This window comes from Rhizophagus irregularis, chromosome 17 (genome assembly GCF_026210795.1).
Source record: "Rhizophagus irregularis chromosome 17, complete sequence".
Lineage (NCBI taxonomy): Eukaryota > Fungi > Glomeromycota > Glomeromycetes > Glomerales > Glomeraceae > Rhizophagus > Rhizophagus irregularis.
This window is the reverse complement of record NC_089445.1, coordinates 2,847,684-2,919,772: the sequence shown is the minus strand read 5'-3', so window position 1 is coordinate 2,919,772 and position 72,089 is coordinate 2,847,684. Positions and strand designations below refer to the sequence as shown.

Sequence of the window (72,089 nt, the reverse complement as noted above, 5' to 3'; positions counted from 1 at the left end):
CGTTTTAACATCGGATTATTATAACTAATTAATTTTTTTACACCATGCAATATAAAATCATGCGTCTCAATATAATTTTATATAAATTCAATCCGGAGCGTAGAGAAAGATTATATATATGCAATGTCGCTGTGAGTCAGTGCATGTGATATGTTCTCATTGTAATCATTTTAGCTTGATTTCTCAATAAAGAAAAATGTAGTGTGTTTATCATATGGATTAGTTAAAAAACCTGTTCTTGCTTGCAGAATTAATGCAAGTTATGATTTTTGATAAAATAATAAAATAATAAAATAAAAAATAATAAATAATAAAAGAAAATGCTTCTTCCATTCTTTTGAAATTTTCTTTGGTGACAACAGGTATTTTTTTTTTATTTTTAACAGTTTGTCTCTAATTTTCTTTTTACTTCTTTCTTATGTTCTTTTGTTATACAGCAAAAGGTGTTCTTTCAGTTTGTAAAAGGTACCTTGTTCTTTATTTATTTATTTATTTATTTTTGTTTTGTTTCTTATATTTCGTCTCTTATTTATTCTTATTAACTCTATTTCATTCTTTATGGAATTTGCCATTGATCTTTCCTTAATCTTGTAAATTTTGTCCTTGATCCATTTTTCATATTTTTATTTTTACATCCCCTTTTTTACTTTATAGGTTTTTAGTATAGAAACAGTAAATTTCAAGACTATTGTATATTTTTTTATTAGAAACATTAAAAAACGTTGTGCTTCATCACCTCCTTTTTCCTTTTCTTGTCTTTCCTTTCATTTCCTTCTTGATTCCTGTTCATCTTTCTTTAGGCATTTCATAGAAAGTAGGCGAAATATAATATCCCTTTTTTTGTTTCTTTTATTTCACTTTATCCCTTCCCTTTGTAGTATTTATTGTTGGACTTTTTGAAAGCTTTATTCCCTTAAAAGGATCCTCAGAGGATGTGTTAATATATTCATAATATCATTGTAAATAAATTTTAATACATAAAATTATTTATTTATTGGTTAATAAAAAATGTAAATTTTGCTCCAGAATCATAATGGTTTCCATTTCCTAGTATAATAAGCAATGTATTGGTACGGGTACAAATCAATTTACCAAATTTTAAAACATTGATTCGCACCCAGGTATATACAGTGGTATATACTTACACCCTGTCAGTACTAGAAGAATTATAATTATATGAAAATTTTTAAATGTGATTTATAATATTTGTTAAATATGATGATTTTGAGGAAATTAAATAGATCCACATATTACATATTTGATGTATTGAGACGGTATTTTATATGGAGGGTATATCGAAAGAGGGTTTTCTATATGTATTATGATGGTTTTATAGAGCCATATATTAATTCATTTTAATTTAATTACAGTTACACTAAATTTATCGTTCATCGAAAATTTCAGTTTATAGTAAATCCATTATTTTTGATTTGATCATAAACCAAACAATAACAATAAGTCAATAATAATACTTAGATAAAGAAAATTTTTCTCATATTTACTATTATATCGACGAAAATTTCTTTAATATACACGGGCGTTTCAAATAAGTATCACGTGATCTTATAACAAAAATTAATGTAAAAAAAAAAATTGTAAGTAAGTTTATTTTTACTTGATCTATAAGTTTCAAAGATTTGTTTTAAATGTCATTTTTCTTGTTTTTTCCCGTTAAGTTGAATTTCGGCTAACATTTATATGGTGACCGGCTTAACCCGTGTTGGGCGTGTCGCCGTGTCATGCACAAATAGAAATTGCCATTATCAATATATCAAAATTATAATTATCCTACAAAATTTTATAAAAATATCACATGGAAAAACAATATTTAAAGGCTAATTTCTTTAATGTCTTAAGGAATAATTTTGAAATAATTTTATTATGGAACAATAAATCAACAGTAAGTCATAATTATGTTTTGAAGCAAATTTGGTTCATTAAGTAGAAATAAAATTATTCATGATTTTATAAGGTATATACAAATAAATAAATTAATTATTTTTATGATGATAAAATAGTATTTGTTCCATATGATAAATTCAAAGATGTAGAATTTTTTGTTGAAGAGGATTTAGTAAAATTCAAAAGTGTAAACGTACTAGTAATAAAATAGTTGCTCTCGAGGAACTCAACAATTCCAAAAACATCAGTTCCAAAGAGTTAAATGAGGTATTTTTATTCTTATCTATTATTGATTATTAGTCTATATATAAACAATTAATATTTTTTTTAATTATTATTTAGCTCAGAATATTATTCACACATCAACGTTGATTTACATGTAATTAATAAACATTATGGAATAACTCAATATCCTGTTATTGAAAGATAAGCTAGGTAAATTAGTTAATATTGCATTTGAACTTAAAAGTACATATTATTCACAAAGATTTGATTCGCCGAAACTATATACTTCTCATGACAAATAGCACATGCACCGTTATATCGATTAATGAAAAATTGTTGGCATTCGATCCAAATAAAAGAATGATAAAATCTGCAAAATTTACAAGAAGTTTAAAAAGTAAAGTATTTATAGCTTGAAATTTAGTAAATAATTTATTTTTAAATTCTTCGATTGTTTCTGTGCAATTATTAAACTTTTTGTTTACTAAGACAAAAGAAAATTCAATGCTGGTCTGTTTGAAGACATATTAAACTTTTTCCTATACGATTGAATAATTTAAATCTTTTGGCTCTTGGCTGTCCTATTTTAATTTCAAAATATTTTGTATAAGATTAACAAAAAAAAATCAAAATTTTCGAAATCAGTCGTTGATTTCGCAAGACGACGAAATGATGCAAATGAATTAATAAGTGTACTAAACAGGCTCTAGCAGCCAAAATTTATAGAATAATTCAGAAAAATTAGTTTTGTTTGAAATTTCAAACTGGTTACTATTGTTTCTTTTATTAATCTATAAACTGACAAATATTATTATGTTGACAATTTTCGTTATATAAAAAAGAAAATTCGATAACGTACAGTACTTAATATTATACATTAAAATATCAGGAATATTTGACATAAACTGTTAAATAGGAATTTATATAGATGTTACCTAATGTAGTTTGCTATAAATTTGACCGCAAAAGAAATAAATTTGTGGCAAAACTAATAACGCATTTTTAGATTATTAATACTGTATTTTAGATTTCAATTATCTGATCATTAATTGATTTATTTCTTTATATGGACTTTAAGTTGTATGTTGTTTACTATTACATAGTACATCAAATAGCTAAATAAATATAATTATTAATTTTATTCTTTCGGTTCAAAATTTAATAGCATCACTTGTTAATGTGTTAGTGGGTGTGAACAGTTGATTAGCTGGTTCACATCAGCTGCTATTTGTCGAGTTATTCCTTAAATAGCTTTTTTCAGTTGTCTTTTTATAAACCCTTTCCTACGACTTTATCTTCTAATGTATTGTATATTTATTTCTTTTCATTGCTCGCTTTATTAATTGGTTGAATATTTCTTATATTTTTTCATGATTATATATTTTTAAATTAAATTAACTTTTAAAAAATAAATAAAAATTAATTTTTAATCGTTAAATGTGCTGTAATAATAGAACAACATAGTGCCAATTAACTTGTGGCTGATCGGCATAAAACTTTCTAAATATTTTATCAATTTATTTTGTTAGGATAATACCCGTGATGAAATAGTTCGAGATCATCTCTGCGGCTGAATTTTAGTCGCAGATTTACTGCGCATTTTGCGATAAACAATAGAAATTGAAACAATGGTGATCGGCAGGTAACATACAATATAAAGGGATTTAATTTCTTTTTCATAATAATAATGTCTCTTATTTTAGTACATATAAAAATTTCATTTTTTTTGAACCGAAAAATAATTATTTAAATTTAAATAACGTACCTTATATTGTAAAATCGAAAAAAATGTCTTGCCAAACTTTATCTGACACACTTTTAAGGGACATTAGCAATCTTTATGATAAGGCTGATGATTATAATGTAAAAATACAAGTTGGGGAAGAGTCCAAAATGGAAGTATTTAAAGCACATTCAGTTATTTTGCGTGCTAGGTCAAATTACTTTCGCACCGCATTTTCTTCAGATTGGGCTAAAAAAGAAGGTGACTTTTACATCTTTAAGAAACCAAATGTATCCGGAATTATATTCCGAATAATATTGAAGTAAGTATATTAATAATAGATTAATTAATTTTGAACCTATAACATATTTTAAAAGTAATTTTTATTTTTTTTATTTAGATATATTTATACTGGAACAATCGCGTTAGATGCAACTAATGTAGAAAATAATTTTATTGAATTACTAATTGCGGCAGATGAGATGAACCTTTATGAGCTTGTTGAACACCTTCAGCAACATATCATTGACTTGAATCATTCGAATAATGATTGGATTAAACAAAATGGTATTAAACTCTTCATTACTATTTTTCGTCATAAAGGAGTTTTTTCAAAGCTTGAAGAATTGTGTAATAAAATTATGAGTCAAGAACCAAAATTGTTGATTGGTTCTAATGAGTTTTGGGGACTAGATGATGATGCTTTACTTTCAATTATTCAACGTGATAATCTAAATATGAAAGAAATTGTAATTTGGGAGAACTTAATAAAATGGGGCATTGCAAAGAATTCTACTCTTAATTCTGATATGACAACTTGGAGTATTAATGAATATAAGACTTTAAAGGAAACTCTATCAACATTTATTCAGCATATTCGATTTTTTCAAATGACACCACAAGAATATTATTATAAAGTCCGTCCTTTAGGTAAATTGCTTCCTAAAGAACTTGAAGAAGATTTAAATTTATATTATATTGTTCCAGATTGCAAATTGGCCACAAAAGTTCTTCCACCTAGAAAATCTCAGTATATATTTGGTTCATCCATTTTTAAGGGAACTCATTTTAACCTTATTTCATACTGGATTGATGGTGGACAAGAACAATTGCCAAATGTACTTGAAAATGGCCAATATAAATATAATTTACTTTTATGTGGAAGTAAAGATGGATTTGGTGTAGATGATTTTAAATTAAAGTGTAATAATAAAGGAGCTACAATTGTTATAATTAAATTAAAAAATTCGGACAAGATTATTGGAGGATATAATCCAATAGGATGGTGCGCAACTAGCAAATATTTTAATACTGATAGGAGTTTTATTTTTTCATTTTATTTAAATAATTTAAAACCAACTACAATTATATTAAGCAGAGTTAAAAACTATGACTATGCAATTTCAGATAGTGATCATACTAAAAATCAAGGATTTGGCCGTGGAGATTTACATATATTTCAAAAAAGTTGTAAATTAGTAAATTATTTTGTTAAAATTCATGATTCAGAAAATTTTGAAATTGATGATTATGAAGTTTTTCAAGTTATGAAAAATTAATATTTTTATTATATGTGAATTGTTTATATTATATTGTTGAAAGTTAATAATTTTGTCATCAATTTTTTATTTGAATTTTTTTTATTTTTTGAACTTGGAAAATATTTACATTTTATTGCTTCTTTTGACTTTTTTTGGCATGGAAAAAGTATCTATATTAGTTACAGGACCTTCATAGTCATTCAGTTCTGTGGCTGATATAGCTCACCATCCAATAAAAGTGCGTAACTTTTAATCACGCTGTATACGCTGTATTTTCATTGATTACGCATCATAAATAAACTTTTCTATTTACATTACCCTTTAAATAGGTAATTTAATATAATTATATCAATTATATGATATCAAACTGAAATTGTTAAATATCCTGTACTATATAATGTTAATTATTACGTATGATAAAATACAAGCTTATTATATATATCAAACATTACTAATGATTTTTTTGCAAAATAACAAAGAAAGGGCTCAGAGAATTCCGTATCAAATAAACTTTGCATATATAATACAATACTGTATATAGTTTGTAATCAAACCGATTATTAAATTTACTTATACAAAATGATTATTACAAGTATTTCTAAGGAAAAAATAATTTATTCTTTATATTTGCGACATATCTGATATGGATTTTTTGAAACAGTAAAGAATATTAGAAGAATAACTAAATAAAATATATTATTCTAGTGTGGAAGAATAGTGTAAATTTCAATCAATTTGTATGTTTATTCATTTGGGTTAAATCAGTCAAGAATATCTTAAGAAACCAAGAAGATAAAATAGATTACAAATTTATAATAATAATAGTAGTACTGTAGTAGTAATAAATACTTTCTGTATAATTAGTATGATTTTCATATTATTTAATGTTATAATTCATAAAAATACTTGAAATAAAAAATTGAATTTTATTCGTTAAATAGGTTTATATATTGAAATGTTTCATCGGTACACGAAATTTTTGTATTTTACATAAATGTTTTATAATCTTTGTTTATAGTTTGTTAAACTGCTAAAAATTTACAATATATTATTAATCATTCTACCATGAAAATATTTCTTTAGTATTCTATAAAAGGTTAATACATCAGGTTGATCATTTTAAAAATTACCCAATGGAAATTCCTACGATATATGATAATCTTAAAAAGTTTCAAACATAAAATGTCAACAACTTTCCAAACTTGATGTTAGTGGCTATGAAAATTAATACAATTATCGTCCTCTTCAAAGTACATATTACGCGTTGATACTACAGTATGTTGATGTGGCTGTAAAGTGAATAATTAGATAAAAGAAATGAGTTACTTAGTTACTAACTTACTATTTTGAACAATATAAAGTATATATATTTTTATTTATTTATTCTTTTTTTAAAACAGAAAACATCTATTTTCACATTATTAATTTAAAGTGGCACTGTTCATTTAGATTGTGGCGCAATATAAAATACGTGGCAAAATACTCTCATACGATAATAAAAAAATGATTTTAACAAATAATTGCGGCTAAAAATAATTATTAACATCAAAATCTCGTATTTTCTCATTATTAATTTAAAGTGGCTTCTCTTCAATTGTAAATTTTAACATGTCATAATGTAGAAACTTGTTAAAAATACTCTTGTACGTCTTTACTTCGCCCTCATTAATAACTCAATTTTACAAATAATCGCGGCTAAAAGCTCTTCAATAGTAAATTTTAACATAGCTATGGCGCAATATAGAAAAACGTGGCAAAAATATTCTTGTATATACACCTCCTTTATTTCTCCTTTATTGATTCATGAAATAATTTTAAATAATGTTTTTATAAAAATTTTCTTATATAAAGTATAAACACTTTGAGAAAAAGGTGAAAAAATTTCTTTAAACAAATTAATAAACAACGAATTAAAAATTATATATATTAAAAATACAAATCAATAATGAAATTCAAATACTTATTGCTAATTTTCGCCTTTACTATTGTTTTAGCGGGTAAATAAATCATCACTTTAAAAATAAATTTTCTTTTTTTATTCATATTAATATTAAGGGTTCTTTTAATGATAATTTAAATTCGCAGATGCAGCACCGGGGATATTGAAACGTCATTGGTCCCCTATTTGGAAACGTGACGCGGACGCAGAAGCCATACCCGCAATAATAGAGAAACATGGGCCGAACGGAGAAGTCCTATGGGCTGACGACCCATCTGTATTATGGTAACGCGGACGCAGAAGCATTGGCGGCATCGTCATTGAAACGTGATGCGTTATAAACGGATTATTAATCGTGATGCAGACGCAGTACAATTATTGATCTTTGCTAGATATGTAACGATTCCATACTAAAATAAAATATATATTTTTTTGATTATCGATAAATAAAATCTCATGTTTGCTTACTAATTAAGTCGGTAGTGTGCTTTTTTAATGATATTATCATGTCTGATGATATTTTTACGTAATCACAGTATGTCATGACTTACCTTATGATTATTGAGTGAAATTTTTTAGTTGAATTATTTTTTAATAACATTTTATGACAATTTTTTCTACTTTTAGAATTGCGAAAAAAATTGTAGAAAATTATTTAATGACTGAAATTACTTTATTAACTTCATTCCTAAAAACATTCTTCATGAATTTTTACAATATTTATGTTCATATCAAAAACGTTTTGTTGGTTATAATGATCATTGATTCACCACATGCTTTTTCACGAAATGTTTCGATATTTTAAGAAAATCAAAATCGAACGCACAAATAGTAGCTGTGCCACAGTTTTTTAACGTTTTATGGTAAATCATTTTATGAACACTACAATATAAATTTGCAAATCACACAAGAATCACACTCTAACTAGCTTTGCTTCAAGAAATAGGACTTATTATAAGTAAGTATTTAAGGTGGATATTTTTCGATAATATTTATTATTAATTTTAATAAAGTATATTTATGGTATTGTATTTATTTTGTGACGACAATAATTACAAGAAATTTTAACAACTACCAAGAATCAGTATTCCAACAGTACACAGAATTCTTAAAAATGAATTCGTTACGCATTTCCGTTTTTGATAACATTTACGACAAATAAGAAGAAGAAAATTTTTAGTGGTTCTGATATGAAAGTTGGTTAATTATATCATCATAATTTTATGATTAGTATTGACATGCATTAATCTATTTTATTTTAGATTTTACAAGAAATTATTATTTAAAAAGAATATCTTAATTATTACTTGAATGAAATTGTTAGAGATGATTAATACCAGGAAAGAGGAAATGTTGTGGAATAACAAAAAAGAAGGTTAAATATGTGTATTTTATTGTAAAATTGTTAAAAAAATTGTAAATTGTAATCAATCTTATTATTCTTTATAAATCTATTTGGAAAAAGCTGCATAAGAAAGGAATAAATTGCTAAAAGCTGATTATATTTATCACGTACTTTATGGATATTATGAACCATTAACAGTTAAAAGCAACTTATTTCTAGTGTTACGTTTACACGTGATTTTAATTTTTTTTTTAGACGATTATCAATTATGATTGATAAAAATATCAAAGCGAATATAATATATAAACATTATCTAATTTAATAAAAATTTAAATTTCTCACGTTAGGTTTGGTTGCTTGGATTTAGAGCTTGCACTCGCACTCATGTAACTCGAGTTGACTCGAGTTGAACTCGCACTCGAGTCAGAAATTTCTTGACTCGAGTCAACCGGGATCACGTGGTTGATAGCAGTGATGGCAAATGACTAGGTCATTTGCCCATTTTGAGATGACCCCCAAATGACCTTCGAATGACCTAGTCATTTGGGTCATTTGTCATTTGAGTCATTTAAAATTAATGCTTTATAATTCAGGCCAAGACAATGATGCCGGCCAGAATTATGAACTTGTGAAAATTTTATCCATGAAATAGTGAAATTGTATAAATAATTCTGGCCAGAATTATGATGTAATTTTTAAATGACTAGGTCATTTGTCATTTAATGTTGAAATGACCCAAATGACACGTGACCAGTCATCTGAGTCATTTGAGGTCATTTGGGTCACTGGCCAACACTGGTTGATAGTGCCGGCTGAACCCTATTTGTAATTCCTGCCGGCACTATGACTATAACGTCCTGGGTAAAATTATGGATAAGTTTTTTGGCCCGCACTTTAACTTTGACTCGAGTCCTGGACTCGAGTACTCTTTGAGTCAAAAAAATTCTTGACTCGTTTTACTCGAGTTAACTTATTCTGACTCGAGTCCAAGCTCTGGATTGATGATTCTTTTAAAAATAATCTCTATTATATAATAAAGAATGATTTAGAACTAAGTGATTAAGGACAAAATGATTTATAACTTTATAGAGGGAAGTAGATCTTGTCTGCTTCTTTCTAGGTGTTTTTTAAATTTATGTAACTATTTCGTTTGATTTGTTCGATTTGTTTATAAATAATAATCGCGTTACTGTTTAAAAAAAAAATGATTTATAACTCGCAAAAGATATACACGAAGCGAACTTAATTGTACAGGAGCAATCAAGCGTTCGGTAAATTTCTGGAAGTTTTAATTACCTTTTTTTATTTTTATTATTAGTATTTATTGAAATTTATTATATGATTTATTACCAGATTTTTTGGTTATTAATAAACGTTGATATTTTTTATAAAAGGAAAATTTTAATATTAGGTTTGATGCACAGGCAGTTATATACAAAATACCCACAGAATTATAAACTTTAAATATTTGAGGTTATGAAATTTATTAAAAGTTAAAAAATCTTTACTATACGCACTTTATGCTGCAAACCATCTGATTCACTAATTCGAAACGGGGAATAAAATGTACCAGTATATTTCTAAGTGAAAATATTAATCAATTTGTACGTTTTATTCATATGAAAGCAAAAAAAAAAATAAATGGATTAAATATATTAAAGTATGAAACCAATACACAATGCATGATAACAAGAAATCGTGAAGTCATATGTAAAATTCAAAAATTTCTGAACTTAGCATATATATTTTTTAAAATATAAATTTATATCTTCGTGATAAATAAATTTAAAATGTATATGACGTAAATTGCACGCACGTATGTCATTATCCTTCTTTTTATTTTATCTTACTTCATTTTAATGATCGAAACTAAATTAGCAACATAAAAATAGTATATATAACTTGAAACAACAAATAATCAAATTTGTCAAATAGTTTTATATATTGAAATATTTCGTCAGTGCACGGAATTTTTGTCATATACGGTATTCTAATCAAAATGGTGGAAAGAATAAACATCCAACTTTACAGCAATAAAAGCTACAGGAATTGCTTGTGATAATTAACAACCTACTGATACATCACTATTGTTATCGCAAAGTACGTGTTGTTACACAACAAAAGATAATATATTGCGATGAACACTAAGGATTATGAACATATTATGAGGATTTGCATTTGAAAATTAATGGAATCTTTCAATAAAATGATTAGAATCATATTAAAATTCAATTGCACGATCATATTCTTATCTTGATTTCATGAAGAAATTCTTTGTCGGAAAGACATGGCTGATATCTTGTGCTAATCTTGGTCATTTTTAACCCAATCATAGCCGCCCACTTAATGTATATAAATAATAATGGTCGCATTATTTTCAAATTTAGCTTCCTTTCTCAAGTTTCGAATATAATGAAGGAAATCCATCTCGTGGTCCTCACTTTTGTTCCATCTATGGAGGAGTCCAAAAACAAAGTGCGTAAAAGAGTAGAAGAGTGCAGTTTTATATTTAGATATACCACTGAAGTGCTATTTACCGTTGTAACACCAACAATCTACAATTCTATAATTAAAATTCTATCCACGTGACCAGTGACATTTAAGGGAAGTGAAAAAAATTTTTGGGAGGCAAAAACGTCCATAAGCACAGTACTATTATACAGTATATCTGCTAAACTAAACCAAATATAAACTAATAATATATCCAAAATTCTAAAATTCTACTTAAAAAAATAAATAAATAATTTAATATTATACTATAATATGATAATAACTGAATGATGTTTTTATTTAAAAAAAAATACGTGCTTATTAGAAATATTGTAAAAAATAAGAGAAACAGGGAAGAAAATATATAACACGAAATTTGACTAGTCCAGAATAAGCATTTGGACTGTAGCCCAGGTTAAAGAAGCCCTTGCGAAGTGCGATCACTATCGATATACTTACTGTATGACAAGACAATCTTAAAAAGTTGCTGAAACATAAAGTCTCAATACTTTCTAAACATGGAAAGTTAATCTATTATCGTCCTCGTACTTTTGACAATTACGTGTTGATATGATTAAATTGTGGCCTTTTTATTTTTAATGATTACTATGGGGCCATTTTCCGTTGACGTGGCTGTGAAGTGAATAATCAGATAAAAGAAATGAGTTATACTTCCTGCTTAGTTATCATTAGAACAATACATATATATATATTTATTTTTTTTAAAAAAAAAAATAGAAACCATTTATTTCAAGATTATTAATTCAAAGTGTCACTGTTCGCTCTGATTGTGGCGCAATGTAAAAAAACGTGGCAAAAAACTCTCATAACAATTTTACAAATAATTATGGCTAAAAATAATTATTAACATCAAAATACTTCATTATTAACTTAAAGTGGCTCTGCTCTTCAATTCACGTAACAATATAGAAAATTTGGCAAAACCACTCTCGTACGCCCTTGTTAATAAAGCAATAATTTAACAAATAATTGCGGCTAAAAATAATTATTAACATCAAAATCTCACATTTCCTAATTATTAAATTAAAGTGGCTCTGCTCTTAATTTGTAAATTTTAACATGAAAAACGTGGCAAAAATACTCTTGTACGTCTTCTTTGCATACTTCTCCTCCATTTGATTTATGAAATAATTTGAAATATGTGTTAATATAAAAATTTTCTTATATAAACACTTTGAGAAAGAGGTGAGAAAATTTCTTTAAACAAATTAATAAACAACGAATTAAAAATTATATATATTACAATCACAACATCAATAATGAAATTCAAATACTTATTGCTAATTTTCACCTTTACTATTGTTTTAGCGGGTAAATAAATCATTACTTTAAAAGAAAATTTTCTTTTTTATTCATATTAATATTAAGGGTGATAATTTAAATTCTTAGATGCAGCACTGGGACATTGAAACGTCCTGATTGGAAGCATGACGCGGATGCAGAAGCCTTTTTCTCCCCGATTGGAAACATGACACGGACGTAGAAGCCGAGCCCTCCGATTGGAAACGTGAAGCGGACGCAGAAGGGACTTGAAACGTGACAAAGACGCAGCAACCTTAGCAATCATTTAATCTTTTACTAAATAGATATCGATTCCATAATAAAGTGTAATATATATATATATATTTTGATTATCGATAAATTAAATCTTATATTTACTTACTAATTAGTCGCCAGTGTGTTTTTTAATGATATTATTATAACTTTACGTAATCACAGTTTTTCCAATTATTTTCATCAGTTCACTTTTGGATTCAGGGAAAAGTGACACTTACGATATATTAGTTATTCAAATATATATAAGAATTTTCATATTTGAAGTTTTTAGGTGAAGTAATTATAAGGGAATTTTTTTTTTAATAATATTATACATAAAGTAAAGAATTACGAAAATTTTTTTTTAAAAAAATTGTAGAAAATTATTTAATGGAATTACCTTAAAGTTTATTCTCAACAATAATATTTATGTTAATATCAAAAACATTTTGTATGTACTTAATGCTGGCCAAGATCGACATAATTCTGGCCAGGGATGCTTATTTTTGGGACGCTTATAACTTTTAGAGGGTATCTACAGTATTTATGAGTCCATTTTATGTTTGAAGATTATTAAAATATTACATCATTGTTTAAATAAAAAACTGCTCTAAATCTGATTTTAACATTTTTACTAGCTTTTTTTTATGGAGACAAACTCAATAATAAATATTATTTTGCTCTAAACTATAAAATAAGCTAAACCAAAATTCGGTATATATTCTGTCCAGAATATGAGTTTGATGGAGTTACATTGACGGACATAAAGAAACTACTACTAAAGGCGCAAAAGTCGATGACCATTTCGAACGTGAATATTGCGTGTAATGGTCCGAATTTTTCTGATGGGTACTTAGCTTCAGTTGTTAATAGAATGAGAATTTAGGAGTATATATATCACATACTAAATATGGGAACACGCTATAATAACATACTTTTCATATTTATGAGGATAATATCTGCTGTACAGTATGTATCATTACAAAATATTCAGCTATGTAATAATTTGCCTTAAGAGGATGTTAATATTTGTTCCTTCCAAACACTCAAATGTGGTCGAAACTCGAATCCATTGTTTCTTTTGTCAATATGTTAAACATGAAATCAATTATCTTTTCGTTTTTTATTTGAAAATTATTTTGATATTCTCTTCATTTTATTGATTATAATCAGACGTCACCTTCCTTCCCGGCACCGAATTATGATCCTCTTGAAACCATGGACTACTAAACAACCGCAATTCAAAACTTTGCACAACGGATCACGATTTGGATTATTATTTTGTTATTCTAAGCTGCTTTCTGGAATTAGGATGTGCGGGATAATTATTTCGTTCGATAAGTTTGTGCTGCTGTAACGATCAAACTAAGAATTAAAAATAGCCCTGTTTTTAGTGAGTTTGCAAATAAAAAATTCTATCAATTCAACAAAAACTTTATAAGTCGGTTCTGCATGTGTTACAACTGATAGAATTGAACAAATTGAGCAAAGGCAACCCAAGTTTTGTACTACTCAAAATTTACGAATTTTGCAATTAAGTTCGACATATACATGATAACAAATAATAATTTTTAGTAATTAGGAATCTGACTTTGATTGATTGTAGCGGTGCTTTATTTTTATTTTATCTTATTTTTTTTGTTCGGGCCCCTGTAAAAAAAGTCGATCCGTTTTTTATTTTCCATCTTTTTTCCGTAAAAAGGCTCATATTTCCGGAATTAATAACCTTATATCATGAAATTTATCGAATTATTTACCTTTTCCGTGAATAGATCCGTGAAAGGCTCATTTTTACGGAGTTTTTACAGAAATAACGGATAAAATTTTTTATGGAGGGGACACAAAAAAGGCCATTTAAATTCGAGATTTCGAAATATTACAGGTATGTGAGATCGGCATAGGTACCTGTATCAATTATTTTGTATACCCTTTGATGCTTACCTGTCTAAAACATATCGGCGGATTTACGTAATTAATTAAAGAACTGGGTTTTCTCATTTCTACAATAAATTTCCATTTCTACAATGAATTCTCATTTCTACAATAAGTTTATTATAATCAAATGACATGTGATTACGCAAATCCGCCAGTGAATTCGGTTTAGATTTTGGCGATCATGTAGAGTTTTAGAATCTCCTTTGAAAAATTAATAGACACGTTATTAAATAATACCAATAATGGGTGCTTAATATGATAATCTTTTTCTTATGTAATCAAAATAAGAAAATATTCTCATTGGAACCAATTAATCAGTTTAAGAAAAAGTAATTAAGACTTAAGCCTCAAATAAAAATATTTTAAATTACGAAATATTAAATTGATGAAATCTTATTTGAAGCTTAACAAAATATTTAATAGGCCAATGATAATGAATTTTAAATAGTAACACATAATAGTATTATAAAATTAATAACCATCATTTCTAAAGAAAGTTTATAAATAGTAAATAGTATAATTCAATATAATTCAATATCAATATGAATATACATTGTTTAATAATTTCAAAATCTATTTTTTTTTTTTGTATTTTGAAGCTGTGAAATATGCCAATCCATTCAATCCATTTTATTTGAGAGTCTAAAATATGTGATCAATTTTGAGAATAACTGCTTTTATATTACTATATCTAATTTATTTATTTAATATAGACAATATTAATTTTATACTAAAGCTAAGATAGTATTTTTTTTTGTCCAAAAGACAAAGTTAGAAAAAAAAAGAAAAACTGATAATTTCTTAAGATAATATATAAAATAAAATTATTTTATTACTTTTTACAATGGTACATTTAGAGGATAACTTTATTCGTATTTTATTAAATTAATTATATAAACAAATAAACAAATATTTTTTAAAGAAAATAAAAATTAATATCTAATTTAATCCCAATCCAGCTGAATAATTTTACTTAATCTTTAAAGGCTTGTTTCATCCAGCAAAAGTATTTTTAGTATGAATAAAAGGAGAGAAGGGTGAAAAAGTTAAGAGAAAGTATTACTGATCGCGCCACACGAATCAAGTCGAATCATGTGGGGTGAAATTTGTATGAGTACATCACAATATATTTGAAATTATTCATTATAAATATCAATATGAGAAAAAATGATTATTACAAATTGTGTAACAATAAGAATTATAAATATATACAACATACTGCCTTAACTTTTATTATTTTTATTGTTTAATTTGTACCGGTACAAACTACGAACTTACAATGATAAAAATAATAACGATATTAGTGATATTAGTCTTGATGGTAAGAAAAGGATTTATTTTTACGCAATACCGATTTCCGCACCATTTGCTAATCAACGTATTAATAAATTTGTATCTAAGATATAATGAATATCATTAAGAAGTACATCATAGGATATTATAAAATCGCTCTTGGACTACTCTTTATTATGTCATCATCATTATACTATATAGTTCATTTAGGCCAAGTATGTATGAAAATGTAAATGATCTCCATCTCACGCAGTCGTCTTCACATGACAATAACATAATTCGTTTTTTATTTTTTAGAATATTAGAACTATGAACGAAGTTCTAGAAACGAAAATTGACGAAGCAATCTCCATATCCAACGAAAATTTAACATCGTTGAAAAAAGGTTCCAATTACTTACAAAAAAATCGATTTTCTTGACAAACAAATTGATAATAAATTCAATGCACTTACTAAGAAGTTGGGAGGAAAGCTCAATATAAAAGGAGATCCAAATCCTTGATGATAAACAATTTTTAAGACCTTCAATTTTATTTTTTTTTAAAAAAAAAATTATTTCATTTTTATTATTATTTTTTTTAAAAAAAAATTCACGCTCTTTGCAAGCATGTAATGAAAAATTTCTATTCACATAATAGTTCGTCCACTATGGTTTATTAAAATAAATACAAAGCGAATAAGCTTCTTGCTATATAATTTAGAACATTTTTTTATTGCAAATAGCTTCAATTTTCGCAATCACGTGATCAATTTCGTCTTTGTAGAACGCACTTTACTTATGTAACAAGAGTTCATGTTTAAAGGGGAGTTGGGACTATAAAATGTAAAATATATGAAATATGATTTATTTTGAACTTGTTCATTTCTAATGAAACATGACATTCGAATTTATGATAAATATTTTTTAACCATAATTGAGTTAGTTATGCAAATTTTTCAATATCTTTAATTAGTGGAAATGTCATTTGATCTGAACCTTTATTTCCACCTTCACTGTGGTCTATTTTGATAAAATTGAACATGCTTTTCATCGAACTCAAAATAATGTTGAGGCCTGGCATAGAAGATGAGTAGGTCATGCACATGTAGACGTATTTAAATAATACTGTAAAGGAAATTCAGAAAGAGCAAAATAGGGTTCAATTAGAATAGAATCAAATTTTATGAGGATCACCACGAAATTTACCTAAAAAAAAAAAAAAAGATCGTTGAGCGTGAATCCTGAATTCAAAGGTTATATGATGATAGGCCAGTCTTAGATTTTTTTTGCGAGGAATTGCTCATAATCTTTCATCATTGTAGTTTTAACTCAAACTATTTTTTGTATTATGATTTACAAATTTATATTGAATAAAAAAATAAACTTCGATTTATATAATTATAAAGCATTAACAGTTAATTTATAATTATTAAACAGAATAAATTAATAAATGTGTAAAGGTACGAAGTGAGTGTGTTTAATATAATTTTGCTGCGTCAATGACCCATCTGTGTCAATCATTTGATTGTCGGTAATGTGATCGGGTTTCCATTTTTTAGTGATTATAAAACCATTTTCTGTTGATGTGGCTGTGAAGTGAATAATCAGATAAAAGAAATGAGTTATACTTTCCTGATCTTAGTTATCACTTTGAACAATATATACTATATATTTTTATTTATTTCTTCTTTTTTTTTTAAAGATAAATCTCATCTATTGCACTGTTCGTTCCGATTGTGGCTCAATGTAAAAAAACGCGGCAAAATACTCTCATAAGTTAATAAAAAAAAAAATTTTTTTTTACAGATAATTGCGGCTGAAATAATTATTAACATCAAAATCTCGAATTTTCTCATTTTTAACTTAAAGTGGCTGCTCTCCAATTGTAAATTTTAACATAGCACAATGCAGAAAACGTGTCAAAAATACTCTTGTACGTCTTTACTTCGCCCTCATTAATAACAAATGATCGCGGCTAAAAGTAATTATTAACATCAAAATTTCACATTTCCTCGTGTTGCTCTGCTCTTCAATTGTAAATTTTAACATAGCTATGGCGCAATATAGGAAAACGTGGAAAAATACTCTAGTACACCTCCTTTACTTCGCCTTCATTGATTCATGAAATAATTTGAAATAGTGTTATTATAAAAAAGTTTTCTTATATAAACACTTTGAGAAAGAGGTGAGAAATTTCTTTAAATAAATTAATAAACAACGAATTAAAAATTATATATATCACAATCACAAAATCAATAATGAAATTCAAATGCTTATTGCTAATTTTCGTTTTTACTATTATTTTAACGGGTAAATAAATCATCACTTTAAAAGAAAATTTTCTTTTTTATTCATATTAATATTAAGGATTCTTTTATTGATAATTTAAATTTACAGATGCAGCACCGACATTGAAACGTGACGCGGACGCAGAAGTGAAACAATTACACGATCGGCACTTGGGACGGAAACGTGACGCGAACGCAGAAGCCAACTCATTCGAAGGAGACGAAGATGAGCCGATAAACGAAGAGCCGGTGTATTGGAACGAAGAGCCGGCGGATTGGCAAGATCCATTCACATAGTTTTTCTTATTATTTATTTATCAGGGAAAAGAAGCAATGTAACTTACCTTATGATATGATTCAAATATATATAAAAATTTTTTTATTTGAAGTTAATTAAGCAAAGTTTTCTGAATAATTATAGGGGAAGTTTTTTTTTAATAATATTATATACGTAATGTAATAATAATTTTTCTTTAAATTAGAATTACATTAAATTGTATAATATTATTTAATGAAATTACTTTATAGTTTATTCAACTTCATCTCCAAAAACATACATGAATTTTTACAATAATATTTAGTATGTTTATAACAAAATCATTTTGTTGGCCATAATGGTCATTGATTCACACGCTTTTTTCGTGAAATATTTTGATACTTTGAGAAAAAAGAAATTGAACGCACAAAATAGCTGTGCCACAATTCTTTATTCGTCATCTAACGTAAGTTTTTTTTTTGTGAAATTAAAAAAACTCGTTATCATTTTACGAACACTACAATATAAATTTGCAAATCACACAAGAATCACACTTTAACTAGTTTTTTTTCAGAAATAGGACGTATTTAAGTGAGGATTTAAGGTGGAGAGTACGATACTGTATTTATCTTGTGACGACAATAATTACAAGAAATTTCACAACCACTAAGAATCAGCAGCATATATCCCAACAGTACACAGAATTCTTAGATGTTATCAAAGAATGGAGATTTGTAAACAAATCCACTTTCGCGACAAAAGTAAGGAGAAAATTTTTTATAGGTTCTGACATCATAATTTTATAACTAGTATTGACGTTAATCTATTTTATTTAGATTTTACAGGAAATTAATATTATCTGGATGAAATTGTTGGAGAGATCAGAGATGATTGAGAAAACTGGAAGAGGTTTCTATACCTACAATACTTTATGAGATCTTTAAAATTTTGTGGATTAACAAGAAAGAATATATATATCGTATTTTATTGTATAATTAATTGTTAAAAATTGGTAAAAATTATTAATCAATTATTCTTTTTTATCACGTGCTTATTGGTATTAAACATTATTGAAATTTTTCCATTACCTTACAAATATTTTTGTTTATTTATTAATTATAATTGAGAAAATAAAATAATAATATCAAAGCAAAATATAATATATTTTAATGAGATATTCGTATTTGGTTTTTGTTGTTTGGATTTTCTTAAAAATAATCTCTATTATTATAATAAAGAACAATTTTAATTAGATTGAGAACTAAAGTAATTAAAGACAAAATGATGTATTTCTTTCACAAAAGATATTATACCGAAGCATACTTAATTGTACAGAATCAGATAACGCGTTCGGTAAATTTCTGGAAATTTCTAATTACCTTCTATTTTATTAGTATTTTATATTGAAATTTCCACCAATTTTTAGTTATTAAGAACTTTTGATATTTTTTTATAAAAGGAAAAATCAAATATTTAAAATAAAAAACAAATTAAAGATTTGATGACACAGTCCCCAATAGATTATAAAATACATAAACTTTAAATACTTGAGGTTATGAAGTTCCGAGATATTTTTATATATTATCCGAGTTTAGCTCAAAATATATCAATACTGATGCATATAACGTTAATAAATATTATGTTACTCGAAATTTTATAATAATCACAGATTATTACGAGTCGGGAGATCTCACACATTACATAACTAATGATTTAGATATATATAATTTTGGTATAAATATTCTAACAAATATAAAATTCTAACATTTGATTTGACTTAAGATGAATCTAATAAACCAAAGATCAATGTGAATTAATGACAGGGTTTGGAATCGAAATCATAATACAGAACTTATTATTGAAATATGTGATGGACTTCGTCCACCAATTGTTACAAATGCACCGAAGGTTATGTTGAACTAGTAATATCTTCATAAATCTCTATCTATAAAAAAAAGCATTGTGCGACCGTGACGTTAAGACTACCCTGCATAAAAAGGTGGATTTAAATTGGATCGTCCGTCATCATGTGTCTGCGCCCTGTGCTACAGATTTTTATATAGTGGCGCATCATTTGACATTGATTAGCAGCTCTAATCCCAATACAATTTTGAATTAGGCTGCATAAATGATTGGCGTAAAAACAAATAATCCAATTAGTACTAATTGTAATATAAAATATAAAAAATTTATTGAGCAATCGTCATTGTTTTTTTAAAAAAAAAGTTTTTTGGATTTTCCCATACGACACATTTCTTTTTTTTTTTTAAAAAAAAATATTTTTCAGTTTCTGAATTTTCCCATATGACGAAAAAAAAATCCCTTTCTTTTAAAAAAAAATACACCTTTTCTTTTACATTTAATTTTTAATTTCTAATACCTGCACAGCTCTCAAAGTAGGATTTTACCAGGGGGATTGAACATTTTTAATAACAGCAATTAAATAATTATGCAAAAAACCAAAAAAAAACCAAAAAAATAAAGCTTTCTTTTTTTAGGTATCAGTGGTTTTCTTGGTTTGTCTTCAGACGCGTGGAAATTTGGTAAGGAAGGATTTAATACATTTCTTTTAATCAAACATTTCTAACAGTTTGATTTTTCATTTTTTTAGATAACTGAATAAGGAATAATTTATACACGAACAGAATTGTGGTGAGTATTTTTTCAAAATTTTTTAACAAAACATTTACTAACATCATGTTTCTTCCTTTTTTATATGGTTTGTTCATGATTCTGGACATGTGAAATTTTAGTAGGTTCTTTTAAAATGCTTCTTTTAACATAATGTTAGTTAACAAAATGTTTACTAATGTTTATTTTTGCATTCTGTAGGGTGGTTCTTTGGCTCTTTCCAGACATGGAATTTGTAAGTGTTTTTCATTAATTTTTTTTATTTCTTAATGAAATGAAACATTAAAACTAACATTTTGTGTTCTATATTTTGTAGTTTAGACAGTACTGCAACACCTTGGACAGATGTAAATTTTGGTAAATAATATTTTCCTAACATTATTTCTTTAACGAAACATTATTGATGATTCATTCTTTTCTTTTTTTTAGTAGATGATCAATTTTTGAGAACTTTGGGTAAGTTCTGAAAATGAATTTTAAACTTTAAAAAATGTCACTAATTTAACTTTTTTTTTGTAGGGAACACCCTTTTCTCTTTTTTAGGTTTTGGTGGTACCTTTCAGAGTGAAGGTTAGTTTGAATTATATTTTTAATTTTTTTTAAAAAATTCTTTTTCATAATTACTAATCATTTTTTCTTTTCTTTTTTTAAATTTTGGTACCTTTTTTTAGGTCTAATGATTCTTTGGATGTTTTTTAGGTTTGCCCGGCTTCCTAATGAACCACTATGACTATTATAATAACTATTATAATAAAAAATGTATTGCATATTATTTATACTGACACTCATTATCTGTTATACTTTGTAATGATTAATATTCCTATTAATATGTAATAATTTTTAAAATATTTCGCAAGGATTGTGAGTGCTGTAAAATCACTATGGCATATGAAGTTTATACCGTAATATATTAAATCGTCGTAATGCCGTAATTATTTAATGCTAAATATACAAAAATTACACAAAGAAAGTAAATATTTTTTTTTATTATGCCGAAGATAATTTGTAATCCGTAAATCTATAATGCTGATCTTGATGATTTGTTAGATATTTAAATGGTAAAATCCATATTTCGTAATGCCGTAAATTCAATTCGGCAATTCCGACGGCACCTATAAAAATCCCTTGCCATACACAGCCTATGATTCCCTATTTACCACAAAATTCTAAATTAATGCTAATAACATTCTAGACTTTATATAACAGCTTAGCAGAAAGGTATCTGATTTTCATAATTTTAATTAGCCAGGCCCGCGTAAAACGCGGGCATCCAGCTAGTTGTATTATAAATATAAACCAACTAAAATTATAGAGTCACCAGATATTGGATCTATAACAAGTAATCTAGACGTTATATATAAAAGCAGACCTTTAAGTGCAATGACAAAATCTGCAAAATCTACGAGAAATTTAAAAAGTCAAAGTATTAGTTTAAAATTTGATAAATAATGTGTCAGTTAAATTTATTTGATTATTTCTGTACAATTATTAAACTTTTGTATATACTATCAAAAAGAAAAAGAAAGTTTGATGATAATCTGTTTAAGCTTTTTTTTTCCATGAATTAATTTAGCAAATTTATTTTTATCTCAAAAAATTTTAGATGAAATCAACAAAAAAAATCCAATTATTTGAAGATGAAAATAATGGTAAAAATCATATCTTATATGACTCACTATCTTTTTACAGAACTTGACTTGGATATTGATAATAATATACAATTTATCAATAATGGTAAGTAAAATTATTGCTTATATTTTTGTAAATTTACGAATTAATTAGTTTTTTTTTGTAATATAAATAGATTATATTTATTCGGCAATGATGCTTTTTTTTTCCCGTGAAGGTCATGGTTACACAGACTTTGAAGTATATTAAGTTCGTTCTATATATCAAGTTATAAATTTAAGACTATCGTGACTTCATTCAACGGACAGATGAACTAGCAGATAAATATTGAATTTATTGAAATACAAAATAAACATATTAATATAACAACATTTCAATTATAACGGGCAACCATAAATTATAATTTTGTACCTCCTTCTTAATTCAAAATAAATCATGTGGAATAATGCAAATGGTTGTACAGAATAAGTTCTAGCAACCAAAAATTTTTATGGTTCCAAAAAATTAATTTTTCTTGGAATTCCCAAACTGGTTTTTATTATTTTTTTTTTTATTAATATAATAAAAGTAATTAATTAAACAGGTGATACCTCAGATACAATATAAATAATTTTGATCTTTTAATAGTTTCTATATTTATATTAACACAAATGACAAATTAACAAAGTACAAGAATATTCGAATATTCTTTACTGCGGAAATAGTAATTTATGCAAAATGTTATCCCATGACACATTGACACAGCACAAAAACAAATATCGATCGTTATCTTAAAGAGATGTTAATCGATACTTGATAGAGTTCGATACAGCTACTCAAAATGAAGAATCACATGAATATACTGTAAGTCTAGATCACGCCACATAAGTTATTTTTGTCTATCAAAATTTGATTTCGGAGTTTGATGATTAAAAAAAATCCGTGATAAGGTGATAAGCTATTTGGTATTAGAAGTTACGTTTTGCATAGACTATCATCTTATAATCATATTAATATCGTTTAAAACCCTTTTTTTCTTCTTTTACCATACATACATACTTATCACTATACATTTGTTTATTTAGAAGTTATCGGTTGCCGATTTTCTTGTGGGATTTTGTTTTTAATATTAGGTAGACAATAACAGTTATGTCACGTGACCACAATTTTACCGAGAAGCATACCAAATATTATTTAAAATCTCAAGGGTTGCTTTCTTTTTCAATAATAAAAAGGTTTGGAATTTTTTCATTATTGCCACTTTTCATTATTTTTCATTTCTTTTTTTTTTACACATTCATATATTATATTGGCGCATCATCGAAAAAAACAAAAGAATGCCTAATTTGGATGTTTGAAAATTCATTGTTTCCTTTCACATGTAAAGCCTTATCAGTGTCCGGTTCACAAACTGCCATTCTTTGATGTTTATGGGTTTAAATAAAGTAATCATGATCATTTGGCGCTTTTGTTGATGATGAATATGGTTAAAATGAACTTTTATAAACAATAATAACTTCTTTGGTATGAGTAACGTCATCAAACTTAAAATGATCGACTCAAAAGCAGGTAAAGCAGGTACTGTACATCGTTTCACGAATAATCAAAAAAAAAAAATTTTTTTTAATGTCATTGAAAGGAATATTCTGAAACGGAATTTTTTTTCCTTTTGCATTTTTCTGATTACGTAACGTAAAGTATAATCATATATAAAATCCCATTGTTTTACGTATTCCAGCAAAACTTAAACGATTTCTTTACGGTATCGATTTTTTTTTTTTAAAAAAAAAGATTTTTTAATATTCTGCGGATTAAACAATTTTTTTAAAAAATATTTATATATCAAAATACTGTACGTATATAAATTATCAAATTATATTCAAATTATGGAACAAACAAATTATAAATTAAAAATTAATTTTTTAATAACTGATGATAATACATCTTTAATTAATAATAATCAACCTCAAAAGACGTCAACAAAATCAAGGTTGAAGAAATGTAGAGAATGTAATCGAAAAAGAAAGAATTTTAATGAAATTCATCAAATCTGTCATTTATGTTTTAAAGCAAAATCTGTTACACTAAGTGGAAATAAAGTTATTGATGATTTTATAAGATATACATTGACTAATCGTTATAAAAAAGCTGGAAAAATGGAATTTGTTCAATTTGATAGATTCATAAATATTAAACTTATTTCTGAAGGAGGTTTTAGTAAAATTTATAAAGCCACTTGGATGGATGGTCCAATATCAAGATGGAATGATAAACAACAAAATTATAGGCGTGATGGTGAAATGATTGTTGTTCTTAAAGAACTTAATGATTCTAAAAATATTGATTCTAAACAATTAAGTGAGGTATGATCAATACCATTTTTTGATATTTGTACGTACATATAAAATTATTTATATATTTTTAACTTTTTCATTTTTTTTTTAGCTCAAAGTATTTTATAATCTTATTTTACAACATAGAAATCATGGTGATTATAATGATTTTGATAATCATAATTATACTACCAAATATTTTGGTATGACTCAAAATCCCATCACCCAAAATTATATGATAATTACAAAATATTATAAATCAGGAAATCTTTCAAATTATATAACTAATGATTTTTTTAATATTAGTTGGCATGATAAATTAATTAAATTACTTCAAATTATAAGTGGCTTAAAAAATATACATTATGCGAATATTATTCATAAAGATTATCATAGTGGAAATATTTTTATAGATTATCTTGCTATAATAAGTGATTTAGGAATAAACCAATCTGCGATTGATAATAGTGAGATTTATGGTGTCATTCCTTATGTTGCTCCAGAGGTTTTTCAAGGTCAAAAATATATTAAAGCATCTGATATATATAGTCTCGGTATGATTATGTGGGAATTAATGAATGGTAGAAAACCTTTTTGGGATCAAAATCATGATATAAATCTTATTATTGAAATATGTAATGGTTTTCGTCCTCCAATTGTCACAAATGCACCTGAAGGTTATATTGAATTAATGCAAAATTGTTGGCATTCTGATCCAAATAAAAGACCAACAGCTAGTGATATATTTAAAATTGTTGAAAATATTATATTCAATGAATCTAAAATAAGTTGTTTTAATCCAACTAAAATTATTTATTCACCAAATATTGGACCTGTAACAACATATAATCCAGGTGCTATCTATAAAAGTAGATTACTAAGTGAATTGATAGGATTAGTAAAATCTACATTAAGTAATCAAAGAATGATTTTAGAATTTAGTAAGTTAAAATTATTTTTATTAAAAAAATAAAGTTAAATTAAACAAATATTAACTTTTTTTATTTATTATATGTAAATTAGGACATTACCCTTCTATTAATGGTAATTTATTTTAATAATATTTATTTATTATAATAATTTAATATGTTAAAATAATTCTAACTCACACATGTTTTTTTTTAATAAAAAAGATAAAAGAATATATAGTAACTGTGATTTGATTGAAAATAATCATGAAAATGGTATGATGATAAAGATTTTATTTTTTCATAATTGATTAAATAACTTTTTCTAAATCATACTTTCATATTTACTTTAGATAAAAGTATTAAAAGGATCAAATTATTTGAAGACGGAAATAATGGTAAGTGCTATTTCTTTTTATACAGTATAACTATATCCCTGTCATTTTCATGAAAAATTTTTATTTTTAGATTATTTGACTGGATTTGATATTGAGAATAATAATACAAATTACAATGTACTTAACAATAACGGTAAGAAATGTTTTTTAACATATACACTTTAATTTAATAATTTATTAATATCTAAATTACAGATTATTAGATCATGAAATATATATATAGTGTATTAGCTTGATATTTTTGATATTGCAATAGCATGATTATTAGTTTTATTACAATTATATGTTAATACTTCAGAAATTGTATGGATACATAGTAACACATAAGAACATTTTATCAATTATATAATATTATAGTTTTATATTATAAAATATGTATTTATAAAGTATTTTCATATGATGATACTCATGAAAGTTGTTGATGATTATTGTAAGTAAATAAAGAACATTTCATAATTATTACTTAATAGGTGCTATAATATTTAAATATGGTGACAAAAAGGCAGCATCACTTTTGCAATGAAAGTGGTCAATTGTTGTTTTTGTTTGTCATTAATTTCTCTTATAGTTGTTGACTTATCTTTCAGTAATAGGTATAAATTAATTTAATTTTACAATTAGCTATTTGTTCTTAAGTCCATATAGAAATTCTCAAAACAATATTATCCTGAAAATAATTTCTATAAAATAGCAAACTTTTTTTAAATCAAGTTTCAAAAAAAAAAAGATTGAAGTAAAATATCTAATGGATATTTATTAAAATTTTACTAGAAATATGATGTCATAGATTTTACATAAAATGAAATTTATATTTTAACATTTTATTATTAACTTCATTTATATCATCTGATTAATCTTAATAAATTCATATTGTAAAATTTTCACTGTATTTAAATAACAAATGAGAAATCTTTAATATATTTAATATATTTGAAATAAAAAGTTAGATCCTAAAAAAAAAATTTTTAAGATTATAAATCTTTCCATAAAATATAAATTAAATCTGATACAAATAAAGGAATTTTTTGATAAATTTACATAATATTTGATAAATAAAATTTACATAGTAAAATCCTAAAATCTTATCCATATAACTTAAATTGAAATTAGAATAAATTCTTTTGATTTTAACCAGCAAATGCACGATATAAATATTCAATTTTCTATTTTTAGTTTATTTTTTTTTACAAGATACTCAAGTATTAAGGATGATATATTATTATGGAAATAAAAATAAACCTATTTGATTATTTTAACAGATAAATAAAATTTTTCAATAAAATCAATCTGCCTGTTATTTATGACTAATCCTTCTAAAAAAAAATAAGGTCTTTAATAATAACAGCAATAATTGAAAAATTAAACTAGAAAATAAAGAATCAACTATTCAATAATTGAAAGTTAGTAAAAGAAAAATGTTCATAACTTCATATATTTAATATATACTTCTTTAATTATAGATTTCAGAAAATAAACAAATAACATATTTACTAATTAAGAAAAATCTTTTTAATATTTAGCTAAATTTTCATATCTAGAACTCCTGAAATTTTTTAAGACTTCTAAAATATCTGAACACTCTAAGAGAACTTAGCTAAAAACGTTATTTTTTTTTGAATTAGTTTTAATGTTTTATAATAATTTTGAAATATAATTAAGATACTTTTAATATATCAAAATGCTTTAATTATACTTTTATTATTATTTTGTAATTGTACTGTATCTAGCTTTATAATAATAATTCAAAATAATATCACAATAATTTTTTAATATTTTTATAATTATTTATATAATTAACTTCAATATTATTTTAATATTAATTTCAAAAAAAATACTTCATTAATAAGATGATCTTTTTGTTCTTTATATTAACTAGGCAAGGCAATATAATTTCCAAATAAATTATATTTTACTTTACTCATACTGCTAATCAATAAAATATATCAGAAATAAAAGATGCAAAGCTTTTCAGAAAATTGTTTTTTTTTGCATTATAAAATAAATACAACTATAGTTTAAAAAAAATGACTAAATCTATTTATGGCAAAAGTTACCATAAATTTCAAATTTCTATGAATTGTTGTATAAAGCTAGAGTTAGCCAAAAGTTTAAAGCCAGATTTAATTCCAAAGTATACTTTTAGAAATTGGGTTTAGTAAAAAGTAAGAAGTAGTTTTATTTCCATCCATCATAAAAATTTTTTTGGTATAATTTACATAAATTTACAGCATAAGTTTATATAATAATTTACATTAGTTTATTATAAAATGTAAAATTATGAAATTTACATTTACATAAATAATAAAATATGGGTTACATAAACTTATATGATGTAATAAATCTCAAGTTATACTTAAAAAATTTCCTGAAGGTTAATAAGCTTCCAGAAAGCATATTGAGGGTAGAATATAATTTAGCTTTTTCTGCACCAACTATAGTTACATTTTAACTTAATTATTATAACAAGGCTATGAAAGATTATTTTACCATAAAAGCAACAAAAACTCCTCATATCACAAAAAAATAAATCAAATTCAAGCAGAATAGTATACTTATTAGAGTAGGATTAAATTTCTATTTTAATATTTTTTTAAAAAAGAATTAAACTGAAATTATCTTTTTTAATATTTTTTTTAGAAAATCAAATTAAATTATTAATTTTGTGAATTCCCAATACTGCTTCTATTTATAAAAGGAATAATTTTACTAATTGTATTTTATAATGCATCTCCAATACTTCATGTATCAATAATTATTGAAGTGAACAATTCCATATAATTCCCCCAAACATACGTTAACTGAAACAATCTTTGTATTTTAAGCCCAGGCTGATATGAAATTTATTTTATCGAGCCCAGAAGAAATATATATAATAGGTTCAGGTGACAATACTATGAGCTGTATGCAGACTTTTCATTAGCATAATTGACACCTGGGATTTGAAAATCCTACTTTATACGCAAATGTTTCAAGATATAGTATATATAACTCTGAATATATCTGATATTTGTGAAAATAGAGGTGGATTAGAAAGACCTCACCATTTCTGGAAAAAATTCAATGAGCAAAAGAGCTGTTCAAAAAGAAATACTAAAGAAATTTTCATTATAGTTAACATTAATAATTCACTTTAACTCATCATAAAATCACTGTTTATACTGATATATAATTAAACTGTGCATAATATTATTACTGAATTTAAATTAAAATATGCTTTAAATCCCACCCCTATAAAAAATGTTTGTCTGATAAATATTCAGAATGGGGTCGATTTTCTGAACGCTCGCACGTTATTATACAATATTTGTTACCATTTAGTACAAGATGCAGAGATTGAGAATTTTTGACCACATAAAAAACGTACAATATCATGATAATTGTCCAATATATGTCAAGTAAATGTTCAGAACGGGATCAATTTTCTGAACAAAAAACTGAACAGTGTTTAGACAACTTTTTTTATAGGACACATTTTGCTTTTGGTCATTAACAACCTTTTTATTTTTGTTATTTGATAAGTTAGCATGTATATTTTAATTAATCAATTATAATTGACGTTAAAAATATAACTTTTTAGAATTTTTTTCATGTTCAAATTTCCTTTGTCTCTTTTTTGTATCATTTGATTATATAATTCTCAAAAGTTACATGTAGAGTATGAGGAAGGTTTAAGATGATATTAGGAATTAGCTTCTAAAAGAAGTTTCAAAAATACACTCTGAAAGAAAGCTGAAAAAGCGAGAAAAGTTTATGACCTTTTTTTTGTCTTAGTGATGATAACATTAAATGGATGATATATATAATGAATTAATCATTTACAGCTAATGCTATTTCAAATTTAAGTAAGGATGATATTAAATATGATGTTACTTCATAGGTTAGAAGTAATACTAGATAAACTTAAAATATAGGTATGCTCTATGTGATCATGACGGTGATAACACCCATCATGATCAGCACTTTTTTATATAGTATTGCAAAGCATGATTATTGTTATGCATATTAAATTAGTTTTATCCACATCAAATCTAGTAATTGTCAATTTATTATATACAGGATTCATGTATGAACCATAAGATTATATTTAGTGCAGTATCAGGATCATATGTATTGTAACAAATCAAAAGTCTTCATGTTGGTGCAATTATAATTACTACCTAGTAAGGATTGTAAGAGTTGCAAACATATTTACCTATTACTACTTTTGAAGTCAAAGTGTTGTAATATTACAGATAATGATTTTCAAAAATTTCCTTTTTTGTAAAATAAAAGTAGTAATTATAATACTATATAGTAATAACATAATTACAACAAAAGTGTTGTATGTTGTAATGGTTTAACAGTGCAATATTATTTATATATATGATATATATACTGTAACAGAAAAAAATTTTTGCTTGTCTAAATTTCTTTTTATATATATATATATATATAGGTATATCATTATCTGAAGCAGTTAATTTATCTTTTGATCTAGTTTTCACTTTTCACCTTCTATTCTTTTTATATAATATATTATTGCACTTTCAAAATGTCTCTACGTTGAGATCCCCCAATTCCCTCTGTCATCAATTTACAGAGTTGCCACATCGAACGGGCATTCCCATGGTCGAACGAACGAATAAACGAACGAACGAACAATTAAACGAGCGAACAATTAATCAACAACATAATTAACAAACAACAAAATCAACGAACAATATACAACAACATTCTTGGTTCACAACATGAATAGCGTTAGTAATATAAAACGTTGAACGATATAAAATAAAATTTACTTCTCTAAATTTTCCCAAATTATATCCACTTTTACCTTTAATTTCAAACTTCGATAGCTCTCGCTACGAATTATTACCTTCCAAAAGTATATATTTAATTCATCTTAAAATTTTCATTTATTTAATTAAAATTAATTAAGCGAACATTAATTAAAGTTTAGGGTGAACCCATTACCTTTAATTAACATTAAACTTTACTAACAAATAATTAAAAAATAAAACTTATATTTTTATTGAGTTCTGTGGATGAGAACTATTGAATTACTTTGAATTCCGTTCTCTATATATACAATTTTTATGCTACTTTCTATTCTATCTATATACTATCTTTTACATTCTTTACATATTATCTTTGAACTATCTTTCTAATATACTATCTATATTTTAAATACGCTATCTTTTAATATGCTATCTTATATATTATTTTATATGTTATCTTTTCTATTATTCAAATATTACATCGTAAAGAAATAATTTATAACCCATCTTTTATGGCTGTGCTATCTTTTCTTTAAAATAATCTTTCAAATATTATGTCGTAAAGATATAATTCATCTTTTGTGGCTGTGTTATCTTTTTATATATGTTCTTTTAATATGTTATCTTTTATATTCCATCTTTTTACTATCTTTTCATATTATCTTTTATATTATTTTGTGTTCTTTAATCTTTCCGACATCATTTTATATGTTCTTTTAATCCACTTTATGTGTTTTGCTTATAATCTATCTTTTGTGGCTTATAATTATTCTTTCTTATCATTCTTGTTGTTAAAGATCGCCAAGCCGCAATTGATCGACTCTATTTATCCTATTGGTTCTTTGTCAATCATTTGATAAATATTACATCATGTAGATCATTACTCTTCTTAAATGTTTATCCTCTTCGGCTAATTATTTATCCATCCACGCCAATTCATGATTAATTTGTTCGTTCTTAATATTTGATAATTACATTTGGCGGTTGAATTTTATCATCTTTTCATGCTTGATATTCGGCCGTTTACAACGTTTTTTCATTTCCAAAAGTAATTTTGATCAATTTGAGTTAACTGCACATATAAACCCTCATTTCTTTCAAATGAATTTTATTGATGGTCAGCTTGACATAATGCCAATAGAAAATAGTACTGGTATATCACTTGATAAATAATTACTTAACAGTTTTTTGTTTAAGCTTTAATCGTACATAAAAAAATAGCTCAAAGAGAAAGGAGAATAATAACACAAGCTGGAAACTGGTGCAATGTTAATTCTAACTTAATTGGAAGCTCTATTTCTTCACAGGTACATTACACAAACATCATATTGAAAATTTTTCTGTTTTCTAAAATTATATCTTTTTATTATAGGGTTATTTTACATTACTGAATGGTGATATTTTAGGCCCTACTTTTGCTGTTGTTCTTACTGCCAGGTTTCTGAATGTCTCCAAATATAGAGATAACTTGCATCATTTTTTTTAATTTTGCTTTATTATTGCAGATGGAATACTTTAACAAATGCTCAGCAGAATGAAGAATACCTGCCAGTTGCACCAAATTTTGTTATAAAGTTATGTTCACAGAGTGATTCACCTCAGTATGTACATAATAAAATGTTGCGGTGGATTAATAGTGGTGTTGAAGTATGTAGACAAACTAGGAAATCTATTTCCTTATAGATTTCTATTAATTAATATTTTATTAGGAGGGATGGTTGATTGATTGATTTGCAAATCCACCTGAAGTAAGAATATATACTTTTAATGTGAATACAAATCAAGTCACTTGGCAAACACTTTTAAATCCTACCCAAATTACATCACAAGTTCTTAGTGAATTTGTAATAAATACACAAAATATTTTTTAATAAAAGATATAATATGATAGGATTAGGTAATTATTAATATTTAATGTTTAAATACTTAGAGTTAACCAACGATTAAATGAGGTTTCTGTTCTTTAGGGTTTCATCCAATAGGCAGAAATGAATAAAGCTTTTCTTTTACTGTATTTTTTTTTGAAGTCATTAATAAATAGCTTTTTTCTTTGCATTAATTGTAAAATGTGTAATTCAAAATGAAAATATGTAGTGTGATTAAAATCTTCTAAGGCATATTTTTGAATTGTTAACATTTATTATTTTGTACCTATTGGAAATCAAAATAATATTAATGAAAAATTACAAATAAAATTTTGCCTAATCAGGCTTTATATATACAGCGAGGATGTGATTAATTTTTTTTGATTGACACTAATTAATTCATATAATCAGTCTCCAGCTTAAAAATAAACTTACAGTATAAACCATAATGGAAATGTTGCAAATTTTATACATTGCTTAAAAACAAGAATATTACACAGATTAAATGTAGTAAATTTGTTATTAAATGGCAGATATTGAAGAGATCATTGACTTATATGCAGAAATCTCTTTTTTTACGAGAAGTATTTGAGTCTACTTAAACAACTTCTCCCATCAATAACAAATGAAATGTGAAAACGTTTATCAACCCAAAAGTGCAATTCGCTTTCTGCTATTGATCAACTCTGAAGATCCTATTATTGAGGCACTTTTAAGACATGAAAATCGTCATCCAATTTCAAATCATCATAACATGGTAAGAACCATATTTTTATTGAGGCTTTTTAGCATTTTCAAAAAGAACATACATAGTATGATTAAAAAAAGAAATGGCAATTAATTAATAGTTTATATATATACAGTATGGATACTAGCCGAGGATGCAAACAGGAACTACAGATTTCTCAGACAAAGTGGATAAAATAATGCAAACAAAAGAGGTGCAGTTTCAAAAAAATCACCTGGATATTGATTTTTCAGTGTAAACGGTCGAATATCAAGCATGAAAAGATGATAAAATTCAACCACCAAATGTAATTGCCAAATATTAAGAACGAACAAATTAATTATGAATTGACGTAGATGGATAAATAATTAGCCGAAAAGGATAAACATTTAGGAAGAGTAATGATCTACATGATGTAATATTTATCGAATGATTGATAAAGAACCAATAGAATAATTAGAGTCGATCAATTGCAGCTTAGCAATCTTTAACAATAAGAACAATTAGAAAGAATAATTATAAGGCACAAAAGATAGATTATAAGCAAAACACATAAAGCGAATTAAAAGAACATATAAAATAATGTCAGAAAGATTAAAGAATATAAAATAATATAAAAGATAATATAAAAAGATAGTATAAAGATGGAATATTAAAAAGAACATATATAAAAAGATAGCATATTAAAAGATAGCGTATTTAAAATATAGATAGCATATTAGAAAGATAGTTCAAAGATAATATGTAAAAAGAACATAAAAGATAGTATATAAATAGAATAGAAAGTAGCATAAAATTTGTATAAATAGAGAGTGGAATTCAAAGTAATTCCATAGTTCTCATCCACAGAACTCAATAAAAATATAAGTTTCATTTAATTATTTGTTAGTGAAGTTTAATATTAATTAAAGGTAATAGGTCCGCCCTAAACTTTAATTAATGTTTGCTTAATTAATTTTAATTGAATAAAATGAAAATTTTAAGATGAATTAAATATGCACTTTTGAAAAGTAATAATTCGTAGCGAGAGCTATCGAAGTTTGAAATTAAAGGTAAAAAGTGGATATAATTTGGGGAAAATTTAGAGAAGTTAATTTTTATTTTATATCGCTTAATGTTTTATATTACTAACGCTATTTATGTTATGAACCAAGAATGTTGTTATATGTTGTTGCATGTTGTTCGTTGATTATGTTGTTGTTAATTATGCTGTTGATTATTTGCTTGTTCGTTTATTTGATCGTTCATTCGATTATTCGTTCATTCGACCATGAGAATGCCCGTTCGATGTGACAACTCTGTAAATTGATGACAGAGGGAATAGGGGATCTCATCGGGTAAAATAGAGCAGGCCAATAATTTATTGATTAATACTACTTTGACAAGATTTTGCATATAACATCAGCAAGTTTTAAACAGGCGTATAAAGTGTTGAAAAATGCCATGTGTTGCTCAACGCCAAAAAACATAGGGAAATGAACCCTTTGTCAATCAACGCCACCTAAAAATGTTGAAAAATGCGTAAAACAATATCAATTTAAATGTAAAACAACATACAGTAAAATAACGATAGTTTAAAAACGTGTATACAATGTATAAAAACATGTATATTGATATTAAAAATGCATAAAGCAATGATTTTATTGTATATTATTAATATATATATTATATAAAATATCTAAATTTATTTATGAAAAAACTCTTCCCTGTACTGTTCATCCATTTTTCACATAAGAAATAATACGATTTTTTCTCGTTAATTTACTAGAAAATTAGCACTGTATTAAGACAAAAGTGTTCCTTATTTTAAACAACATACTTTTTATTATCATTCTTTTCAGTTCGTAAAGGTTTATAAGGGCTTACTAGTCCTTTGCCGCAAAAAATTTGTAGTTTTCTTGCAAAGTTTTCTTTACAAGAAGGCGTAAATACAGTGCACCAATCAGATACAGAATGCCAAATAAAGAAATTTTTGTCGGCTATACTTTTTTCCGTCCAGAAAAAGTGAAACAGTACACAAGTGCAGATAGATATGATCTACTCCACCCGAAAAGAAAAGTCCTACATCCTTTGCATATGGATTCGTTACAGAAAGAAAAAGATACATTAATGATTATCACTAATAATAAACATATAGTAAAGAAATATGATAAGCCGTTTAAGACTAGTTCAGATAGGGCTATTATGAATACTAAATACAGGATTTCAAAATACTTAACAAGTGTATTTTGTGGGTTGTCTATTGATTTAAATGCTAGAAATAAGTATTTTTGTAGAATACTTCAATTATTATTGGATAAACTTGTAGCGATAGAAAATAAATTAAAGAAACAAGAAAAGAATAGACAGACTACAACTTATATTAAATTTAGTTATGGGAAACGAACATGGTATTTAGGATTCTATATTTCATGTTCATTTTGTAGTAATGTTTGTGCTTATGTAATGTTAAACAATAGAAAAGTATGTCAAAATTGTCGTTCAAAGGTGATAGTAACACCTACGCCTTCCACACAAAATACGTTTAAAAATTATTGCCAAAGTAAACAAATTATAAGTAAACGCATAGACGTTACTTATACAAAAAAGGTTTCAATGGATAGTGGCACAGGTAACTATTTAGTTACATACTCGAATTTGGGTATTAACAAACAATTTAAAACGATGAAAAAATAAGAGAAGTATAAAAAGAGGTTTAAAAATAGTCTCAAAAATAACAAGAATAAATGGAAATTGACTAATAATGGATTTGAGTCAAAGTCAGTAGTTTCCAAACATCGATTGAAACGAAGATGTGATATTCTCAAGAAACACTATATATCAGACAAGGAATTGGAGTTTCTGGTAGACCAAGTTACAAGTAAATCAGAATACAACATGTTAAAAGAGGATATTTTTATTAACCATTCCTTCAACAGTAAATATTTTCTTGAATTAAGAAAGAAAAAAGAAGCTGCTTTTGCATGCGAAGATAGTAATGTGGCAGAACAGTCGATCAGTGCTGGTAAGAATACTATGGTCGACAATATTACCACAAATTTCCAAAAGTTAGAAATTAGAGAACAGGATAATATGGTTCCCTGGCAAGAAATACTAGGTAAAGAAGTACTGATTACAAGGCCTGAATTTCATAGGGGTTAAATAGTGTCAGAGATCTTAAAACTCTAACAATGTATTGTAATGGAGTTAGAAATAAAAGACTTGCTTATAAAGTCACTTATGATTATATAATTGGTCAGTGTGAAATAAGAGCTCGTAAGATAAAGAGCAGTTCGTGGTTTTAAGAAGGTATTAATAATAATTAGTTATTCTTGTTTTGTTATTCTATTTTCTTTTGTAAGATGGCTAATTATGAAGAAACAAATTATCAAAAGGGAAAAAATGAATAATTATTTTAGGATTTTAAATCATTTCTTATCTGATAATATTTATATAAGGCTATTTGGTTAGAAAGAAAAATATATAGACAGATTGTCTATTGAATTTATTTTTTTAGTTTCACACCATTCCATATTTGATAATATTTACATATGGCAAATTTTATTTGAAAGAAAAATATATAGACTTCTTTTAGTAGTTTTAACGAATTAATTAGAAAATTTTTTGTGTCATTTCATCATTCTGTATTCGATAGTATGTATATACAGCTTTTTAATAAAGAAAGAATCATACATGCACGTTATTTATAATGTGTAGCGATTAAAAATTTTTTTAGTTAAAATTATACAGGAGTATTCAAGAGATGATATAGATACACAAGAATTAAAAAGTAAAATTAATGGGCTTGATATGTGGGAAATTGGATGCTTATATGATTTTACATTTTTAATGAAAAATCAAGTCAGTTGTCAGTTAATAGAATTTTTAAGGTGCTTTAAAATAACTGAAGAAAAATTGTTATATAAGGTGCTAAAGCAAATAACTGGGAGAGTTTTATTAGAATTCAAAGTGCTTATTTGGGAACCAAAAAACAAGTTACAAATAAAGGAAGAAAAGCGGTGTGGTATTAGCGGTAAAGATAAAAAAGCTAAGTCAAATAGTAAACGCACTGAAGTAGGTGTTAAAGATGTTGACTGTAATATGTTAGAAAGTAATTGGAATAAGTGGAATGATTTGGCATTCCATCGTGATGGTTATTGGGCAAATTTTTAGGTAGATCATGACAGTCACCTTTGAATTTGAGGTCGCATCATGGTTTTTTAACAATGATGTGATCATTTAGATGACAGGTTGACTTGTTCTTTATGAAAAGTAGTCTTGTTTCATAATGCTTAATTCTTATATGTATTTGTTTATCTTATATTTGTAAGTTTATATATGTAAGTAAGCGTGATTATAATAAGACATGATCGCATCTATAATAAAGTTTTTTTTAAAAAAAAAAAAAAGTAAATTTATTTATGAACATCCATATATAGGAAGTGATTAACAAATCAAGAGACATTAAAATCGAATATTCACTAATTAACATTAAACCAATCCCAACCTTCGAATCTTTTGATATTAGAGTAACAAATATACCAGAATTTCCAAGCGATGAGTTTGGAAATTTTATGGAGTTGCTTACTAAATGGAATTTGTCTGATGCATGTGATAACAATATACTTAAATTTTCAAAAAAGATTTGCCACAATAATGTAATTTTACTTACATTGGTAAAAAAAGGTCATCAATTGTTAGATCAAATTGTTGTACCACATATTTCTTTTAAAAAAGCGCCTATCATGACATATAAACAAAAAATGTATTATCTTCATTATCGTCTGATTTTTGACGTTATAAAGGAATTGTTGAGCAATAAGGATATACAGTTAACTCCCTCTATAGTCACTCCCGTTATAGTCACATTCTACTATATAGTAATACCAGTTGAATATTCAAAACACTTTATTATTAAAATCTATCCTATATAGTCACAATCTATCTATAGTCACTATCACACCTATCCTCAAAAATCTTATATTAAAAAGAACCGTTTATAATCACAGTTATATAAAGAATATATTAAATAACTTGACATCTAATAATCGTAAAAAGATGTATCATAGCTTATTAGAATTGTCTCACTGAGATGAATCGAATGGTGGTAGTTTTATCCTTTTCTTTTTTTTGCAAACAGTCTTATGACTTTATCTTTTATTTATATTTAAACTTCAAAAATATATTCAAACAATATTACAGAAATAAGAAAATAAACTAATAAAAAATAAAAAGAGTAGCTTCACGACTCATACAAGTAAAGAAATCTAAACTAAAATAATATTAAAGTAAAGAAAAACTAAACTATTACAGAATCGCATACCCCAACTTTACCCGAAGGCCAGTGTAAGTCAACTATCCAACATCCAAAAATCCAGTCCGTTACCAGAAAGAAATCCTAAGAGGTTGAACTGTTAAGCGGCGCAGAAAATCCAAGTGCGAGATCCAAGATCCACCCCAAATTATAGAAGAGGATATCCAAGAAATCCAGGAATCCTGAGAAACTGTCGCCAAAAAAGAGTTGTGAATTTGTGAAGAAGTAGTAATAGATGAAGGATTCGAAGATGGGCCACGTAATTTGGAAGCAGTCGAGATACCCTGTGACTCTTCCCAAGCATGGAAAAGAACATTCCGATATAATCAAATTTCACCATATAGTTCGACTTGAAAGTCATTAAGAAGAGGAGAAATGGTTTTGTATATAACAGAGAGAGGAAAATACTGCTTCAGAAATGTCGTTAAATGCGCGGGTAACAGTCCTCTAGTGAGCCAAAAACAGGACGGAGAAGGGGTATCATAATCCCAACAATCTAAAGTAGAGAATCCAGTTTGGAAAGAAGTATCCAAGAATTTCAAGGATAAGAACGAAGATAAGCAGGAATCTCTAAATTTAATAACTTCAGAACGATGAGTTAAACATGGATTAAGATCAGGTAGGATATAAGGGCAAGTCCAAAGATGGTTCAAATCTTCAGGAGAATACAAGTGAGACTTGCGTTGTTGTAAAGTAGTCAAAGTAGGCAACATATCCAAGAGAAGTTTGATACAGAAGATCCAAAATTCAGGACGACCATTTTTATGTGAAGCGAAACCTTTAATCTGCGAAAGGAAAAATGTATACCAGCCCAGTCAAAAAGTGCAGGGGAGCCAAGTGCAGTAAATCGCACCATAGAGCAAAATGACAAAAGAGCACGAGCATCCACTATAGAACGTAAAAAATAACGAATATTCATGTCAATAGGTAAAGAATTAAAAGTCAATAGACATGGAGCATGACAAAACACTAAAGGTGAGAAGGTAGGTTGTAAAGACTAATGAGCATTTTTAGCCAAAGAATCCGCTTGTATATTATAGATGTTATCACCATGAGCAGGGACTTTAATCAAATCGACATTAAGGTTACGATCCATGATAAGTTGTCGAATAGAAAGCCAAAAAAGATGATTGGGTTCACAAAGCAACGTCGGTAAAAAGGGAGCATTAACGAAGCGTGCTCATAGCGAGATTAACTGACTACAGTTAGTATAAATTGTGATTGAAGAACTATGGGAAAGAGCATTTAATCCTAATATAACGGCATAGATTTCAGAACGCAAGGCTGAAGGAAAGCATAAAGGAAGGCACAATCATCATCATCAAGAGCGAGCCAAGCAGAAGTCATAGAAGGAGGAGAAGAGTCCTTAGCAGAAAAGAATAACTCGTCGGTATACAAGGTATGCACAGAAAGAGGTAAAACATCATCTTCAATCCTTGTTGTGGAAGGAGAGGAAAGGGCGAAAGAATCAGGCGAAAACAAGTTTGTCAAATGTACAAGAGCTAAAGAAGTAGCGTAACTCCATGAAGTAGATAAAGTTATAGGAAGATAAGCCGCAAATACTTTAGCATTTCTGGTAGGATATCCTACCGTTTCAGATAAACAGACATTGAAAAAACATCTTTCGCTATTACAGCGCTGTTTAATTGCAGATTTCTTGGACAGAGCAGGTATGTTAAGAAAACAACCAGGGCAAGGATTGTAGAATCATTCATCGGCCGAAGTAGATACAGGAAGCAAATGAGGCATGATAGCAGAGTTTTGTTTCTTATAGGTGATACAGACACGGCCAACAGATAAAGTTTGAGGAGCAGAATTAAAATTAATAGTCCATTGAGGATAAAAATGATAATCTTTAACAGTATGATCTAATAAACAAGGTGAAGCTAAAGTAAAAGAAGAATTAATAAAATACAAAGGCAAAAATAAAGAAGAAGAAAAGGACGAAAGGAAATTATTTTTAATAAAATTAAACCAAATAGAAATCCGTCCTTTATGACCAACGATACCAAGGTAATGAAGATCAGACCAATTCATAAGATAACGTCCACAAGGGGAGGCCAACTGGGCAAGCACAAAAATATTCAAATTTTTCCAGAGTTTCCAAGCAGTCTGAAAAATTGAATGTGGTAAGATGGATCGGAGCGGCAGAGCTGTTTGTAGATCCCACCTCGGAGGTTGAAAAGGAAGGGACCACGTAATATTCAAACGCGAAGAAAATAAAATTGAATTAAACAAAGTATGTGTTCGAAGAGAAACAACTTGTGACCATAGTTTCAAGCTAATAACAGTCGGGCAGCTTTCAGCGCCCAAATATCCTTGAAGATAAGAAATAGCATAAAAGGCAAAATTCCTGAAATCAGGATGTATGAATATCTTTTGCCAAGATGCAATATGGGAGGAGAGGAACCGATAAAAGGCATTTTGAATCGAAAAGGGAAGTTTGAGAAATAACAAAGCCAACGGAGTAGTAGTAGCGAGTTCAGCTTTTTTCTGTAAAACTGAAAACATGGGTTTAATAATTGAATGAATCGTATTTTCTGAAAAAAGAGTAGTTTGCAGATAAAATTCCAATCTCAGAAGAAGAACAGCATTATAGAAATAGGCCACATATTGCACCAATAACTTTTTTGGACCAAGAAGTGCAGCCATATCTTGAACCATAGAGCGCGCTTGTTTAAGTATAAATTGGGAAGAAGCTGATAAAGAAAACCAAACACCTAAAAAAATGGAATGAAGTATTCAAAGCTAAAGAAGAAAGAGAAAGAGAAGTTACTGAAACCAAGGAAAAGGGTAAAAGATCAAAGGTAATGTTCGATAAAGGGGAGGAAGAAGAAAGTAGAACATATTTAGCCGAATTGGCTTGAACATTATTTAAAATATAAAATTCAGCAGTAATGGAAAGGCGATCTTCAATTCCAGACTTCAAATAAGCAACAAGTGTAGAGTCATCCATAAAGGTCAAATGTGAGGTTGGTAAAGAATGTTGTTCAAATTCAAGTGGAGAATAATCTAAAAGAGCTGAAGATTTTAAAATGAAAGGATCTCGTGCTTCTTGATTCAAAACAGTAAGTAGGGGGTCCAGGTAAATAACCCAAAGTAAAGGGGAAATAACTTCTCCTTGATCGATACTAATACGTACTCGATAAGCAGCAGTATCGCCATAACAAGTAATAATTTTATTATTACGTCATATAAAAAGATTTAAAATAAATTACATTAAAAGTATAGAAATATGTAGTTTAGCTAAAGCTAATTTAAGCATATTCAAATCCATGGAGTCAAAGGCTTTAGAAATATCTTGAGAAACGATCTATAGTTCCTGATCATTAGTAGAGTCATGTTTATGTTGATGGATAATCGCATCCAGCATTTTGATAGGGATATCAGTAAAACCACCAGGTAGACCTGCAAAGTTACCTCCTTGAAGAATTTTACTATCAGCAAGGATGTTGGAAAGACGATTAGTGATGACTTTAACTACACATTTCTGAATCATTTCCAGAAGAGTAATAGGTCAAGTGTTCTTGAGTTGAGCATTAAAATCATGGAGTTTAGGAATAGGATAAACTACGGCTTCACGCCAATCAGCAGGAATATCACCGCGAGAGAGGCGGGTATTGGCAAGTAAAAGAAAGAAATCCAAGGCTTCACCGGACAAATGTTTTAACATTTCATAAGAAATTTTTGAAGGGCCAGAAGCTTTGTTGTTTGGCATAGAGGAGATTACATCAGACTACTCTTGTAGGGAAATAGGTGCCAAAACAGGATCATATAATGAAGCAGATACGCCAGAAAGGGGGTGTAAGCTTGTTGCCATCGAGCAGAAAATGAAGCGATAGAAGAATATCAGACCAACGGAGGAGATACAATTGATTGGAAGTGAGTAATAGCGGCTTGCTTGATATCTGAAGGATCCGTTAATAGAGTAGGAGTAGAGTCCAGGACAACTAAGACGCGGTCAAAAACAATCGAACAGTTTTCAACTGATAAGGCAGAGTCTATAAAAGTGCCAAGCGAGTTCGAGAAATGTTTGTCACGTAATGCGGTGTAGTATTCCACAGAGTCCGTAAGATGTTGGGCGAATTTAGTGGATAGAAAGGCAGAAATTAAATTCTTTTGTGATCGTAAAAATGATTTAAATTCAGACACAGGAGTTGTAGAATAAGTAGGGACTGAATAATCAGGAAGTAAAGATGCAAGATTCTCTAGATGAGAAGGTAAAGCAGTAGTCATTTGTGAAATTTGAGTAGGCCGATTAGAAAGACGAGTAGTAAGGCGATATAAAAATCGATCTAAAAATTTGTTGATAGCAATAAGTTTAGTTAATTCAGAAGAATACGAATGTCAGTGCATGTTGAAAACTTTACTTATGAAAGGGTAATATTTCAATTGCAGCACTGAGTATAGCAGCTTTCAAGGCATGCCACATACGATCAAGAGAAAGAGAAGAAAATTCAAGGCGAGAGTTATATTGTCTATTTAAATACACTCTAAGAGAATCATCCACTTCAGCGGTGAAATTATTCCATTGTTCAACTGAAGTGGAGGTATAAGAGAAGATAGTGCGCATTTCTTTTTTTGTTTAAGACGAGACTTGGCCAAAATAGCCAGGCAAGAGCTAAAATCAAAAACAGTTGTAAGAACTTTGTGATCAGTAAAAGGGCGATCAAGGAGATTGGGGCAAGCAACCACTTGTGAAAAAAAACCAGGAGTAGGAAAGCCAGGTGAAGACCAGATATAATCCAGTCTAGAAGATCCATTGGCGTAATAAAAAGTAGGATCAGGACCCTCAATAGAAGAATAAGCTTGATGATCGGTAAAAAATCGAGAAGAAAGTAAACGAAGGAGTTTAAAATGACTGGGTGAATAGTTGGAGTGAGCGATTTCATCAACATTGAAGTTGCCAAGGATAACTACAAAATAGTTATTAGCACGGGCATGATCAAGCCAAGAAAGAAGTTTGGCAATAAGATCATTACAAATGGACTGATGAGTAGAACCAGAAGGAGGGTAATATAAAGAAATAATAGAAATTTTTGTTTGATGAAAAAATAGATCCAATTTAAGAAGACGACCATTCCAAGAATCAATTGTTTGAACATGTTTATGAAGAGGATTACAAAGCAATATACCAACACCATCATGGGGACGAAAAGAAGTCGAACAGATCCAATAGGACCTAAAATGATGCTGGGAATGTTCATTTTTGAAGATAAACTTAGCATTTGAAAAGAAAAGGCGGGTATCATTTAAAGATAAAACACTAAAGGAAGAGTGGAGAAAGAAATTAAGTAAATGTTGTTGTCTAACTGGAGAACATAAACCATTAACATTAATTTGACCAAATTTAATAAGGAGAGAAGGATGAGGAGAAAAATTATGTTGTTTATTGTCCATCATTACTATACTATGATAAAAAGTGTAAGCAGCAAAGGAAAATAAACGGTAATCAATAATTATTGGAAGTTAGCGTTATCGCGAGCAGCCAAGAATTGTTTTTGTTGAGCCATGCCTTGTTGAACGGTTTTTGTGAGTTCAGTAACTGTAGCAGTAAGAGAGGAAAAGTGATCTTGTGGTGATGTGTCAGGACCAGTGATCAAACTCATACGGGGAGGAAGAGGAATATGTGATTGAGCAATTAAGTTGTGACCATTTCGTGGTGAAACAGGGGAGCTAAAGTCCATAAGATTGTCACTAAAACGTCTAGGATCAGAAAGTTCATCATCAGGAAGTCACGGGAAAAATATTCATCATATGTACATCAGCCATTTGATGTACATCATAAAGAAATGCTGAACATCGGACCCTGCAATGTACTACTGATGTCATAACATTTGATGTGCATCACCAAATTTTTAATGTCCATTAACAATATACATTATTTTTTAATTGATTTATTTACGCGAAATTTATTATAATCTATTAATACAATATGATTAATTTTTTTTTTCATTACTTAATAAACTATTATAAAACATTATATTTAAAAGATAAAGAAGATTGAAATGTAAAGGTAAATAACAAAATAACAATAAGATCGAAGTGTAATCATGCCCAAAGTGTAATTATGTCTAAAGGTAAAAAAACAGTAAATCAAAGATAATTACATCCAAAGGTAAAAACAACAAAATCAAAGGGTAATTACATCATCATCTCATCTAACGAAAGGTAAATAAATAACAAAATCGAAGGGCATTATGTTCAAATTAAGATAAACCAAAGTCCAAATAAATGCAAAATCAAAGTTGAAATTAGTATCTACAAAAAAATCCCAAGTTAAATAGAATCAAAATACAAAAGAATCCTGAACGCAAAGTTGAATAATCTTAAAAAAAGAAAGTCCTCGTTTTTCATTTTTTTTAGAAGTCCGCTAAAATTACCATGCACTGAGAGAAGAATATACCCGAAGCTGAAAAAAAAAATAAGAAACATTAATTAGAAAAAAAATTCAATTGTTTCGAAGCAAAATTTTGAAACTTACCCAAAAAGTTGATCTAAAAACTGAAGAAGATTCCTACAAAATAAATGAAAAAGAAGGAAACGGTTAGTTTCTTTAAAATTAAACAAAACTTTAAAAAAGTTTCGAAATGAACTATTTCGAAACTTACTGATCTTATCATCCAGGATCCAAGATCGATCTACTGATATCTGCCAAAAAGAAAAAAAAATTAGAAAAAAGAATTAAAAAAATAAACAAAAAAATAAAATCGAAACAAAAACTCCTCAAAACTCACTCAAGGAGCTAATAGCTGAACTGATAATTGAAGACAAAGCCTACAAAATTGATAAAAGAAGAAACAATAAGTTTCTTTAAAAAAATAAATTATTAGAGAAAAAGTTTTGAATGAACTTCAAAACTTACTTGAAAAGCTAACCCAAATCTTAAAGATGATTCCTACAAAACAGACAAAAGAAGAAATAGTTAGTTTCTTCAAAACAAAATAAAAAAAAAATTAAGAAAAGTTTCGAAAGTAAACTAAACTTTCAAAACTTACCGATCATATCTATTCAGGATCTGGAAAGCGGTGCCTGCAAAAAAAAAAGAAAAAAAAAAGATTAATATAATTTAAAAAGTTTTGAAAGTAAACTTTACTTTCAAAACTTACCAAGATCCGGGAAGCTCAATCTACCGATATCTGCAAAAAAACAAGAAAAAAAAAATTAATAAATTAAAAAGTTTTGAAAGTAAACTAAACTTTCGAAACTTACCAATCATATCCACTCAGGATCTAGGAAGCTCAGTTTACCGTTCTGATTAAGTGATTTATCAGTTATTGTGTGATCCCTTGAAGTTACTGTACTGACTGCTGATTAGTCTAATATTGTAGGTGACTTTCTGTAAATAAAGTCCACTCGTCAAATTAAGATATATAATCTGGATGACCTTCCTTGAGAAAGATACTTATTAGGGCCATTTGAAAATCGATTTTTCAGTTCTTTGATCCTATTAGAAGTTAGTCTGCAAGAACTTTAGATTATTTTAGTGTATAGAATTTGGACCTGCAAAAAAAGTAAAGAAAAATTAATAAAATTTAAAAAGTTTCAAAACTTTGCTTTCGAAACTTACTGATTATATTGTCCAGAATTCAGAAAGTTCAATACCTGCAAAAAAAAGAAAAAAATCAGAAAAAAATCAAAATAATAAAAAAACAAAAATAAATTTAAAAAGTTTTGAAATTTTCAAAACTTACCAATTCATTCAAAGATGCCAACCTACAAAAAAAGACTCCAACGTTGAGAAATCTAACCGAAGTTCGAGAAGTTAATGTCTGAAGTCCAAAGCTGAAGGACCGATATCTACAAAAAGAGAAACATTTAAAAAAAACTTTTTTAAAAAAACGCACGTCACCCTAATGCCCTATTTACATACCTGTCTATAAAGTACGATTCGTCTAATCCAAGAAGTCGTCATCCGTCACTGCAATTAAAAAAAGAAATATTTCGTTAGAAATGTTTCTTAATACATTTAGAAAAATAAAAGAAGAAAAGAACGTTTTTTAAAATAAAAAAACCTACCTTTCAAAAGTCCGGTTCATCGTTTTATTAGAAACGTTTTTTAAACTCTTTTTTTAAAAAAAAAATATACCTTACGAAATCTGGTTCGTAAGTAAAGATCTTTTTTTTTATTAGACTTTTTTTTTATCAAATTGAAAAAAAAAGATCAATCGGCAAACTGATTACGTGATACCGATCAATATTTTGATCCATAAACTATTGTTTTAATAACTGATAATAGTTAAATAGATTGGTCATCTAAAGCTTCATGTTAAATTTTAGATATTCTTAATCGCAATTACCCTGACGTGACAGTGACATGACATCTTAAAAGGCTTCGATATCTGTTTCTTTTGTGATAATTTACAAAAAACTAATACAGTAGACATTTTATTCCCAAAACACGAATAAATTTTCAAAACGCTCATCATTACAAATTCTAATGACGTAATGAATGAATTATCAAATATATTATCTTCCATTCTAATATAGTAATATTCACATGGACAAATAACCTTTAACTTTACATGATGCTCGATCGCTCCTGACTTACACTGTATTCTTATTAATCTGGTTCCAGCTTCTATCATATCATAGAACCCTTCAAAATTGCTAAAATCAACAAAAAAATAATTAAAACATTATTGCTCAAATTCCTTTTGATTTACACCACGACATATGAACACTTTGGAAAGCACGATCAATTCAATAGAAAGCCTGGAAAAAGAATATCATATCACAAAAAAGTCTTTCCAAGCAACAAAAGTGAAAGAGACGTAATGACAATACAATTCTGGATGCAACTATTATATGCACAAGAACGAACAACACATACAGTTACTTCAATCTGTTTAATTATACACGTCACCATATCAATAATTCCATTTTATGAATTTATCTTACAAGTACAAATTTCCTCCATAACCTACCTTGGATAAACTTATTGAATATAGATTTTTCTTCTATCACTCTTTCTAGATTTAGTTTTGATAATGCCCTTAATACATTTTATTTCAATATACAACCCCTTCTTATTTATTTTTTAGGATTTCACGGTGCTCTTGTTTTTTTTTCTTTTGATCATCATTTGATTAAATAGCGTAGTCCTATTTTTTCAAATAGTTTTTAACGAAGGATGTGGTCCTGTTTAGTTACACATATAGATAGACCCTGTTGTACTTCGGTACAATATACTTTTATTGTAATAAACTTTCAGTTATTTACCACTCTTTTGAAATAAAATAAAAAAATAATAAATAAAATAATAATTAAATAGATGAAACTGAAATTAGTAATCATGTTTTTATTATAGCAATTGAAAAGTTTACTATTAGCTGAGTATTCAGTTTAAATTAATAATTAACATTGCTTGCAAAATCATTTTGATGTACATTGAATATTTATTATTAAATACTGCACATCACGATAAAAATCTCATTGATGATGTTCATTAACGTTAAATATTACATGAACATTTAAAATAATGAAAATTGTGATGTAAATGATCTGCAAAAATATACATGTAATGAACATTTTTCCTATGACTTCCTGATGATTATTATCCCATCCTTGATCTAAGGATTCAGTCTCAGAAAGAAGGGGAGCATGTGATTGCGAGGATTTTGGGATAGGAGGAGAAGAATGCTGATCTTCTAACCATTTAACTCGATTTTGGTGTTGGGCAAACTCTGTGGTAAGGAGTGCTATGGAAAGGAGTATGGTCGGATCAGCGTGATGAGTAGAGTATGGAACCCTATATGACAGTTTACTCAAGTGATAAATAACACGACGGGCCAAACACGTGATTTGGAGTGGGCCAAGATGCTATACATCACCTGCGTATGGTTCACACCCCTTATGTTATACACTGCCAAATGTCACCATACTCTACTCATCACGCTGACCCGACCATACTCCTTTCTGTAATACCGTGTGGTAAGGTGAGTAATTTCTTCAAGTATAATACATCAGGAAATTTTATAGCGCGAAAAATTGCGTAAGTTTACGATTTTGTAAGTTTACGAAAGTTTATGGCATAATATTTCGAAAAATTTCAAAATATTACGTAAGTTTACAATTTCGTAAGATTTATGTGATATTACGGTTAAAATATTACACAAGTTTTCAATATCGTAAGATTTACGCAATATTACAGTTAAAATATTTCGAAAATTTACAAAACTGTAAACCTGCGTAATATTACGGTTAAAATATTTCGAAAATTTACGAGACTGTAAACCCACGTAATATTACGGTTAAAATATTTTGAAAATTTACGAGACTGTAAACCTGCGTAATATTACAGTTAAAATATTTTGAAAATTTACGAGACTGTAAACCTGCGTAATATTACGGTTAAAATATTTCGAAAATTTACAAGATTGTAAACCTGCGTAATATTACTATTCGATCGTTAAAGCTGCGTATGCAGTAGAACGTATACAAGGGGCATGTGATACTATTGAATAATCAAAAATAATATAAACACTTTTTCTTTTATATAAACACCTTTTTTTTAAAGTTTGGGAAAGCAAATTTATTTTTATTTACGAATTTTTTATTATTTACAATTTTTATGTTAAAAATTAAAGTAAATTCTAATTTTTATTATAACTTAATAAAAAAATACACATTTGATACTTGTTCGCTACTATTTTATAAAATAGTACCCAGGCTGTACGGTGTGGACGTCAGTATCAGTCATAGCCCAAAAAAAACGTGAGTCTCCAGCCGATATTTGGTATGGACTGGGCCTAGCTACTCACTTAATAAATAATAAAAAAAATAATTATCTTCTTCTACGATACGTAGGTAAGTTTCTCCTTGCCCTACGATCATCACACGTGACTAAAATTAATCAAATTTATCAAATTTAAAACATGAATGTAAATATTAATTATAAAATTTATTATAGTATAATTACCCGGCCTCTCCCAAAATCTCGTTCTAAATTCGTAATAATATCTTTGGCCAGTACGCGTCCACAGCCGCCGCCCAGGGTTACCATTATGATAAAGGACATAGTTCTAAATATCAAAATCAGTTTTAATATTCGATAAATACATTTAATTTATATGAATGTAATTTTATTTATTTACTTATATGGTAATCCCTGATGAGGTTCCTTCACTTTTGGCTGCACTGTTGCCCAGAAACCCTCGTTCAAAATATTCTATTTATTCTGATTCAATTAAATGGATTGGTTAATTTAAATTTAAATTCTTTCTTAAAGAAATTATAGATATTAGTCATATGAACCTATTGGTAACAGAGTCCCAAAAATCATGGTGACTTCTACCATTAATATTGTGATAGGCGCGGTTTCTGTTTCGACTAGAGATGGGCATATAACACGTTATATAACATTTATAACATATATAACATATATAACATTATATAACAAAATTGGCCAAAATTAATTTAAGTTAGCCGGAATTAAGTTCTAATTTCGGTACATATCACGTGACATTACACAAAAATCCAAAAAAAAGAAATTTTGTCTCCCAATAAAAATTGAGAAAATCTTTGCCAGTTGTTACACAAGAATCAAAAAAAGGAAATTATTTCGTCGATTACATCAGAAATTTTTTAATATAATTTTGGCTAGAATTATAGTCACTATACAATTTTTTTGGTTAGTATTATATTTGTTACATATTGTTATTTATGTTATATAACTGTTATATATGTTATATATGTTATATAACATAGTGTTATTTTATATTGTTATATAACATGCCCATCTCTAGTCTCAACGTATGTCAACAAGTTCGTCCATCATAGCCCAGTTCCAATGGACATTATAATGGGAACGACGTGAACGTGTGTGGCGAGGCATTATTATATTAGATTTATTTTTATAATTTGATTTTAGGATGAGTAAAAATTTGAAAGAAAGTCGTAAAATGTCACTTTAAATAAAATTTGAACAATACCTCTTTGGTTTGATTTTATTTCTCGCCCTATAAAAAATATGTATACGGTTTTTATACTGTATATACGTATTTTTGATACAGTTTGCATTTTTACATACGGCATATCAGTATAATGTATACTGTTCGCAAAATGTGCTTAGTAAAAAATACAATAAAGTATACGGTAAACATACTGTGTGATACGGTATATTAAATTCATACGTCTATAACGTATATCATTTCTACTGTATATCAGTATTTTGTATACGGTTTACAAAAATATTGTAAATAAAGGATACGGTATACGTATTATTCTACAGTATATTAAAATTCATACGTTTATAACGTATTTTCTACAGATATACACAGGTCAAATAAATAAAAATCAGATTTTTGCCCTTTTTAATATGGCTGTCTGATTTTTTGGCAATTTTAATATAATATTTCCGATTTTAATAAATATTTCTGATTTTAATATAATATTTCTGATTTTTAACATGAAATTAGTAGGGCAAACTTGGGGGTTCTGGGACAGCGGCTATCACATAGGTCTAACCATAATTTAGTGTACCCCCAGACCACCTAGCCTTGATTTCTGATATGATAACACTATACCTGTTTTTCTATCCCCAGACCACCTAACCTTGATTCCCGATATGTTATTACTTGATAGCTAAAAAAGAACCCCCAAGCGTTGTAGATAAGATTAACATCATTTATTCCTAGGCATTATTACCACGCATGAATCCATTCCAGGGTATCATAATTTTATGCTATATCAGATTGCCTTTATAAGTGCTAAAGGTATGAAGGACACGAAGTGTCTGTAATACTGATAGCACGATTCAGCAATCCATTGTGGCATACTATTTTTATGATACTCTAAAATGGATTCATTCGATAATTTAAGCCATTCATGCTCTAACCAAAAATTTTTAACAGGAAGGCAACTAGACATATTGTAAAGCTTTTCCTGCTATACGAAAAAATCTGGGACAGCGAAGTCTAACCAAAAATCTAACCCAGGTCTAACCAAAAATGTATAGCAGGAAGGCAACTAGATATGTTTTAAAGCTTTTCCTCCTATACGAAAAAATCTGGGACAGCGAAGTCTAACCAAAAATCCGACCCAGGTCTAACCAAAAAATGTATAGCAGGAAGGTAACTAGATATATTGTAAAGCTTTCCTTGCAATACGAAAAAATCTGGGACAACAGGTCTAACCAAAAGTCTAACCAAAAATCCGTCCGAGGTCTAACCAAAAAATATACAGCAGGAAGACAACTAGACATATTGTAAAGCTTCCCCTGCAATACGAAAAAAATCTGGGACAATAAAGTCTAACCAAAATTTAACCCTAATCATAAATTGCTCTGATTCTTTGACGAAGCCTATTTTCATACCGATTTTGATAGTAATAAGATGGGAAACATTTTAGAATTTATTAATTGAAGAAAAAAATTTTTAGGTTATTAGTACACAACCAGTATGGCAACAAGCAATCGAACTTGTGATAGATGTGGAAAGACTTTTGCAACTCCACAAAAGCTTCGTGGGCATCAAAATAGAAAGTTTCTATGCAAGTCTACAGCTAACCCTCAGGATCCCACACCTGAGATTGTACAATTGCAACCACAACCGGAGCAACTCCAGGATCCCACACCTGAAGTTATCCCAGCTCATACAGAGAAAACTCCTAACTTAACAATTGATGAACTAGCAAAATGGTTAGCAGGACCTGGTGATTACAATCAATATACTCCACGAAAAAGAAGAGTTCCACAAACAGATAATGAATGGTTTGCTTATATGCAAGGAGATTATAGAGGAAGATGGTGTGATATTCAATTTGTAAAAAGAGGTCATGATCCTGCACGTCCACATAAATCTCTAAAACATAAGACAGTATGGCAAGCTGATCTTAAACCAAATGTTAGAGATATACCATATTTTCCAAGTATAATAGCTGATACCCGCCAGAAAATAACAGAAATTCTTGAGAGGGAACTTGAAGAAAAGGGGCAAATCAAATCAGCTATCACTATATTGGCTACATATACAGATAATAGTGGAACATATAAGCAAGTTTATCATAGAGGAGTCATGCGTGTACTTCTTTTAAAGAATGATATAGATGATCATTTAACAAAATCAGCAGTAGATATCACGGATAAAATTGTCAAATTTATGAAAGGAGGGTCTGGTTGGAAAATTGTTAGTATAGATATATTAACTATTGAGACGTATACTTACCGCCGAGCAAAAGGAGGCTCATACATTCTTACACCTAAGGCACTTGCAAATAAGAAGTGCACTATCAATCCTGATAACAAAGATCTCATAGATCCAGACACAGGCTTGCCTTCTGAAAAATGTTTGCAAGGGGCTTTAGGTACTTACTTTGCATATAAAGATGGTCATACACAAAAACTTGAGCGAATCTTTCGGGCAGAAAAATTTAAGCCATACTTGGAACAAGTCAATCTCAATGCAATTCCCATGCCCACTCCTGTTTGTCCACGCATATTTAGCAAGATTGAGGACCTCAATCCTGAGATCTCCATTAATGTATGGGAATGGGAAGAGAAAACTGGTATTCCAAAACCTGTTATTGCAAGTAAGAATTACAACCGTCAACATATCATTCACCTTATGGCCCTTACAGATATTACAAAATCAGATGAAGGAAAGTATGGTCAGAAGAATCACTTCCTTTGGATTAAGAATCCTGATGCTTTAATATACAAAGATACATCCCACAAGGGAAAGAAGCATCTTTGCAATCGGTGCTTCCAAAGCTTTCCATCGTCTAAATCTTTAACTAATCATCAGGAATGGTGTTTTGGATTAGGTAAGTCACCACAAAGAGTTGAGTTACCAGTTAAAGGTAAGAATGATTTTGAGGAGTTTAAGAATTTTAACCGAACAATGTATGCCCCATGTGTAATTATTGCAGACTTTGAGGCTGATAACAGAAAGTGTAATGAAAACTATGGTGGAAATATGCATAAGATTATGGAGCAAAAGGCTAACAGCTTCTGCTATATGGTCCACTGGATTGAAACTGATGAGACATGGGGGCCATTCTTATACCGAGGACCAAATGCAACAGAAGAGTTTGTCAGCAGACTTGATAAAGAATTAAGAAGGATTAATGATGTTTTAGAAGTAAAAGTAGAACGTATTGTAACAGAGGAAGCTAAAAAGGAATTCACTAAAGCAGTTAGTTGTTGGATATGTAATGGGAATTTCAATCAGGGCGTGCAAGACAAAAAAGTTTGGGATCACTGCCACATCACAGGTAAGTTTCGTGGGGCTGCTCATAATGCATGCAATCTTAAGCTTCAAATCGAAGCATGGAAGACTCCAATTCCTGTAGTATTTCATAACTTCCGTGGCTATGACTCCCATTTAGTTTGTGAATCTGTTGGACGATCAATTGGAGCACATCAAATCAAAGTTATTGCAGAGACATTTGAACGTTACAAATCCATGAAAGTAGGGCAATTCAAGTACATTGATAGCATGCAGTTCATGGCTTCCAGTCTTGCAAACCTTGCAAAGAATTTAGGGACAGATAAACCCCTTACAAAGCGACACTTCAACAACTTCTCGTCTGAACATATTGACTTAATCACACGTAAGGGGGTTTATCCTTATGAATATATTGATTCACATGATCGTTTCAAGGAGACAGAACTCCCATCTATTCATGACTTTCATAGTACTCTTGGAGGAAAGATCACTCAGGATAATTACAAACATGCACAAAAAGTTTGGAAGGAATTTGGCTGCAAAAACTTGGGCGAGTATCATGACCTTTACCTTAAGACTGATGTTCTTCTCCTAGCAGATGTCTGGACAAAATTTAGACAGACAGCGATGCATCATTATGGACTTGACCCAAGTCATTATGTCTCTGCTCCTGCACTTTCTTGGGATGGCATGCTTAAGATAACTGGAGTTAAAATAGAGCTATTCACTGACATGACCATGCATGATTTTACTGAAAAGGCTAAACGTGGAGGAATAGCTATGGCAGGACACCGTTTCTTAAAAGCCAATAACCCTAAGATGGGTGACTCCTTTAATCCCTCTAAACCTACTACCTGGATTTCCTATGTAGATGCAAACAATCTGTATGGATGGGCTATGAGCCAGTACTTGCCTATTGGTAACTACAGATGGGAAGCATCTCCAGAATATTTCAAACAGAATCTAGATAAGCAGAAGCAGATACTTAATGTAATTCTTAATACAAAACCAGATGCTGCCTGTGGTTACTTCCTAAATATCAAAGCGCACTTCCCCCTTAAAACTCATGATTATCTACAAGATTTACCTCCTGCAGTTGATAGTATAGCTGTAAAAAAGGATAGGTTAAGCCCATATATAACCAAACTTGTTGATAACTTAGATGGAGGGCGATTTCCTGAAACAGAGAAGTTAGTTCCACATCTTAGTAAACATGAAGATTATGTTATACATTACCAAGAGCTCCAGTATTACATTAAGTTAGGCATGGTTGTAGATGAGATTACACAAGTCCTATCATTTGATCAAGATAACTGGTTAGCTCCTTATATTGCAAAAAATACAAATTTACGTCAACAATCCAAGAATTCATTTGAGAAAGACTTCTTTAAACTCATGAATAACTCAGTCTATGGCAAGACTATGGAGAATGTACGTAAGTATCAGGATGTCAAGCTTATGAGAATGATCAATGAAAATGATGAAAAGAAATTCCTTAAGAAAGTTCGCAAGCCCTCCTTCAAGTATGCTCGTCAACTTGGCAACATACTTGTAGGAGCACATATGGGTAAGGCTAGTGTTATTCTCAATAAACCTATCATTATCGGTGCATCTGTCCTTGGTCTCAGTAAACTCTTAATGTACCGCTTCTGGTATGGTTTTGTCAAAGAGAAGTATGGAAACAAAGTACGACTTGGATATATGGATACTGACTCCTTTATCTACCATGTCGAGACAGAAGATATTTACAAGGATATGGCAGAGCGTCCAGATCTCTTTGACCTTAATGATACCAAGACAATCGGGCTTTTCAAGGATGAGACTCCTGGAAATGTAATTACTGAATCCTACCACATCCGTGCAAAATCCTACCACTATGTCTTGGCAGACAAGTCTACAAAGTCCAAACATAAAGGAGTAAGCAAGAAGGGTATGAGTGATATGGCTAAGGACACATATTTCCCATCTTTAGGTGGAACTTTATTAGATGATACAGTAGAAAAAGATGAAATCTTCGATCCTATGACTCAAGTATATCGGGACTGTCTGTTTGAAAATGGTGTCTTTTATGCCAAGAATGTGGGAATGCGTACAAAAAATCATGTAATATCACTAATCGAGTCAGAGAAGAAGGCATTATCCCCAATCGATACAAAACGCTGGATTTGGTCAGATGGTATATCCTCCTTACCATTCGGACACTGGCGTATTCAAGTATATAAGAAACTTCTTGAGCGTGGTACAAGTCATGAGGCAGCAGAAAAAATAGCTATAGGGACCAGATTACCAGAGAAATATTAGAATGATATAGAATAGTTTAGTGATACTTAGGCATATATTAATAATAAATTATATTTTTTCCCGATAGTTAAAATGGAAGACGATCCAATCTATGATATACATAGTGAAGAATATATCGATGACCTTATACATATCACAATTCAGAGAGGTCTCTTTAAAGATGTAGAGGATGCAATAAAAAGTATAAAGGCATTAGCTAAAATGGTCATAAGTTCTAAGACTAGTATTGATGCATTTATGAAATGCCCTGTACCAAACATTCCAAATGCCTTTTATGACTTAGTAGAGGCATTTTATTATTCAATACTAAGAGAAAGACAATCATTAGCACATGACATCTAACAGATTTCTGGGAGGTGTCATATGATAAGATATTCTATGGAATTCTTCAGAATTCTTTGGAATTCCAAATTTTTTTTTTCGTAATAAGAACTAATGTCTTTCAACCAGGTATACACTGAGCTACTAGTTATGTTACCAGCTTCTGTAATACATGAGGCATGGATTCGTCTCACAACAAGGAAGCGTAGTCCACTATCTGTGTCTGATGCCAGTGGAGTAAATTCCATGGTAGAGTTATTTTTGAAACATGAAGTAGAAAGATACCAGAAAAAATTAGCACGTCAGAGACTAACTGTTAAACAGACATATATGCCAAGAAACAGAATGACACAAGACATGATTAGTGAAGAGGTTTCCATACTTCAGAAGCACTTGCTTGAATATAATAAGGTTACTTTTGGCCGATTCATGCAGAACCTTACTAAAGAACATGAGAAATTGATCAAGACAAATCATCAGATACGACATGAAATTGATACCATGAAGAAGCAAGTACGAGAAATAGAAAAAAAACTTGCTTCCATATCGTAGTTCCCATTATTCATCAAGAAATAGACGAATGGGTACTGTTGCTTTACTCAAATTTTGTGTGGACTGCGCATGGGATTTTTTTACTGTGCATAGACTTTGCATGGACTTTGCATGGGAAATTTTAACTGCACATGGGCTTTGCATGGGCTTTGCATGGGACTTTTTTACTGCACATGGATTTTTTCGTAAAAAATGTTGTTTAAGATTAGAAGGATATGGGAATTCCTTCCCACAATGCTGACAGGTACGATCAGCTAGTTTTTTTTTTATAGGCTGGCTGGCTATTTACTGCAAAAACATTACGTTGTGCCTTATGTACAGAGAGAGGAATTGAGACAACCTGTCCATTTACATTTGCTTTGAACTCACCCTTTACTACAGGTTCCCAACCTGCACGATACTGCCACTGTGTACCAAGTATTAGCAATGATTTGTCCTTACCATTTCGATCCTTCTCGGTAGGTATAACAGAGAATTCGTCTGATATAGTGACTGTATTTGTACCTTCACCGATAGTTATGGGAATTTCATTGATAGTGCCAAGAGTTTTGGTTGATCCAGCTACACCATTAAGTGCATGTATATTCTTTCGATCTATTTTGAGACCTAGATGCTTAGCTACATTCTCAGAGATTACTGAAGAGTCAGACCCTGTATCGATCATAGCATAGGGTATGCATACATTTTTGATTTTACAGGAAATGGTCGCTACATCATTGGGATCATCTAACTGGAGAAAGTTGATTTCTAAGGGTCTTGGCCAGTATAGGTTTTTCTGCTGATAGGCACGTATTGCATGGTTCAGTGTTTTGTCTTCTTTCTGTTCTACTTCAGATGGTACATCTGCAGGAGGAGTTGGTAATAGTGGAGTTGCTGTATTTACAGCATGAGCTAGAGGAGATAAAATGTCTTGCATATTTGCTGAAAGAACATCCCAGAGTTTCTTTCTTTCACTAACTGGATAGTCACTAACAAAATGGTTTAAAAGCGGGTCTTTCAGATTCTCATATGCTTGATTGGTATAAGCATTAATCTGTAGGAGGATTTCTTTAGGACATTGTACTGCTAGTGAAGCAATTATAGACTTCAGTGCTGCATGAAAGACTTCATCAGTTTTCTTGAGAATAGGTTCTCTTTTAGATTTGGAAGTACGGGATTTTTTTCCCTTTGTTTTTTACCGAAATTCCACGTTGATGAGTTTTTTTTTTACACTAAAGCAATTCTGAGGTTCATCCTCCTCCTCTTCTTCTTCAGTTAACTCTTCCTCAGTTTCTTCATCAGTTTCCTCATCACTTTCAGATTCTTCATAGTCAACTATGTGAGTATTGTTAACTTTCTTAGTACGTCTACTCCGTGAACACTTGTTTTTGGAATGACCTGTTCTACCACAGTTTGAGCAATGACGTTTAGGAGAAGATTTGGTTGTCTTTGTCACCTTTTTAACCTGACCAGTTCCGAAGTGATCTTTTCTTAGATGTTGTGTTTGTCCACCTAACTTTCTGGTAAGATCACTCTCAATGAAAGTATGTATTGCTACAGGATTTGTTATGTCACCAGTATAGCCAAGACGTACTGCTATATCTGCAAGCTTTTCTAATGCAGTTCTATTCTGTGGTTGTTCTACTATAGTGGTTGGATTTTTTCGCCCTCCACTTTCATACCATTTATTACGTAACTCATTAAAGAAAGCATCAAGATCAGCAGGAGCAGCAATTCTAACTCTCATTTCTAAAACATCAGGCAAATGATTATATAGATAAGGTAAAATTTCAGCATATACTTGTCCTTGTGCTAATGATCGAATCCTTTTTGCATATGTATCTGGTGTATCTATAGGAGAAAATGATTCATTCATGAGTGCTATTATAGCACCTTGATTTGTTCCAACCATCACATCTCTATATTTTCCTTGCAGCCAGTTTAGAAACTCTGGTTCTGTATTAATAGCAGCATTGGCATTATATGGATTATTTGCTGGAACAGGAATAAATCTACCAGACATTTTATTTTTCATAACACTACACCTCATAGCAGCATTAAAAACAGCAACAGCTAGTGGACGAGCCATTTCATTGACAGCTCTAAGCTTTTGATAATAAGAGTCTGGCGGCTCTTGTCCATCATAAAATGGTAACTGTGCAAGACCTGGTGATATAGTATGCATGACATCTTGTATTGTAGCCATGTTTGGAGGATTGTTTTGTAACGCTAATATTTGTTGTTGTAAATTTAAAATATTTTGGGCCTGTGCTTGTACTTGGGTCTGTGAAATCCTATATTGTCTTTGCCAGTTTTGTGCCTGACGTATACAACCTGCATGCCTTCTTCTCCAACGTTCTGTATCAGCATTATAGCGTAACATCAGCCTGTGTGCATTCCTTCTATGCTCAGCTATCTGATTCTGTTGGTTTGCTATCTGATTCTGTTGATTTACCAGCTGATTCTGCTGGTTTGCCAGTTGTGCATCTTTACGTCTATTCAGAAAACGTATACCTAGATTGGCTATTTGTATTCCTGCAATACGTGCTTGATTCTGTTGTGCAACAGTTTCCCAGTGTCTACGAGCATTTGTCTCATATGTAAAATCATCACGTACTCTTATTAAGTCTTGATTAAGAGCATTTGTACGATCTAAAGATTCTCCAAGTAATGTCTGCAATCCTTCTATCTGATTTAGTTGGTCTACACCAATTTCTTGCATTAGAGCAGCTTGACGAATAATTTCATCAAGACTTTGAGTGGTAGCATTAAAGACATCATCTATGTCTTGTGGAATTGGAATCCTATTCCGATCAAAAAATAGTCGAATCTCAGACACACAATCTGCAACTGCCCGTCGGCGGTCTAGTATTCTTAGAATAGGATTGAATAATTCATTATCTTCATCCATTTCTATCTTTCCTTTACATAAAGATAATTCTTGAATGCGTTTTTTGAGTTTATCTACTGTGTCTTCAAGCTGAATAATACGTTCATCCTGGGCAACAAGTGCCTCTTCCTTTAACTCTAAGTGATCTCGATACTTTCCAAGTTCAACTAAAGTGGACTGACACTCTGCCTTTAACTGATCGATCTCATCCTCACGTGAAACAAGATTTTTTTCAAGATAGAAGATATATCGTTCACATGCCTCTATCTCCTTTGTGAGTTTATGGATTTTCTCCTTATTGGAAATATTATTTGTTTCCTCTAATATCAGCTCTTTACGTAAAGCAAAGTTGCTATTTAGCAGATCAAGATATGCCTGTTCAACTCCCATTGATTCCTATTATTCCAATAGATTCTGATGAAGCACGAAATGTAGAGGTGACTTCGACTTTATGCAGAATATTTTACCAACCATCTGGATATCAGAGGACTGCCAAAAAATTGTATCAGACATCACAAAATGCTGGATATGATTTCACCTTGGATGAAGTGGAGGATTGGCTTGAAAGACAGGCAGTACATCAAATCCACAAACCTCGTCCCCGATTTATCCCTCGTGTAAGTTTTAGTTCTATACAAGTTCCCAATGAAGTTCATCAAGCTGACATTTTGTATATGCCATATGACAAGGTTGGACATGTGACTTATCTTTTCTGTCTCAATATAGTTGATATAGCATCAAGGTATAAAGAAAGTGTCCCTATAGGTTCAACCAGTGTTAAAGATCGACAGGGAATCCTAACTTCTCATACTATTGCTCGGGCTTTTGAAAAGGTATATGATGATACAACATGTCCGCTTACTTGGCCAAAATTATTGATTACAGATAGGGGTTCAGAGTTTAAAGGTGAGTGTGAAAAGCTGATGACTTCCCATGGTGTAAAGATTCAAAAGGCCAAGTCTAAGCGTACTGTTGGCATTGTGGAGCGATATAATCGTACCTTGGTTGAGAAACTATTTCCCTCTCAAGATGCATCTGACTTACTAACTTTAGGTAAAACGAGATCTCGAGTCTGGGTAAAAAACTTACCTATTGCTGTAGAAAGTATAAATAACTCAGTGACCCAACAACTTGGTATATCTCCTGCTATAGCTATAAAAAAATCACGAGTGTCTTCCAGATCTTCTTATCCTCGTGATGGACCTGTTGGGTATGAAGAAGAGAAACTACCACCTAATATAAGTGTAAGGTACTTACTTGAACCAAATGATCTGGAAGGTGGAAGACGTCGAGCAGGAGATATGAATTGGTCACCTAAGATTTATCATATCCATATGTCTTTAACACAGAAAAATCAACCAGTTTTGTACTGGCTTATTGATGATGATGGTAAAGAATCAGAGAGATCCTTTGTGAGGGAAGAACTTTTGGTTATACCAGATGATACAGAACTTCCACCACAATGGGTACTTATGAATTAAGATAGTCTTCTACCTCATCATCTGCTTGGGAGTCTGTGAGGAAGTAGTCTTTTGCCAATTCATAGTATAACCTGTATAGCTTATTAATAGCAGACAAAAGTTTTGGCTCTCTGCTATACCAGGTCTTATAATTTTCCAAGATTTGCTGATACTTTGTCTCATTAGGTAGAATAGATTGTGCTGTTTCAAGAACAAAATTTTCTGGTTCTTCTGCTTGACGCAATTTGATTATCCTTTGTTTGTAACATAACATGAATTTACCATCCTTTGGTTTCTTGTAAAGGATGCCTGCTTTAATTACAGCAATTAGAGCTGATTCAATTTCACGGTATGTTGGCTTAGCTGGTATAGCTTGGGTAGACATCATTTTTATATCATGTAAAGTTTTTTTTAATTTAACTTATTTATACTTAATAAAAATGATTGGAGAATATACTTGTGAATATTTACATAACACAGGAAAGCCTTGTGGTCGTCCTTGTGTGAGGCCAGAAGGTTGTCGCATTCATTGGAAGACAAAATCACGCTTTCCTTGTGCTGTATGTGGTAAACCTACAGGTTCATCTAGTGGTCGATGTCAATCTCATATTGGGAGTTACTATCAAAATCGGTATGAAAATAGGCTTCGTCAAAGAATCAGAGCAATTTATGATTAGGGTTAAATTTTGGTTAGACTTTATTGTCCCAGATTTTTTCGTATTGCAGGGGAAGCTTTACAATATGTCTAGTTGTCTTCCTGCTGTATATTTTTTGGTTAGACCTCGGACGGATTTTTGGTTAGACTTTTGGTTAGACCTGTTGTCCCAGATTTTTTCGTATTGCAAGGAAAGCTTTACAATATATCTAGTTACCTTCCTGCTATACATTTTTTGGTTAGACCTGGGTCGGATTTTTGGTTAGACTTCGCTGTCCCAGATTTTTTCGTATAGGAGGAAAAGCTTTAAAACATATCTAGTTGCCTTCCTGCTATACATTTTTGGTTAGACCTGGGTTAGATTTTTGGTTAGACTTCGCTGTCCCAGATTTTTTCGTATAGCAGGAAAAGCTTTACAATATGTCTAGTTGCCTTCCTGTTAAAAATTTTTGGTTAGAGCATGAATGGCTTAAATTATCGAATGAATCCATTTTAGAGTATCATAAAAATAGTATGCCACAATGGATTGCTGAATCGTGCTATCAGTATTACAGACACTTCGTGTCCTTCATACCTTTAGCACTTATAAAGGCAATCTGATATAGCATAAAATTATGATACCCTGGAATGGATTCATGCGTGGTAATAATGCCTAGGAATAAATGATGTTAATCTTATCTACAACGCTTGGGGGTTCTTTTTTAGCTATCAAGTAATAACATATCGGGAATCAAGGTTAGGTGGTCTGGGGATAGAAAAACAGGTATAGTGTTATCATATCAGAAATCAAGGCTAGGTGGTCTGGGGGTACACTAAATTATGGTTAGACCTATGTGATAGCCGCTGTCCCAGAACCCCCAAGTTTGCCCTACTGAAATTGCCGATTTTTGGTTATTTGTAATAGGATTTTTCGATTTTAATATATAACATGTGATTATGTATTACGGTTTAATATTTATTTATTAACTTAGATTTTTTTTTTTATTTCAGTTATAATTACAGTTCACCCTCGCTATAGTGAATTTTTATATAGTGAATAATTTGCTATAGTAAAGAAAAGCTCAGGTACGGATTTTCTATATAAATAATAATTCTTAATACAGTTCACCTTCGCTATAGTGAATCCCTTACTATAGTGAATCTTAACCTTCAGCCCATGAGCTTCACTATAGCGAGGGTGAACTGTATTTTTTTTGCCTTAAAAACTTTACTAAAATACTTTTTAAATACTTTATAAAATAGAATTAAAATATTTTTTTTCTTAAATATAAATACATTTAAATTAAATAACTCATAATTTAAAATATAAACAAATATTATATTTTTTTTACATATATTTCAAAGTATGGTTTGAGCATTTTGGCTGAAGTAAATCTTATTCTTTTAATTAAAAGTAGTTTAGTAAGTTTAAAACTGTTAAGATCATAAAAGTACAGTTAATATTTTTGGAATTATTTACATTTTTTATATTATACAGTAGTATTAAGTTACAAATTTTTTTACCTTCAGAGCGTATTTTGAGATCTTTAGCCAAAGTAAATCAACTTCTTATGTTAATTGTAAGTTGTTCGGCAGGTTAAAATCTACTTGAATATTAATTTTCACGAAGGTACAGTTAATACTTGATGAGTTATTTACAATTTTCACAACAGTACTCATTCACGACTTTTATTTTTTTCATTTTGTCACTTCAGAGCGTATTTTGAGCACTTTATCCATAGTAAACCAACTTCTTATATTAATTGAAAGTTGTTTAGCATGTCAAAATCTACTTGAATATTAATTTTCACGAAGGTACAGTTAATACTTGATGAGTTATTCACGATTTTCACAATGGTACTCATTTACGAATTTTATTTTTTTCCGTTTTGTCACTTCAGAGCGTATTTTGAGAACTTTAGTCAAAGTAAATCGACTTCTTTTATTAATTGAAAGTTGTTTAGCATGTCAAAATCTACTTGGATATTAATTTTTACGAAGGTACAGTTAATACTTGATGAGTTATTCACGATTTTCACAACAGTACTCATTTACGAATTTTATTTTTTTCCGTTTTGTCACTTCAGAGCGTATTTTGAGCACTTTAGTCAAAGTAAATCGACTTCTTTTATTAATTGATAGTTGTTCGGCAGGTCAAAATCTACTTGGATATTAATTTTTACGAAGGTACAGTTAATACTTGATGAGTTATTCACGATTTTCACAACGGTACTCATTTACGAATTTTATTTTTTCCATTTTGTTACTTCAGAGCGTATTTTAAGCACTTTAGCCAAAGTAAATCGACTTCTTTTATTAATTAAAAATTGTTCAGCAGCTTAGAATCTACTTGAATATTTATTTTAATGAAGGCACAGTTAATATTTGTGGAGTTATTAATTTTTTATAATTATGCGTATTACATTAAATTACAAGTAAATTTATATTCTTAATGTATTTCGTTTAAAATTTAATTATTTAAGATTAGTTTTTTATTTAATATTGCTTAATAAAATATTTTTTAAATTTTAATTCAATATTACAATATAATTTTTTATAAAAATATATATTTCATAATGTATATACAATTTTTTTGTATAGTGAAAAAACTGAAAAATGTGGTTAAGAATTGGTAATACAGCTGTAAAAAGTTACAAATCGGACAAATATAGCTAAAATCAGCCAATTTTTATTTATTTGACGTGTGATAGAGTAAGTTTTTCTACACTTTAAAGCATCAAACAATACTAGTATCTGCTAATATGTACTACCCAAAAACTCACTGATGTAAAATCACAATTATTAAAAAATTCACAAGAATTTTTGTTAATACTGTTTAATTTTTAAGTTTAAAGTCCGATTGATAATACTAAATTCAAAACTCAATTATAAATCATTTTTATAAATTATAATTTAAAAATTAAGCAGTATTAAGGAAAATTCTCATGAATTTTTCTTATTACTGCTTAATTCTAATTTAACTAATTTAGTATTAAGGTTTTAATTTAAAAATTAAGCAGTATCAAGGAAAATTCTTGTGAATTTTTCTTAATACTGCTTAATTCTAATTTAACTAATTTAGTATTAAGGTTTTAATTTAAAAATTAAGCAGTATCAAGGAAAATTCTTGCGAATTTTTCTTAATACTGCTTAATTCTAATTTAACTAATTTAGTATTAAGGCTTTAATTTAAAAATTAAGCAGTATCAAGGAAAATTCTTGCGAATTTTTCTTAATACTGCTTAATTCTAATTTAACTAATTTAGTATTAAGGCTTTAATTTAAAAATTAAGCAGTATCAAGGAAAATTCTTGCGAATTTTTCTTAATACTGCTTATTGTGCTTAATTCTAATTTAACTAATTTAGTATTAAGGCTTTAATTTAAAAATTAAGCAGTATCAAGGAAAATTCTTGCGAATTTTTCTTAATACTGCTTATATCTGCCAATTCGTGAAATTAGCCAAACATAAAGATTTGCACATTTTAACAAGAATTATGTTTCACAAGCTTAAATTGTATGTGTTACATAATCAGATGATCTAAATCTATCAAAAAATAAAAAAAAATTTTTTAACGTTTATTCAAAAATAACAATGGCAACTACTTTCTTTTTCAATCACTTTTCAATCACTTTTCAATCAGATTTTTGTTAGGTGACTTAGAAAAGTTTATAGGCATATATAGCAGGTTTTTTTTAATTAGTAAGTAAGAAAACAAATATTAATAATTTTTATTAATAAGAAAAATCTTTTTTCATTTATTTTTAACCTTATTTCCTTCTTTTTTTTAGTAAAAATATATACAAAATAAAAATGTGAGTTATGATTTAGAGTTTTTGAGATGTTTTTTTTTGTTTTTTACTATACTAATTTTATTCTACTTGTTAATTACTTTTTAAAATTGATTTTATTAATTTATTCAATTTAAAACAGAATGGCAAATAAAAACTTGTTAAGTAAAGTAAAAAGAGCCCAATAATACCTGTAAAGATCATCTTTTGGTAAGAATTATAATTTTAAAAATTTTTGGGTCAGAGTTTTATTCAATTAACAAAATCGTTAATATCTCGGCGTATATGTATGCTAAACACATATATTTATATTCATATGAAAGCCCAAAATCTACTCTACCTGAACGAAAAAAGATTATTCAAATCGAATTACTAGATGTGAAGATATTAACGATCAAAGTCAAAGGTTAAAAATAAATATATTGAACGTAATTATTCAGCAACTTGTGATCCAATTCATGTGATATTTGGTTTATGTATAGCTCTTGATTACCTCTTTCTAATGAATATAAATTCATTCGTCTAGCACACATACACGTTAAGTTATTCAATATTTTGTCATGACAATTATATTTAAATTTTTTAATTTTAATGATATTATTAAAAAAATCAAAAAATAATATAATCAAATCAATTTTATTTATATCAGCGGTGTGAATCTATCATTTTCATGTAAATTGTATTAGCATTTTCTTAATAAAGTTAGTTTTTTGAATATAAAAACTTAATTCCATAAATCAGTCCATATGTTAATTCTAATTTAACTAATTTAGTAGTATTAAGTCTTTAATTTAAAAATTAAGCAGTATCAAGGAAAATTCTTGCGAATTTTTCTTAATACTGCTTAATTCTAATTTAACTAATTTAATATTAAAGCTTTAATTTAAAAATTAAGCAGTATCAAAGAAAATTCTCACAAATTTTTCTTAATTCTAATTTAGCTAATTTAGTATTAAGGCTTTAATTTAAAAATTAAGCAGTATTAAGAAAAATTTTTACAAATTTTCTTATTAAAAAAAAGAACTTTTAAATTACTAATTAAACTTTAAAAACAATCTGTATGATTTAAATTTTAAAAAAAATACTTCTGCTTTTTAATTTTCGCATTTCTACATTTAACCAATTAAAATTCAGCTGATCGCTGATCACATGCATTAATAACACGTTATTGTTTATTTTTTGTTTATTTTTTCAAAAATATTCTTTTCTCTTCTTTTTTTTTAGAAAAAAAAGACAATAAAAATGAATACCAAAATTATTTTAACATATAATAATAAAAATTAAATAAAAAACTTATTTTGATAATATATAATATATATATTTGTACCAAACTACTAATTATACAAAAAGTGATATGCACGTATATCAATTAACAATTACTTTCACTAATATCTCTCTGGAATTGTAATGGTGAATTTTAAACAATATTAATTAAACAACTATATGTACACCGTTTTATGTTTTTATTTTTATATTATTATTATATGTTAACATATATTAATTATATTTTTTTTTTTACTTTTATGTATTTTATTTAATTTTTTTAATATATTACTAACATTACTACTATCGTTTTATTACTTTTTTATATCTAACTAATGTATTAATAATATTACTAACTTTTTATTATTTCTTTTTTATATTTAAAATAATGATAATATTACTAATTAAATTTCTTTTTTTTTACTAACCTTTTATTATTCCTTTTTTATATTTAAAATAATGATAATATTACTAATTAAATTTCTTTTTTTTTGTTTATATTTTGCTAATATTATTTTTTTTACAAATAGTATATTATTTTATACTAGTTTTTTATTTATATTATTTATAAAAATATATTTGTATATTTAATATTATTTAATAAAAATTTTATTGATTATAAATGCATTTTAAATTCTGTTTGCAAATATAAAATATACGATTTAATTGAATAATATATACTATTTATCAGTACAAAATATGCAGTTTAAACTGGAAAAAAGTACTGTTTATCAGTATAAAATATACGGTTTATCCTGGAAAAGTATACTGTTCGCAATATAAAATATAAAACAATATACTGTTTATTAGTATAAAACATACGGTTTTTCTACTGTTTACAAGTATAAAACATACGGGTGAAACTGGAAAAATATACTGTATGCAAACCATATATATGATACGGTGTGCAGAATACCGAATATATACAGTATGTGAAAATACTGTAATTATACGGTAATAATACTATAAATATACTGTTCGCAAAATACGAAAATACAGTATACTAACCATATATATATTTTTTATAGGGTCGTTTCAATTAAAATTTAATTTATTAGACTTTTCATCATTAAACATATTAATTAAATCTCATGCGGATATGGATTATCTAAATATAAATATGATTAAATCAAAAAATAAAAAAAATCTTAGTTTGATTTCAATTAAAAATAATTGAAAATCATGTACATGTTTAATTGTTTTAAATATAAATATCAATATATCATATTTAAAAATAAAACAATTTATTATTAGCACATTCTATTGAATTTTAAATATTTCGCATATATTTCTTAAAAAAATTAATTTTTTTTTAATCAATTTAATTAAAATTAATTGAAAATTATGAATTATTTTAAATATAAATATCAATATATGATATTTAAAAATAAAACAATTTATTATTAGCACATTTTATTGAATTTTAAAAAAATTAATTTTTTTTTTTAAAAAAAAAATCATCAATATATCATATTTAAAAATAAAACAATTATCAGTCAGTGGAAATGTCATTTCTCTTGCCAATCATTAATTAAAATAATTTCGTGTAACCATAATTGAATATATCACCACGTAGCTAAAAAAAGAAATTTTTAATACAATACTTATACAAATTAAGTAAATTAATAGTTCATCATGTGTACTATAAATATTCGTCATCATTTCCTCTTTAGTAATATTTTTTTTTCTTTACATATTACAAGAAAATTCGTCTTAAAAATGAAGTTTTCCTCAAAATGCAACTTAAAGGTGGGTATAAAATACAATTTAAATAATGCAAATATATGTAATTTTACGAGAAGAAAAAGATTTATTAAGTTAAAAAAGGCAGTTATTTAGGAAGATTTTGTGTAAACTGCAAAAAACCAATTTTTATAATAAAAAAAATTTTTCTTGATTTCAATAAAACTCTTAACAAAAGCTTTCTTAACCAGCAATTATTTCATTTTTAGGTATAATTTGGTGAAATGAACAACTTTTGTTAAGCTTAGAATGGTGATTATTAAGCTAGATTTTTTGTTATTTATAAATTTTGTTGAATTTTTTAATTATAATGCTAATAAAAAAAATTTTTTTTTATTAGAATAATATTATTAGGTCTATTTGGGCGTTATAAATGAGGTTTAATTGCAAAAATAGTTAAATATTATGTTTTTATTTGTTTATTTAAATTAGACATTTAATGCCTTAATTCTTAATATTATAGTAATCATGTAAATTATTATAACATTAAAAAAAACTTTAAAATTTTTAATTTTAGTTCGTTTAACAAGAAAATAAAACAAAAATTATTTATTCATAGAAAAATTCTTATTGACTATTAGGTCTATTCACTTTGTTAAGTCATAAATACAAATAGTATAATATGAATAAGTAAAATATTTTTTTATATATATAAAAAGTATCTAAAGTAGCGTTAAAATAAAAGATATTTATTGAATATTTAAAAAAAATAAGCAAAAGAATAAGGTTAAATAAATTTTCTTAATTTTTATTAGTTTATTGTATTAAAATAACCATATAATTGACTACTTTCTTTGACCAGATGCAACTGAATAAAGTGAAGTTTTTGACTTTTAAAAGGTTTAAAAATATTTTTCAAACCTTGAACAAACATGTTTACTATTGTTGGAAAAAATGTTACATTGCATAAATATGGTGTTACCTTTGACCTGAAAATTTTGATTTTAATGTAATTTAGGCCGGCATTACGAATTCGGCCAGAATTAAGAAAATTTTAGCCAGAATTAAGATCTGAAAATTGTCGATTTTAGCCATTTGTACCAACTTTGGCCAACCTTAAGTTTACATATATACTATATGCCATATATATATAGCCATACTGTCCCAATAATTTATATTGAGATATCATAGTACAAAAAATCTCCCTCTAATTTTTGGGAACATTTCCACTGACTGTTATATTCTGATTAAATATTTTGTGTACATTTCTTAAAAAAATCATAAAAAAAATCTTGTACATCGTACATGTAATTACTAAATATCATTCCCTTGTGATAAATAAAAAATTACGCAACACAAATTCAACACAAATTCAACACAAATTTATCAAATTTAACGAAATTTGGCCAAAATTAATAATTTTTTACCAGAATTATCAACACAAATTGAACAAAATTGAACACAAATTTCAGTCACGATTTATTTATGTCACTCCCGCATTGTTAATAATTAAATAAATAAATCTGCATTTTATTTATGATATGAAAAACGTGACTATAAATTCTTTTAAAGATATAATTTTATTAAAATAAATCAAAACTCCTATATCAAGTAACTAAAAAATATATTTATTTACGAAATATTCATTTTGTTTATCAAATCGGGGTACTATGTGAACGACACCATGTATAGACTCTATAGCTACAAAGTTATATAATTCTATCAATTTTAAGTGAGGACATCCATATAAATATGGGTTCTTTTTAGATTTAAAATTGTACTATTGAATTAATGCGAGATTTAGCGGTGGGTCTGTTAATACTTCTGCTAACAATAAGGCTTATAAATAATAAATATTTATTAATACTTTTATAATAAATTATTACATAAATTGGAAAAATACCTGTCCATAACAAAGTCCTTTGTCTGATATATAATCATTTGATTCTTCAAAATCCATTAAATAGCTATGTCACTAAACCATACTTTATTATGATACCTGTTTGTAGCACGCATTATGGCACCATTTTCCAGTATTACCGATCTGTATATGTTTATTCGGGTTTCACCAATAATTGTGAAACCATTAAGTAAATCTAGATATGAATCCAGACAACCTATAAATCTAGCAAAACCGGTCTGCATTTTATTGTCTACGGAATTTTTTTTTTCATTAAAAAATGTATTTGCATCTTGTAAAGAGAATTCAAAGAGTCTTGCAGAAAATTTACAAGTGTGAGGTGTTTTTGCTGGATTCACTGAATGTTGAGACATTCTAATAGATATTGCTTGACGTTTTATCTATTAATTTAATTTCCATCTTAAGTTATATAATAAATATATACAATAAATAAATTTCCAAATACTTACAGTTCGTAAAAGCTGAGGTTTGACATCTTTTTTATTGCTAATTCGGTAGGGTATTTTAACGAAATATTTATGAAGACTTTCGTAAGTTTCTGTGGTATAGCCATTTATTGCACCATAAGATCATATTGAGTCAATAATGTGATAAACCCATAAATGCAATTTAGGCAACTTCAAATTGGAAGGAGAAACAAATTTAAAAGCCTTGACAAACATCCGGGCCCATCTATGTATTGCATCCTAAAATTTAAATGTTAATTTCATTTATTTAATTTAAATTTTCAATTTTACTAAAATTTTAATACATACATTAAATTTCTCCAAGTCACTTTCACTAAATTCTTTATATCTACTTAAAATATACATTTCATTCCAATATTCGTACAATTTCGCAAGATCATCATTATTTACAAAATTATCTACTTCGTTATTATTTTCATCATATAAATTATCAATAACAAATATCATGACTTTCATCAAACTTTGATATTCATTAGCAGTTAATCTTGCAATTGACTGCAGTCCATTGGAAAAAATTTTAATGGCGGGAAAACGTGGAATTGCTGCTAGACGGTGATCTACTTCTTCAACTAATTTATTACCATTAACATGTTGCAATTTTAAGATATCGCACGTGAAGATAATTTGATAACAAAATAAACCCAAATCTAAATGATGCATTCTGTC

At 28.2% G+C, this 72,089-nt stretch overlaps 8 protein-coding genes across 8 annotated transcripts; all 8 read left to right on the top strand.

Annotated features, from left to right (window-relative positions):
* Positions 1 to 3,915: 3,915 nt before the first annotated feature.
* OCT59_009347 (uncharacterized protein) lies at positions 3,916 to 5,409 on the top strand (the record flags this gene model as incomplete). The annotated part of the gene is made up of 2 exons (XM_066133483.1): positions 3,916 to 4,172; positions 4,251 to 5,409. 2 exons carry the CDS (start codon positions 3,916 to 3,918, stop codon positions 5,407 to 5,409), a joined length of 1,416 nt encoding a protein of 471 aa, XP_065999919.1.
* Positions 5,410 to 7,265: 1,856 nt separating this feature from the next.
* OCT59_009346 (uncharacterized protein) lies at positions 7,266 to 7,801 on the top strand. Its single transcript, XM_025317066.2, has 2 exons — positions 7,266 to 7,388; positions 7,477 to 7,801. The coding sequence occupies exons 1-2, from the start codon at positions 7,337 to 7,339 to the stop codon at positions 7,617 to 7,619; spliced, it is 195 nt and encodes a 64-aa protein (XP_025179138.1). The 5' UTR covers positions 7,266 to 7,336; the 3' UTR covers positions 7,620 to 7,801.
* Positions 7,802 to 18,188: 10,387 nt separating this feature from the next.
* Positions 18,189 to 18,515, top strand: OCT59_009345 (uncharacterized protein; the record flags this gene model as incomplete). The annotated part of the gene is made up of 2 exons (XM_066133482.1): positions 18,189 to 18,240; positions 18,328 to 18,515. The coding sequence occupies 2 exons, from the start codon at positions 18,189 to 18,191 to the stop codon at positions 18,513 to 18,515; spliced, it is 240 nt and encodes a 79-aa protein (XP_065999918.1).
* Positions 18,516 to 24,599: 6,084 nt separating this feature from the next.
* On the top strand, positions 24,600 to 26,555 carry OCT59_009344 (uncharacterized protein; the record flags this gene model as incomplete). Its single annotated transcript, XM_066133481.1, has 7 exons — positions 24,600 to 25,076; positions 25,159 to 25,987; positions 26,070 to 26,090; positions 26,180 to 26,230; positions 26,308 to 26,352; positions 26,423 to 26,485; positions 26,548 to 26,555. 7 exons carry the CDS (start codon positions 24,600 to 24,602, stop codon positions 26,553 to 26,555), a joined length of 1,494 nt encoding a protein of 497 aa, XP_065999917.1.
* Positions 26,556 to 32,210: 5,655 nt separating this feature from the next.
* OCT59_009343 (uncharacterized protein) lies at positions 32,211 to 32,839 on the top strand (the record flags this gene model as incomplete). Its single annotated transcript, XM_025330354.2, has 5 exons — positions 32,211 to 32,262; positions 32,331 to 32,416; positions 32,482 to 32,546; positions 32,615 to 32,756; positions 32,819 to 32,839. 5 exons carry the CDS (start codon positions 32,211 to 32,213, stop codon positions 32,837 to 32,839), a joined length of 366 nt encoding a protein of 121 aa, XP_025179140.1.
* A 2,815-nt stretch (positions 32,840 to 35,654) lies between these two features.
* Positions 35,655 to 36,842, top strand: OCT59_009342 (uncharacterized protein; the record flags this gene model as incomplete). Its single annotated transcript, XM_025310761.2, has 2 exons — positions 35,655 to 36,312; positions 36,379 to 36,842. The coding sequence occupies 2 exons, from the start codon at positions 35,655 to 35,657 to the stop codon at positions 36,840 to 36,842; spliced, it is 1,122 nt and encodes a 373-aa protein (XP_025179141.2).
* A 29-nt stretch (positions 36,843 to 36,871) lies between these two features.
* Positions 36,872 to 37,853, top strand: OCT59_009341 (uncharacterized protein; the record flags this gene model as incomplete). Its single annotated transcript, XM_066133479.1, has 3 exons — positions 36,872 to 36,956; positions 37,417 to 37,541; positions 37,608 to 37,853. 3 exons carry the CDS (start codon positions 36,872 to 36,874, stop codon positions 37,851 to 37,853), a joined length of 456 nt encoding a protein of 151 aa, XP_065999916.1.
* Positions 37,854 to 56,534: 18,681 nt separating this feature from the next.
* On the top strand, positions 56,535 to 56,804 carry OCT59_009340 (uncharacterized protein; the record flags this gene model as incomplete). The annotated part of the gene is made up of 1 exon (XM_066133478.1): positions 56,535 to 56,804. One exon carries the CDS (start codon positions 56,535 to 56,537, stop codon positions 56,802 to 56,804), a length of 270 nt encoding a protein of 89 aa, XP_065999915.1.
* Between the last annotated feature and the right edge of the window lie 15,285 nt (positions 56,805 to 72,089).

What these genes read in the sequence shown, in the direction of transcription:
- OCT59_009346 (XM_025317066.2), top strand. Translation starts at nt 7,337, where the DNA reads ATGAAATTCAAATACTTATTGCTAATTTTCGCCTTTACTATTGTTTTA. An exon ending in CTTTACTATTGTTTTAGCGG is followed by an intron (nt 7,389 to 7,476) that starts GTAAATAAATCA and finishes TTAAATTCGCAG; the next exon opens with ATGCAGCACCGGGGATATTG.